The sequence below is a fragment of the Copadichromis virginalis genome, linkage group LG4, assembly GCF_057382275.1.
Source record: "Copadichromis virginalis isolate Kocher_CV1m ecotype Utaka linkage group LG4, C_Virginalis_male_GT1.1, whole genome shotgun sequence".
NCBI classification, from domain to species: Eukaryota; Metazoa; Chordata; class Actinopteri; order Cichliformes; family Cichlidae; genus Copadichromis; species Copadichromis virginalis.
This window is the reverse complement of record NC_140621.1, coordinates 228643-300731: the sequence shown is the minus strand read 5'-3', so window position 1 is coordinate 300731 and position 72089 is coordinate 228643. Positions and strand designations below refer to the sequence as shown.

At 42.0% G+C, this 72089-nt stretch overlaps 3 protein-coding genes across 9 annotated transcripts; all 3 read right to left on the bottom strand.

Moving 5' to 3' along the window:
• Window positions 1–15675: 15675 nt before the first annotated feature.
• LOC146710462 (transmembrane protein 238-like) lies at window positions 15676–18787 on the bottom strand. Of its 2 annotated transcripts, none has more exons than XM_085453000.1 (2): window positions 18057–18787; window positions 15676–17186 (listed from the first exon to the last, which is right to left on the bottom strand). In XM_085453000.1, the coding sequence occupies exon 1, from the start codon at window positions 18600–18602 to the stop codon at window positions 18087–18089; it is 516 nt and encodes a 171-aa protein (XP_085309126.1). In that variant the 5' UTR covers window positions 18603–18787; the 3' UTR covers window positions 15676–17186; window positions 18057–18086. The 2 variants fall into 2 exon arrangements, with proteins under 2 accessions (XP_085309126.1, XP_085309127.1); XM_085453001.1 differs by having other exon boundaries at window positions 18075–18787.
• Window positions 18788–23454: 4667 nt separating this feature from the next.
• LOC146710461 (eukaryotic peptide chain release factor GTP-binding subunit ERF3A) lies at window positions 23455–43785 on the bottom strand. Of its 2 annotated transcripts, XM_085452998.1 has the most exons (14): window positions 43312–43785; window positions 42458–42502; window positions 32617–32859; window positions 32314–32347; window positions 32149–32226; window positions 31824–32004; window positions 29426–29580; window positions 28861–29001; window positions 28672–28765; window positions 27880–27960; window positions 27459–27632; window positions 27136–27225; window positions 25534–25702; window positions 23455–24113 (listed from the first exon to the last, which is right to left on the bottom strand). In XM_085452998.1, the coding sequence occupies exons 1-14, from the start codon at window positions 43502–43504 to the stop codon at window positions 24061–24063; spliced, it is 1731 nt and encodes a 576-aa protein (XP_085309124.1). In that variant the 5' UTR covers window positions 43505–43785; the 3' UTR covers window positions 23455–24060. The 2 variants fall into 2 exon arrangements, with proteins under 2 accessions (XP_085309124.1, XP_085309125.1); XM_085452999.1 differs by lacking the exon at window positions 42458–42502.
• Window positions 43786–45104: 1319 nt separating this feature from the next.
• LOC146710460 (methyltransferase-like protein 22) lies at window positions 45105–70828 on the bottom strand. 5 transcript variants are annotated; one of them, XM_085452993.1, is made up of 12 exons: window positions 70752–70828; window positions 69547–69699; window positions 68825–68999; window positions 57338–57462; window positions 52667–52707; window positions 52261–52405; window positions 51881–51952; window positions 51459–51512; window positions 49694–49771; window positions 49202–49304; window positions 46628–46796; window positions 45105–45383 (listed from the first exon to the last, which is right to left on the bottom strand). In XM_085452993.1, exons 2-12 carry the CDS (start codon window positions 69650–69652, stop codon window positions 45315–45317), a joined length of 1137 nt encoding a protein of 378 aa, XP_085309119.1. In that variant the 5' UTR covers window positions 69653–69699; window positions 70752–70828; the 3' UTR covers window positions 45105–45314. The 5 variants fall into 5 exon arrangements, with proteins under 5 accessions (XP_085309119.1, XP_085309121.1, XP_085309122.1 ...); XM_085452995.1 differs by lacking the exon at window positions 70752–70828 and adding an exon at window positions 70630–70712; XM_085452996.1 differs by lacking the exon at window positions 70752–70828 and adding an exon at window positions 70340–70606.
• Between the last annotated feature and the right edge of the window lie 1261 nt (window positions 70829–72089).

The following is a 72089-nucleotide window of genomic DNA, read 5'->3' as shown; positions in this document are numbered from 1 at the left end:
ACTTGAAGAAGTCACTACAAGTTAACCATAAAATGTGGGTATGTATGTGTGTATATATATGTTTATATATACATATCTGTTAAAAATACACAAATAAAAAATAGGAGAGGGTCAAAAAGCAAAGTCGTAGTTAAACGTGGGCTATCCAGAGCTAAAATTGCCGCATATATAAAGGGGTAGTACTGTGATAGGGTCGGAGTACTGTTATGATTACATAGGTAGGACACTAGGCTTATTCCTGCTTCAAGCACTTTTTTTTTCTTCTAGTAAGTGCCAAGGAAGCCGTTACTGTTCTTGTTTTGTATTTTGTTCTTGCGTTTTTGTTTTTGTTTTTTCTTTATCTTATAGATGGCTGTTCTATTAAGTTCCTTAAATGTTCGAGGCTTAAAAAACAATGTCAAACGTAAGGCCATGTTTTTATTCTGCAAGGAAATTAAGGCAAACATTTTGTTTTTACAAGAAACACATTCTGGTAAGGAAGAGGAAACATTTTGGAAACATCAATGGGGAGATAGTATTCTTTATTCACATGGTACTACTCACTCAGCAGGAGTTATGATCTTATTCAACAAATTTGCAGGGAGAGTTATTGATCATAAAAGCGACGGAATGGGGCATTGGATCATGGTGTTGGTAGAAGTCTGTGAACAGAAAATTATTCTTATTAACGTGTATGGATACAATAACAGGTCGCTAAATAGAAATATGATGTCTAACTTAAGTAAATTAATTGCAAAGTGGAGTACTACATATGGTTCTACCCAGGTGATAACTGGAGGCGATTTTAACCTGGCTCCTAACTCATGGCTTGACAGACAACCACAAAGAGGAAATCAACCAGAACACGATAGCATTATTTGTGACTTTTGTACGACAACCAATATGATCGATTATTGGAGGATGACAAACCCAAATACGAAGAAATATACTTGGTTTAGTCCATCAAATAAAAACGTATGTTCAAGATTAGATTATTGGCTTGTCTCCCAAACAGTATCATCATATGTTACGAAATGTGAGACCCAGTCAACCCCACTTACTGAACATTGTCTGATAAGTCTCTTATTATCTCTACGTAAACAACAAAGATCTGACAACATATGGAAATTTAACAATAGTTTATTACAAAACGAAGACTTCTGTAAACAAGTTAAAGAACTTAAATCAGAAATTAACAATATGAGCATGACTAATGTCAGTAAATGGGAATGGTTTAAATATAATGTGAAACAATTAGCTATAGAAACGGGAAAGAAAGTGTCTGCCCTACGCGTATGTGAACAGAAAAATCTAATTGAACAAATTCATTTATTATGTGGTAAACCCTGTATGACTGCGGAAGAGTCAGAACGCTTACAATCTTTACAAAATAAGCTAGATGAGGTGTACTTGATTAAAGCTAAAGGAGCATATGTAAGGTCTAGAGCCAAGTGGATTGAACATGGAGAAAAAAATTCATCTTATTTCTATAGTCTAGAGAAGCGTAGACAAACAAAGAAAAAAATAACTAAATTGAGTAAGGATGGTACTATAATTGAGGAACCAAACAAAATAAGTGAGGAAATTAACATGTTCTATAGTAATCTGTATAAATCAAGAACTGAAAAAGAAAATGCAGATATCTTTTTTGATATGATTAAAGATCAGGTTAAAAAATTGGAAGAGGATGATAAAACATGGTTAGAAGAAGATTTGAAAATATCCGAATTAGATACAGCTCTAAAACAAATGAAAAATGGAAAATCGCCTGGAATTGATGGTTTAACGATTGAATTTTATAAAACCTTTTGGCAAGACATTAAAGATTTGTTATTTAATGGCTTTTTGGATTGTTTAAAAAATGAAGAACTATCCCCAACAATGAAAACAGGATTAATAACCTTATTACCCAAACCAAACAAAGATTTACAAATGCTAGACAATTGGAGACCCATAACACTTTTATGTAACGACTACAAATTATTAGCCTTAGTATATGCGAATAGGCTTAAAAGCGTCTTAACCAAATTGATTGATGAGTGCCAATCAGCGTTTATTAAAGGAAGGCAGATTCATAATAACATAAGATTAATATTAGATATGATTGACTATCGATCCTTTATTAATTCAGAAAGTTTAATACTATTTATTGACTTTTTTAAAGCATTTGATTCAATAGACCATAATTTTTTATTTAGATCTTTAGAACTTTTTGGATTTGGAAACAAATTTTGCAAAGTGATCAAACTGTTCTACAAGCAAATTTATAGTTATGTTTCGCTCAATCCAGGCATAACATCTAGGATAGACATATTCTGTGGAATTCGACAGGGTTGCCCAATTTCTCCAAAATTATTTATTCTTTGCACTCAATTAATGGCTTACCTCATTGTGAACCATTCAGACATCGAAGGAATAAACATTTTTGATATTGAACTGAAAATAAGTCAGTTTGCAGACGACACAGTAATATTTTTAAAGGATAAATCAATACTCGAGAAAGCATTGAATGTCATTTCAATTTTTTCTAAAGCTTCAGGCTTGTGTCTGAACCTGAAGAAGTGTGAACTTTTGCCACTTTATGATTGCTTGGAAAATAGCATGAGGACGATTCCAGTGAAAAATGAAGTTAAGTATCTAGGCATCTATTTAGACAAAGACATCAACACTAGAGAATCAAAAAACCTAAAAGACAAAATTGATGGCATGTCCAAAACACTAAATCATTGGTTGACGAGAGATATTACAATTTTTGGATGCAATCTATTATCCAAATCAGAGGGCGTCTCAAAGATGGTTTATCCAGCATACTCACTATACATTACCCCGAAAAGTATTTAAAAGATTAACTCTATAATCTATCAATTCATTTGGCGCAATAAAACACATTACATTAAAAAATCACAACTTGTCAAAGATTATGCTAAAGGTGGTATAAAGTCAATTGATTTTCAATCAATGGTTGGAGTTTTTAAAATAAACTGGATAAAAGCCTTCCTCTTGAAACCTGACTCCATATGGTTCCATATCCCAAAAAATATTTTCAAAAAGGTGGGAGGGTTGGATTTTCTCCTGAAATGTGATTTTGATATATTGAAGTTGCCTGTGAAACTGTCAGAATATCATAAGCAGGTCTTGTCTTATTGGAAGATGGTGTTTGCCCATAACTTTTCACCACATTGCTCCACCTTGTGGAATAACAGAACAATTACAATTAATAAGAAGTCATTGTTTATTAAAGAGTGGTTTGAAAAAAACATAATCTTTATAACAGACTTACTTGATGAAAGGGGTCAGTTTCTCTCAGTGGGTGTTTTTAATGTGAAGTTTAACATTCAGTGTTCCCTTAGAGAATATGACAAGGTTTGTAAGGCAATCCCCTTACCTCTGTTGAGTTTGATTCAAGGTTATTTGTATTACTCTAAGGCACAAATTAGTCTACCTTCTTTACATCTAAACCAGATTCCTTTGACGGATAAAAACTGTAATAATAAAACCATGAACAAGATATTTAAAAACAAATTATTTCACGACTTTAACAGTAACACAAAACTAAAAGGGAGTAATATTAAAATAACGAACAAATATACGCACTTTTTAAAATGGCCTATCCCCCCCAAAGTCAAAGAAATGCAATTTAAAATAATTAATGGATATTACCCAGCAGCTGAAATGCTTAAAAAAAGGTTTGGGTTTGAGGTAGAGCCATGTGGATTTTGTTCACAAAATGCGGAAAGTATTGATCATTTGTTTTTTTCCTGCTCAGTAACAACTGACTTCTGGCAAGATTTAGTAGACTGGTTGAGTATAAGAATAGATGGGATGACCCCACTGACTCTAACACAAGTTTTATATAATAATGGTGATCCATCTAAGGAACTGTCCATGCTACACAAGGTGGTGATAATTATGGGCAAATACCACATACACAAATGCAAATGGAAAAGTAAAAGACCTTCCCTAACTGCATTGAAAATTGAATTAAAATCTTTTTTGTCATCTTTAGAATTATTGAGGGATTCATGTAAAGAGGCTGCTTTGATATGCGACAATGGGACTCAATCTCTATCCTTTTAATGATTGTGTTTTTGGTGTACTAAGTAAGCCACATGTATGTTAAAGTGTTCGCAGAAAGGAAACTGTTATATGTCATAAAAATGGCCTTCATATATTTATGTATATGTATATATGTGTTTTTGTTTTTTTGTTTTTTTTGGGGTTTTTTTGGTTTTTTTTTCGTTTGGTTTCTTATTCAACCTTTTCAAGATGTTTGTTGCACTAATGTTGTCTCCCAACGAGAGATTGTAATATGTGCATAAATTTAATTAAAGTATGAAAAAAAAAAAACCCCAAATCCGGTCGTTGGTACTTCCTGGCTTGTGTAGCCACGAGGTAACAAAAGCTCAACACCGCCCCCTAGCATCCTGGAGCACTTCTGTTGTACGTGCTTTGGAGTTTGTATGTGCTTTGTCTCTAGGGGCCATCGTAAATTTACTTTTATTTATTCACTCCACATGAAATGTAATAAATAAATCATATAATACAAAAAACAACTATTCGCATTTCAACTTTTAACTATTTAAATTTTCAGCTTTTTAAACAAATTTAAAGTGAAACAACACAAAACACTACAAACCACAACACAATTAAATATAAAATATGAAAACAAAAAGAAGATGCACATTCTCTGTCATATGGACCTGCATGAATAAACTTTCTGAATCCCTTATCATCTGCAACTGAAAATAGTTGTGGATGATTACTATACCTTTCTAATGTGACGTTGTTGTCCCTGCTCTCTCTCTCTCTCCCTCCCGCTCTGTTCCTGTGCTACTGCCAGTGTAACTACCGCCCCTCCCCCCTCTGCCCAGCGCAAAGCACAGAGAGGGTGAGAGAAAGAAAAAAGAAACACAGCTCCCAATAAGGTGCCGACTCGCGTCATTCACTTCAAAGATCCGGCTCTAACCCGTTTCGTTCGCGACCGACACATCAGTATCCGCCAGGGCCGCCCTTTGTCACTGATTCTGTTAATAATTTTTATGGACAATTCCTAGGCCAAGCCAAGTGGCAGAAGGCTTTCACTTAGTTGGTCTCAGAATCTCATCTCTGGTTTTTGCAGATGATGTGGTTCTGTTGGCTTCATCACGTGATGGCCTCCAGCTCGCACTGGAGCAGTTTGCAGCTGAGTGTGAAGTGGCAGGAATGGGGATCAGCACCTCCAAATTTGAGCGTGGTCCTCAATCGGAAAAGGGTGGAGTGCCCGCTCCAGGTCAGGGACTTTGATTTCAGCATCTTCTCTAGGTGCACTTCAACACGTGGAGTGGTGGAACTGGGGCTCCATTATCCTTTTTATAATATGTGTTTGAATAATGTTAGCAGCCAAACTTCATCACTTACTTGTTGTTGGGCAACAGACAACTGCTAAGCAACTGCAACTTGAACTGAATTCCCCTACAAGGCATGAGGTCAACAAGGGGTCATAAGAGGAGGATAGAAAAGACATCATGAATAAATTTGTATTTAAAGATTGTTTATCTTTGGCAAATATGTGATGAATCCCATTCTCAAAAGCAAGGTGTTTGAAGAAAGTGTTACGACCACTTGTATGTGTTGTCTGAACAGTGCACTTTGTTATGGTTATTTAGCTGGGCAGGGGCCCTCTGCTGGTGCGCAAATGTACAGCTCCCGAATGACTAGTTCCAGCGGGACGTCACCTAACGTCTGATCATGTCATGGTGCCTGTGCCTCACCAGCTGACCCATATTAGGCAACATGTGGTTTTGTTGTTTTGCTCTTTCTCTCCCTCCTGCCGGGGCGGTGCTCATTACAGGCTCCCGCCCCTGACCCACCCACCTGCCATCTCCACACCCGCTGCCTATCTTCATAATCCCGAGCCCTGCTTAACATGGCAGCACTGAGCTACTCCTTGCTGGATTGTTGAGCGATCAGCATCAGTCACTCAGTAGTTTGAGACAGAGGTGGGACCAAGTCATTGTTTTGCAAGTCTCAAGTAAGTCTCAAGTCTTTATCCTCAAGTCTCAAGTCAAGTCTCAAGTAATGTCAGGCAAGTCAGAGTCGAGTCTCAAGTCACTGGTGTAAAAGTCCGAGTAAAGTCACAAGTCTGAAACTTTGAATTTCAAGTCCTTTCGAGTCTTTATATAAAAAAAAAAAAAATGAAAAAATAATGTTGCAGTTATGCTAAATGTAAATATTAGACCATGTAATTTTTAAATCTGTGTTTTTCTCAACACATGACAAAATAGTGAACTTAGAAAATATACACAAATTGTGAAATTGCACCTCTTTAGAATGCAGCTCAATTAAACCTAGCTCCAAGAATAATTTTCACCGACAGTTCTGAGATAAGCTGCATGTTATTCTTGGATGCGGTTGTAGGACCAGCTTTAAAATCGCATGACAAAAATATCATACACATTTTAAAAAAAAAACTGCATCACCAACGTAGCCTGGACAACATTTGCTAGTTAGATGAAGTCAGCTATCTCATCCTAGCATATTTATATGCATATTTATAATCATACGGTTCTTGGAGTGAGTGCATACACTCATGAAGTTTAGTAACTTCCGGTCACTGCAACAAGCCCAGGTACAGTTTACCGACGGATGGGTGCAGGACCTTGAAATGCACCGTGTAGAACGAAAGACCATCGTACGTATCATAAGTTTACCAGTCTCACAAATCGTCTTCATAAATACACATTCATTAACCGTTTATTAATAGGACCTTTGAGCTCAACGGTAATTAATTAGTAGTGGAAATAATTTCTGGTAGCATCACAGAAATGTAGCAGTGACAATAATACTGTATGCTGTAATCGTACTGGGCAATTAGTTATACAAAAAACCTGTTTTATCCTGTGAATAAAAGTATATGTTTTTGTCAATGTACCATAATAACAGAAGCGAAACGCAATATTGTGTCAGGACAATTCACTATTTATGCACAATAAATAAAGGAGCATAGCGCGACAATTTCTGTTCAGCGCCAGACTTGCTTGTAACCTATATCACCAATTATGTTAAGAAAAATGACGCATTAACTACAACAGCAGACTGACCTTTGTGTAAATGCTTGGAGCAGACTAACCTGTGAGCTGGAGGGTTCTGGGACGTTATATTTGGTCTTTGAATGGCTGCAATCCAGTCGCCTCTTTGTTACTTCGGAAACATGGCTCGAACAATTTCTCTTCAACGACGTAATCGATAACAACCGATCTCTTTACCCGTCGGCTTCCCGTGGCTGTCATGCGACCGGCTATTGCAGTTAATAATACAACAGCTTCTTGCCATTTTTGTGTTTCTTTTTATCGCTGTGTGACTGAGTTCAATTGAAAGCCTGCGTGCGCTAGTACCTCTTGCCACGAGTTCCCAGAATCCTTTGCGGTTCTACCCGTGAATGACGTCACATTTTCAATCTCTATATAATATGCATGTTAAATTTTATATTTGGGGTAAAATATCAAGTCTTTTCAAGTAAACCGGTTCAAGTCCAATTCAAGTCCCAAGTCATTGGTGTAAAAGTCCAAGTCAAGTCACAAGTCTTAGAACATTTTTTCAAGTCAAGTCTAAAGTCATAAAATTAATGACTCGAGTCTGACTCGAGTCCAAGTCATGTGACTCGAGTCCACACCTCTGGTTTGAGAATCTGTGAGACGTTTTCCGTCAGTTTGCCTCTAATTGAAGTTTTTGTGCGCAGATCTTTCCCGGACCTTTCCCTGCCTGTAATCCTGTGAATGAGTGTGACCCAGTTAAGGAGTGAGGAGAGTGATTTGGAGACCTTTTGGAGCACGCTTGATCCCCTTCCCTCCCCTCACGGATCCTGGAGCCCTGGACCCCCCTTCAGCACATTGTATACTCTGTCAGTGCGCCCCAGGGTGGCTGTGGCTACAATGTAGCTGCCATCACCAGTGTGTGACTGTGTGTGTGAATGGGTGGATGACTGGATGTGTAAAGCGCTTTGGGGTCCTTAGGGACTAGTAAAGCGCTATATAAATACAGGCCATTTACCATTTATATATTATCACCTGGTGTTGTCTGTATAAATAAATTAACTGTCTTCTCTAAAAGGATTCCTGGTCTGCGCCTGAGTCCGTTAACTAATCCTGACAGATCAGCTGTCGGAACTGGGTCGCCGTGTTACGCTGGCCGGGGTCCTTCTTTTCCACCTGGTCTTCCTGCACTCCTCTTCATGTCTGGGGCCTATCTTCTCCAGTACTCAGCTGGCTTCCTTTTAATAGGTCTTTAAACAGCTGATAGGCCACCTCTGGACACACCCAAAGCTCAGCAGGTGATCTCTATCAGCTAATTTGTCCCATGCACCCAATCCACAGTGGATTAAAACATTGTCAAATAACACACTAAAAACATGCAATACAAACAGAATGAAATCATGCAAATAAAAACTACACTCATAAATAAACACTAAAATTCAGAATAAAACCAATATACAAGATAAATACAAATTTCCACTGTGTGACAATTGTCTCCTGTGGCTGCTTGGGTCTTGGGGGCAGCAAGTGCCTCATCCATGCTATGACCTGTCCCCTAGATGGGTTGTAACAAAAGAAACTACAGAAAAAGGGACAGAACTTTAGTAAAGAAATCTGGAGAAATTGCTGCGACAATAAAATCATCAAAACAGCTCCTAGAACAACAGTGTAAAAGTGTTCAATCCCCATTAGTTATGTTTTACTGGGTAACACTAAGAAAATTACTAAAGTAATATATCAGATATGTTGCATCCCAGTGAGCAATAGAGGTAGTGGACATTACAAGCAGAGCAAATTTTGAAATGATACTGGGGTCAATATAACACTAGGCACAGTCCCGGCTGTTTCTGGTGTGGGAAATGTTTTCTGGGCACTACTTAAGCATGCTTTTATTAGTGAAGAATAATTTGTAACTATGAAGCATTGTCCCAAAAAGTTGATTCTGTTCATCTGGACGTAACGTTTTCAGAGGGAGAAATGTTTTGTCACTCATCCAAGTGACGTCTTTAGACTCAGCTGACTGCAGGGCTCCCCAATCTTATAAACGGACATTTGCATAATGACTGAAACTAACACCACTTATGAACAATGGGCTGGGAGGTTCATTTCTTCATCATTAATTTACAATGCTTCTAAATGAGAATACACTCCTAAAGGTGTTTGAATTCACAGACAAACTTAGCCCAGCACAGCATGAGAAGTCTAAGACCAGGAAACAGGAAATCTGTGCGTCAGAAACATCACCAAAATATGGAGAGTGTCCTAAGAGAAAAGTATGCCACACTGAGGATGGGGACAAGTGGGTTAAACATTTTGTCTGACAGACAGCTCACCCAAGCAGAGAAAAACATCCTTGCAAAAGGGTTGAACTTTGTTGTGACGCCGAGAAAAATCCCACTAGTGGAACTGATCACAGCAACTGAAACAACAGCAGACATGAAGCGGAGTAACTGCAAATGAAAGTTTCGGCTTGTCTCAGCAGTGCATCCAAAATAAGCATGGAGGAGAGGAAGGCATTCGCATCGCTTAGTAACGACAACAACACTATCATCTTTCTGCCAAACAAGGGTAGGTGCACAGCTTTGATAAACAAGAAAGACTATTGTGTTGGAGGTGTGGTCTGAGGAGGGGTGGTGCAGTGGGCTCGAGGGACAGTGCCAGGGAAACTGGTGGGGCAGCTGAAAGCCATTCAGCACATATGCTTTCACTATATCAGTGATGCTGGGACCTGGAGATGGAGCCAGCTGGAAAGCTGAGAAGTGGTGAACCTGTAAGCAGGGGGACTGTAAAAACCAATGTATTTTGTAATACAGAAATCACACAAACACACCAAATGTCTCAGGTTTTTACCAGGCTTCACAACTATCATGAGAAAATTTTGTTACTGCTTAGTGATAAAAATACTTATGAGCCCCTGAAACGAGACCCAGGAAGTGGTTACAGGAAGAGGATGTTAGGTTGTGTGAAGCAGTTAGAGCAACGCATTGCTACTGACCGGACCTCATAACACAGGGGAATCTACATCATCTGTGTGGTTTACCAAAGACACATAAACAGGGTATACCAATTGTCTATATGAACAACTTGGTAAATGGTAAATGGACTGGTTCTTATATAACGCTTTTCTACTCTGAGCTCTCAAAGCACTTTATGCAGGATGGTCACCGATAACATCACCAAGTTTCTGGCTTCGATCCTCAAACCGATGATAGTCAGCTCTAAACACCACATCCAGAACACTTTTGTTCTGTACTTCATTCCACCTACTTCACATACAAGGGTCAGTTCTACAGGCAGAAACATGGGTGTGCCGTGGGCTCCCCAGTTTCACCCACTGTGGCCAATTTGTACATGGAAGAAGTGGAAAAGAGGGCTTTGCTATCCTACCCTGAAACACCACCAAGCCATTGGTTCAGATATGTGGATGACACCTGGGTGAAAATCAAATCCCAGGACGTTCCACATTTCACGGATCACATTAACTCGGTGGACCGACACATCAAATTCACCAGGGAGGATATGAAAAGTGAGATTTCCATCAGTAATGGGGGACATCTAAAACCTGACCATATGTACCGTAAACCTACACATACGGATCAGTATCTAAGGTTTGACTCTCATCATCCACTGGAGCACAAACTGGGCGTCATCAGGACGCTACAACACAGAGCGAACACCATCCCCACAGACACAGCAGCCAGGGAGGCAGAAGAACATCAGGAAGGCCCTGAGTAAATGTGGTTATCCCAGCTGGACTTTTGTCAAAGCAGGAAAGGCTCCTAAAGAAAGCTCCAGCCGATCCAGGAGGGAAGGACAACCGCTGCCCAAGCGAAAACCTGTAGTGATCCCGTACATGTCAGGAGTATCGGAGCAGCGACACATTTTTTCTAAACACCGGGTCTCTGTGGCTTTTAAACCCCAAAACGCCAAAACTTGGTCCACCCCAAGGATCGGGTCCCCCGACACAAACAGAGTAACATAGTGTACGCTGTTAAGTGCCAGGAGGATTGTCAGGATTTATACATCGGGGAAACCAAACAACCTCTGGCTACAACACAGAAGAGCCTCCTCGTCAGGCCAGGACTCTGCAGTCTGTTTACACCTACAGGTCAGTGGACACTCTTTCAATGATGAGGATGTAACATCCTGGACAGGGAGGAACGCTGGTTTGAGGGCGGAGTCAAGGAGGCCATTTACGTGAAAAGGGAAAGACCACCTCTGAATCGAGGAGGGGGCCTAAGGGTCCATCTGTCACCATCTTACAATGCTGTGATTGCAGCCATTCCCCAACTCTCTGTGAATGGTACTCATGGTTATTGATCAGTGGGCTTTGATCAGTGGGCTTTGATCAGTGGTCGTGACAATTTGCTTATTAATTGTCAAGAAACTGACTGATTTGTGACTGGACTATCTGGTTGGTTGTACAACCTCACTGCTAGGTGCCACCAAATCTCACAGTAGTCTTTAATTCTACTTAATCCTGATCTGAATGCCACAACCTGAGAACTGTTGCTGATCACGTGGATGCTTTCATGGCCACAGTTTACCTTATTCTATGCCTATAACTACCAGAGGTGGGACCAAGTCATTGTTTTGCAAGTCTCGAGTAAGTCTCAAGTCTTTATCCTCAAGTCTCAAGTCAAGTCTCAAGTAATGTCAGGCAAGTCAGAGTCGAGTCTCAAGTCACTGGTGTAAAAGTCCGAGTCAAGTCACAAGTCTGAAACTTTGAATTTCAAGTCCTTTCGAGTCTTTATATAAAAAAAAAAAAACGAAAAAATAATGTTGCAGTTATGCTAAATGTAAATATTAGACCATGTAATTTTTAAATCTGTGTTTTTCTCAACACATGACAAAATAGTGAACTTAGAAAATATACACAAATTGTGAAATTGCACCTCTTTAAAATGCAGCTCAATTAAACCTAGCTCCAAGAATAATTTTCACCGACAGTTCTGAGATAAGCTGCATGTTATTCTTGGATGCGCTTGTAGGACCGGCTTTAAAATCGCATGACAAAAATATCATACATATTAAAAAAAACTGCATCACCAACGTAGCCTGGACAACATTTGCTAGTTAGATGAAGTCAGCTATCTCATCGTAGCATATTTATATGCATATTTATAATCATACGGTTCTTGGAGTGAGTGCATACACTCATGAAGTTTAGTAACTTCCGGTCACTGCAACAAGCCCAGGTACAGTTTACCGACGGATGGGTGCAGGACCTTGAAATGCACCGTGTAGAACGAAAGACCATCGTACGTATCATAAGTTTACCAGTCTCACAAATCGTCTTCATAAATACACATTCCTTAACCGTTTATTAATAGGACCTTTGAGCTCAACGGTAATTAATTAGTAGTGGAAATAATTTCTGGTAGCATCACAGAAATGTAGCAGTGACAATAATATTGTATGCTGTAATCGTACTGGGCAATTAGTGATACAAAAACCTGTTTTATCCTGTGAATAAAAGTATATGTTTTTGTCAATGTACCATAATAACAGAAGCGAAACGCAATATTGTGTCAGGACAATTCACTATTTATGCACAATAAATAAAGGAGCATAGCGCGACAATTTCTGTTCAGCGCCAGACTTGCTTGTAACCTATATCACTAATTATGTTATGAAAATGACGCATTAACTACAACAGCAGACTGACCTTCGTGTAAATGCTTGGAGCAGACTAACCTGTGAGCTAGGGTTGCCAACTCCCTGAAAAATAAATAAGGGACACCTCGTGGCCAGGGCCGGGCGACCCAATTGTCTTCACCCTTCCCAGTGTGGTGAATTTTCTAGCTCTTTTTTTGTGTGTGAAATTATTTTTTTAACCATTTGACTTGAAGTTGATTTAAGTAGATGCATATTCTATTCTTTGTGATATGAACACATGTGAAACAAATGATCATTTAGCCATTTATTTTTAGCTCAAAATAACATTAACAAATAAAACAGGTCTCTTTCTTAAACAGAAGCCTGTCATGCTTAACTTTTGAGAATATAAGTAAATCTTTCTTTAAAAGAACTCTGTCCTGCTTAACTTAAAATAATAGAAAGCAATAGAAAGAAAAACATTCTTGTAACAGTGCACATTTAGTGCATTTAGTACAATTGGCTTCAGCTGAGGTATTATTTCAGCTTTTCTAATGCTAATCAGCTGCTCCTGTTTGTAAACCCGCTTGTTCCCATGATTACGCATCATAACTCATCATCATTATTCATCTATGTATTACTTTTATGTATTAGTCATCAATTTGTTGTAATCATCTATCCTTGCAGTTGTTTATTACACAAAATAAATTATATTATCACACTTCTGGCCACATAGCGCTGATATTCACTGCACATGCCCATATTAACGTTTTCCAGCCAGGTGTTTTCCTTTTCCCATTCTTCCCTTTCTCTGAGGGGAACAAACATTGCTGCTCTAACGCTGGGCTCACACTGTGCGGTTTTTGGCCCATTTTGAGTCGATTTTTGAGTGATCGGACCGATTTTGGCCTTCATCGTGCGTCGTGTAGTATACGTGGGGTAAAGAGAAGTGATTAACACCTCACGACCAGCTCCCGATCATCAATCGCTCGTGAGGGTCTCACCACAGGGGCTCACACTGCTCACGCGCAAACGTAAACGTTGGTGAAAAAGACGGAGCAGCACGGCTGTGCAGCGTGTGATCTGGACACAAGCGATGGAGGCACAACTTGTAGAACTTTGGAAAGCTCATCCGAGTCTTTTCGATGTGGCATCACAAAATTATCACGACCACAACAACCGTGAAAATAGTTGGATTTACATCGCTGCTCAATCACAGCTGCCTGATCATGTTTTTCATTAGCAATTTAGCAAAGTTGATGGTGGTGGTGTGTCTGTGTGAGTGTAATGCTGGGCTCACACTGTGCAATTTTTGGCCCATTTTGAACCGATTTTTGAGTCGTGCGACCGATTTGGCGATCGGCCCGATTTTGGCCTTCATCGTGCATCGTGTAGTATACGTGGGGTAACGAGACGCGATTAACACCTCACGACCAGCTCCCGATCATCAATCGCTCGTGAGGGTCTCACCACAGCCGCTCACACTGCTCGCGCGCAAACGTAAACGTTGGTGTAAAAGATGGAGCAGCACGGCTGTGCAGCGTGTGATCTGGACACAAGCGATGGAGGCACAACTTGTAGAACTTTGGAAAGCTCATCCGAGTCTTTTCGATGTGGCATCACAAAATGATCACGACCACAACAACCGTGAAAATAGTTGGATTTACATGCTGCTCAATCACAGCTGCCTGATCATGTTTTTCATTAGCAATTTAGCAAAGTTGATGGTGGTGGTGTGTCTGTGTGAGTGAAAGACAGAGAGAGAGAGCGACAGATTTTCTGTTATAACCTTCATGTTATGGAGGCACAGTGTGAGCTCTCAGGTCGCATCAGAGCATCGGGCGGTATAGTGTGAGAGTACATCGTGACATACGAACTTCTAACCCCTGCGAGTCAATCGTGCAGTTTGAGCAGGAGCTGAATAACGTGACTGAAAAAATCGCACAGTGTTTGCCCAGCTTTAGGTGTACTGTCGTCCGAGACTTGCACCGCAGAGTCGGCGTTTGTTTCCCTGTTGGCCATGCTTCTTGTTGTGGTCATCTGTTGTCTTCCGGTATTTTCTCCGCAAGCGACCTTTCCTCGACCAATGAGATGAGCGGTAATCTGAATTGTCATACTCGAATTGTCATAAGTGTGCTGTCAGCTCATTGGTCACAAAGCAGGAGAGGGGCTGGGAATTATGTTTTCAAACAAAGCGTTAATTCCATTAACATTTATAGACTACTTTTGATTCTCACTGTATTACGGGACAAAGTGCGTCCCTTATTAGCTCAATACGGGACGTGTGCTTTTGTTTCGAAATACGGGACGATTCCGTATTTTAAGGGACGGTTGGCAACCCTACTGTGAGCTGGAGGGTTCTGGGACGTTATATTTGGTCTTTGAATGGCTGCAATCCAGGCCATCCGTCGCCTCTTTGTTACTTCGGAAACATGGCTCGAACAATTTCTCTTCAACGACGTAATCCGATAACAACCGATCTCTTTACCCGTCGGCTTCCCGTGGCTGTCATGCGACCGGCTATTGCAGTTAATAATACAACAGCTTCTTGACATTTTTGTGTTTCTTTTTATCGCTGTGTGACTGAGTTCAATTGAAAGCCTGCGTGCGCTAGTACCTCTTGCCACGAGTTCCCAGAATCCTTTGCGGTTTTACCCGTGAATGACGTCACATTTTCAATCTCTATATAATATGCATGTTAAATTTTATATTTGGGGTAAAATATCAAGTCTTTTCAAGTAAACCGGTTCAAGTCCAATTCAAGTCCCAGGTCATTGGTGTAAAAGTCCAAGTCAAGTCACAAGTCTTAGAACATTTTTTCAAGTCAAGTCTAAAGTCATAAAATTAATGACTCGAGTCTGACTCGAGTCCAAGTCATGTGACTCGAGTCCACACCTCTGATTAAACTACCTGTGGTACTTGGAAATATGAAGAATGTTGACAGTTGTGGAAACGTAATATTTCCATGATGTGTCACATTAAATACTCACAATACACGAAAAAGTTAAATAAACCTAATAAAGTAAAAGATCAAATATGTAGAAATTGAGCTTTTCAGAGAACAAAGAAAAGTACACTGAAAGTAAAGGTAATTTTAAAAAAGAAAAATAATCTTTTATTTGATTAAACCCACAATCTTTTATCTAATTTGAGTGTGTCAGCCATTGTACAGCAATGAGAGAAAAATGGAGAAAACATATCAGTTAAATAGAAATGCACAACATTTGTACAAAACGGGAATGGAAACAACTTTGTGAAAACAGACATTACTGTCAATGTTCAAAATGTTAGACGACACTAACGAATGATTCAGAGAAACATGGGACATACTGTTTGAAATTTAGTTATAAAAAATAATAACAGCACATACTAGTTTAACACAATATTTGGAGTAACTTTTCTTCATTCACGCTGTAACCAGTTAATTTAATTTCTTTGTATTGTACTGGTTAGAGAACCTATAATGTACGGGGAAACAGTGGAGCTAATGTTAGATGAAGCAGCAGTGTCATAAACACAGCTAGGCTGGTTCCAAAGGTTAGTCACTAAGGCTTGCTATCAGCATGCGTGGAAACAAGAAGACCAGCTGCCAGTTACACCTTTTTTCCCCACAGTCCTGTTTTGTTCAGGAAAAACACTCCACTAGTGTAGCATTCTGGCTACTGCTAAATCCTAGCTCATAATATGTACAGTAATCATGATCACTGTCTGTATTCAGAGTCACCGTATAAGTGGCCTGAACCAAGAGCCTGATTCAAACAAATTTACAGCAGGAGCTGCTTCTGCTTGATATTGATTGGCTGGTCTATCCATAGTCATTATTTTCTACTCAGATGTTCAGGAGTGAGAGCCTCCAGATCATCAGTGATTCATTCTGCATATTAATATCTATATTATCCCAATCTATGATCTTCCTGTAAGCCCAACCATGTGGGTTTTTTTGTTTGCTGCAATTAAACCTGACCACTTTTTTCAAATATATCTATATTTAATATGTCACATTAGAGGGCATAACACTAGTTAAAATCCTGACTCACAACAAGAAAGTCCTGGGTTCAAATGCAGTCTGGGGCCTTTCTCTCCTGTGCTTGTACAGCTTCCTCCCACAGTCCAAACACATGCATGGGTTAGGTTAACTGTGACTCTAGACTGACTGTGGCTGTCAAACTGAATGGTTGTGTGTCTCTTTGTGTTAGCCCTGTGACGCACTGACAACCTCTCCAGGGTGTACACTGCCTCTGAGAGCTCCTGTTATACTTAAATTAATAAATGGAAGCGGATGGATGGATGTCATATTATTATTCACAGATCAGAAGATATATTAACATGGACACAAAAAAAGAAATCTTTTTTTATATGAACAACTTTGAAGATGAGACGTGGAAACTTAAACACATTTTTCTACCTCTGTGTACTAAACCTGACATCATCACACCATGAATGGGAGTGAATTATAATAAAAACTTCATCATTCAAATTTCAAAAACTATGCAGACATCACATTTTTATGAATACTTTCTCATCAAAACAAAGAATAAAGAGGCTTTGCAGTAGCTGGAGTCACTGAAGATGGCTTAGGGCTCTGTATGTCTGTAGTCTCTATTGGGAAGAAAATGAATAAAGTATTAGTTTGAGTTGACAAGTAGTACACAAAGAGTGTGTTTTATTATGCTGCAGCAGTTATTATGTGGAGGGAGAGGTTACAGGGAAGTTTCAGGTAAGCCTGCTATTGTTTAAACTAAGGGCTTGTCTTTCAGTGACCAGTCAACTGTAGTTAATGATTATGCAGTGATAAGAGTTTCACTGCCACAGTTACAGCCATTTTTTTTACTTCTGCTTTTAAAGTCCATCAAAAAAAAAAAGCTATACCCGGCTAGACAGAAACCTGTCTTTTGTTGTACCATTACCCTTACGTAAAGCATCTGTGAAGGTCATTTATGCGACTAATCCAGGGATCATTGCACAGATTTGAAAAAAGGACTTCTAGTCCAAAATGTAATATGTTTTGTATTTATCAAATAGCACTAACTGGGTATCTTTAAAAAAAAAAAAAAAATTGGGATGAAGATGTAAATTGAATGCTATGACGTCAGCTGAACACCTACAGAAGATTTGGGACAAGCTTAGTGCTTTAAAAAAGCTGATTTTCTCACATTTTTGTAAATGAGAAACTAACAAAAAATGTATCCCTGCCTGTCCCCAACACACACGCACTGTGAGGAGTAGCCCAGTGTCGCTAATCTGTTGGAAAAACGTGATCAAAGGGCTAAAGGTATTAAACCCATTTTCTGTGTGTTGTTTCTTATACGATTTGAATTTTTGCCATCTTTGTCGTTGCTCAATATCGTTTCAGTTAGTTTCCGCTATTCAAAGTCTTGGTTTTACGTTTATTTCCTTTGACTAATTTACTGTTTTTTACTGACTACAATAACTGGGCCTGTGTGCGCTGCACTGTGAGCCAGGCCTCACCTGTACGCCAGGCCTCACCTGTACCCGTCATTATGCAGGTGATGTCTCTGTAGCGGTGTGGGGCATCTCTACGCCACAGTCTGCTATTGAGGAGGTAGCAGTCTGTGTGGTATTGCCCATCGTTGCCATGGCTACGGTCACCCGCTCCGGCGGTGACACAGGTGGCCCCGAGGCTGACCTGGGCATGCGGGCCGTATGGGACGGTTCTCCGTTCCTGCGGAACGAGTTTCGGATGCCGGTGGACACGCGGCTGGAGAGGCGCCTCACGGCGCCGCTGATGCCCCCAAGTCCGCCCTTGTTCTTTTTCAGTAACCCCACATCATCCTCCAGCTCTGACGGGGGCACTTCGATGTTCCCAGAATACCAGAACACCCACCAGATGAGGCTGAGGAAGATGACGATGGCGCCCGCGTAGATGAGCAGGTCGTAGAAAAACACGTCGACAAACACGCCGAGGAGGAGCACGGCCAGTCCCACAATGTCAAACACCACCGCGAGCCAGAAGCAGCACACACAGCGACCCAGACCCCGATAGGCCGGCTCCATGTCCCATAAAGAGAAGTCGGTCCCCACGACGCCAGTTTATTTCCCGTCGTCTCTGTGCCGCGGCATTGAGCGCGGCTCCAATGTGAGCCAGGTGTGGCGTCCTGTCCGCTCAGGTGCGCTGCCCCTGAGAGGAGGGGCTGTAGACGCTACCTGACGGCTGCGCTCATGTGCGTTTATGATGAGCGTTTATAAGGGTGTAGCTTACTGGACCCAGACTTCGGACGTTACAGTGCAGGTATGACTCATTAAACGTGAATATGAGAGCGGCTTTATAAACTGAGAGGCCAGCATTAATAAACTACAAAAAAAAAAAAAAAAAACTACAGATGACCTGACCAATGCCGCCTTCGCCATCTTGTTTTTAGGACTGGCCATCAGAAAAAAAGCACAATTGCAATATTTCAAAATCGATTAAGAAGATAATTTATATTTATGGGTGAATCATCCCTCTGTCTCCCTTAACCATAGTGTGCTGCTACTTTTAGCTGCCCTCTTGCCACAAAGGGGTAGCCACAGCAATTAGCTCCATATGTTTGTTTTATGCAAGAGACCCTTCCTGACACAACCCCAAAGGGTACTTGTGTCTCTGTCTAGAACTAAACCAACAACCTTTTGCTTGAGTAGATGTACTAACCACACCACTTGAGATTTCAGTGCAATGGGTAAAAGTTTTCTCCCACCTAGTCTTTGCACTTGTTTGCACATGTTAAACATGTCACCAAAAAGGTGCTACCAACATGAAACCAGCTGTCAGTAATATCCCATCCAATCCACATTTGCAAAGAAATCAAATAAATATAATAATGAGAAACGACAGGGAAAATAAGAACATACAGCAAGTTCTGTGGCTCATAGCAACATATAGGACCACAGTTTAAAAAGAATGTATGAGCAGACTGTCAATACAAATTTTGACATGATTACCTAATAAAAATTGAGAAGACACGAGCCTGTATCCCCTTTTTTGCTTGCAAATACAGTCAGAAGTCTCACACTGTTACATGTTGCCAATCAGTGCTGTTGTGTCTCCGGCGTCAGGAAGATGAGCCTAAATTCAGCTTCTCCCCATCTGTCCATCAAAAACAGGAAACAACTCAGAAGGTGATATGAGGTATGAAGAGATGAACCCCGGTGCCACCAGAAATAATATTGTTAAAAAGTGTTGAGTCACCACACGCCTTCTAAAAACTTCACTTCTCCTTGGTATTAATTGTGTTGTGCTGAAAGGTGGGACTTGTTTGGAAGTGATCCAATCAGAAGAAGCAACCTTGTGCAGTAAGGTTAGATGTGTAGATTTGATCTCCTACTGACAAATAGGAAAATAAGATGCTTTGTGAACTGGAGCAACTCTCACTGGTAAAAACACTTTAGGCAACCTAACCAACTTTAGATATTTAGTCAAATGAAACTAAACTAAAAGAACTTAGATGGCCCCAAATGACCAAAACTACATCAAAACTTCCTCAACATCCATATTCATAATCATGCTGAGCTCAGGGTGACCTGCTGAACACTTGATGCTTAAAGACTGAAGTCACTGAGTGCTGTCAGGGTTCTCAGCTGTTCAGTGTTCTGCCTGAGGATCATTTTAAATCACTTTTATTTTTCACTGAAAATAAGCTGCATTTAGCTGGATCAGTTTTAGGATGCTAGTACTTTTAATGCTGGCTCTTGAATTTCTTTCATCTGCCAGTCGCAAAATTAGCTGTGGGGGGAAAACAGAAAGTTTCCATCTTACCTTTGTTCCATGCTTTGACACACACTGCTCCCATCTAAGCCACATCCACTCCACAGCCTGTACCCATTATTCCACACCTCCATCATGTTTGCTGTGCATCCTTAAAATTAAATAAAATCTTACTGAGGTTGTGCCTTCTTATTTTCACCTCAAAGCTAATGTACAGTGCTGCTGAGTGCTGGGTAGGTGCCCGTCTTGCTTATTCTTTGAGTTTTGAAAAATAAACCACAATTGACAAAATGACCTTCATATTATTTAAATGTTACATAAAATTTCTCCACTTAAGCTCAAGTCCATAAAATTTAATTACTGGTAAATTACTGGAGTCACAGGAAGTGATCTATCCAAACAGACATCTTTTTCGATAGATGAGTCGTCCCTTGATGACCATCGCAGAAAATGCAAGTTTAAGGCTCTCGTGCTTTACTTTTCAGACACTTTTATCTACAGTATAAACACATTACATCTAAAAAAGGGCAAGAAGAAAACAAAGAACCCTGAAGTGACTGATATGAGTGGATCTTTTTGGAAAGAGCTCCGACTGGCAGCGACTTTGACAGGAGCTGGAAAGAGTGTGCAGTTTTCTCTTATTCTGTTATTCAAAGGAAGAAAATCAAGTGCATATAATCAATTAAATAATAATAAAAAAAGAATGATACAAGTCAGTTTGAAATTGTGTCAAACGGGGATTCAGCATCAAGACTGCTTTGGCTGCCATCTGCCAAGAAATAAGTGGTGTTGATAGGATGACACTCGTCCATCCGCCTGAACTTTGACAGGCCAAAAACGTATCGTACGTACGTGTAAGCACATGGTGGTCAAGGTAAAGCCTCCATCAAATCACATCACACCATGTTTTATCATCTTTTAAGGTTCTTACAGGATCATCATTCACAGAATAAAAACTGTGTTCCAAAACTCTACAAAGTAGCATAAAAATATTAATCACAAAAATATGGTTAAAAATTGTGATAATAATAATAATGATGGATTTGATTTATACAGCGCTTTTCAAGGCACCCAAAGCGCTTTACAATTCCACTATTCATTCACTCTCACACACTGGTGGAGGCAGCTACGGTTGTAGCCACAGCTGCCCTGGGGCAGACTGACAGAAGCCAGGCTGCCATATCGCGCCATCGGCCCCTCTGGCCAACACCAGTAGGCGGTAGGTGAAGTGTCTTGCCCAAGGACACAACGACAAGGACAGAGAGTACGGGGATCGAACTGGCGACCTTCCAGTTACAGATGCGCTTCCCAACCCCCTGAGCCACGGTCGCCCCTAAAAATTGTGACAGTGCAGAAAACAACCTGAAACTGAATGTAACTCGTAATGGACTCCAGGAGACAGACCGGTCATTCCCCTGACATCGTAAATAGAAAATGAGTGGAATCTGTCTCCATCTTCAGGTTGCTGGGCACCCACATCTCTGCCAATCTCACCACAGCACCATCACCCCAGTAAAGGCGGCCTGGCAGCAGCTGCACTTCCTCCGTGTGCTGAGGACCAGAAGCTGCTGCTGACCTTCTGACGCTCCTTGCCTGGGTGCTGGTACGCAGGGGCCACAACTGAGAACAAGAAGTCTGCCTAAAAGATCCTTGGCTGCCTTCTGCCACCCTTGGAGGCCATTGCCAGCTCCTCCTGCCTCAGGAAAACCAGGGCGTCACAGGTGACCCCTGCACCCCGCTCATCACCTGTTTGACCCACTGCCCTTCAGATGGTGCCTCAGGTTAGCGTCACTGGCAGCTGAGATATTATAGGTGGCAGGGCAGCTCTACAGAGCCAGAAGTGTAACATCCAGCATTTAAAAAAATTTATTTAAGAAGTGAAGAGTCCAAGCTGATGCTTCAAAACATGCAATTTTTATGTTATATATTTATATATATATATATATATATATATATATGTATCACAACTCATTGCTATGTAAATACACACATGCTCTAACTGCACTTTGTTAGTCACACCTAACACAAATCCCTAAATAATAATATGGCAGAAATCTAATGCATTTAGACACGGCTCAGCTGACAGGATCACTTGTTACCTTGATGCAGTAGGAGACACACTGGGCAGCACTCCTGTCAGATCCAGTCTCACCAAGACTGGATGATAGAAGCAAACTAGTCTGGTCTGATGGATCCATCCTGCCTTATATCAGTCAGGCTAATGGTGGTGTCATGTTGTGGGGCGTTTTCCTGACTATAGTCAGGGTTGAATCAGGCGACCATCCCTGCTGCGATAGGCTGCTGGGGCCTTCCTATGATGTACTGAGCGTTTCTTCTTCACTCTCTGTAAACACAGTCGCTGCATTGAATCTTAATTTTGCAATCTTTAAAGTCTCCTGTGACCTACTGTCATTACCACTGTGCTTCATAAGGGCAGCACCAACATTCATGTTGCTGGATTAAAACCTCGTGATTAAAAATACACTTTGAAGACTGAACTATGAAGCTGATCTCCAAAGATGAATCATTTCTTGGGAATTCTGATTTTAAAACAAGCATCAAAATCAAAGACTGATTTGCGACTGGTTAAAAATGCTAAATGTACTCACCCACCACAGCTCACTGAGGTCCCACACCTCCAGACCCCCGCCCCCCCAGCCCAGATCCACTCTACTTTCCAACGTGTTCTTGTGTCTCTTGCTCCTTTGTCTTACTTTTTATATTTTATACCTGCACAGTTGGTGGAGCAGACAATCTGGGTGTACACATACAATGACAGTAAAGGCATATTCTATTCTGTTCCATCACAAGCTTCTATATTAACCCAGGAATTCTGCACACTCACAAGAGGAGGTTATTTCACTCTTCTACACAAACTTAGCCATGGCTAAGGCCAAACAGCAGAGGCCTGTTCAGCTTTTAAATCCGTCCGTTATCCATGATACGAACTCAAATTTAACAGACAAGCCTTCACATCGACATTCCCAGAGCTTTGTGTTCACATTGTGTACATACTGGAAGCACTGACTACGTTTCGGTCCACAGGAGTCGATTTGTGTTGCACGTTGCAGTAATTAAACAAAATAAAATCTTTCTATCTATATACACTTTCAAAGCAGTTTCAGTCAAGCAATAGCAAAGATGCTGAACACCTGACAAACAAGCTTAGTTTTCCCCAATTTATGGTTTTATTGTCATACTTGTTTGCTTTGATAACATTTGAACACGCTCAAGCACACTGCCAGAACGCCACATGAGAAACCAAAAACTGGGTAAAAGCAGAGGGAAACATGTACACCCAAGATCAACATTTGGTTTCAACTGTTTAGTTCTTTCAATTTCCTTTGCAAGTTACTGTGAAAATCATTTTACACTCCGAGCAGAATCCTGGTCCACATCTGTTTTCAGATATAAATTCTGCCATTTGTCATTTATGGAAAGAAAAAAAGTGGAGGGGAAAAAAAAAAAATATCATGTATGATAAGCAGACCAGAGTAAGGAGGTGGGGGAGGTGGAGGGAGGGCTAACCCAGAATGGCATAGCTGAGCTCTCAATATGAGAAAGCCGACTCGTGTGGACATCATCTTGGTTTGTCATTTGCTTAAAAACATGTTTCTTTTTCACATGAGTTTCTTTTTCTGAAGCTGATCTTCAGCACGCAGAAAGGGGGCGTGCAGGGAGGCGCTGTCACCACTGATAACAGTGTGGGCGGGTTAAGACCAAGCTCCGCCTGCTCCTCCTCACTCAGACTCTTAGACTCGCCGTCAATCTTCAGTCCCGCTCAGCCACCAGCTTCAGCACTTTTCCGATCGCAATGGTCTTCCCTGGAACATACACCAACAAAGAAAACACTCCTCAATATTGCGTGAGTCCTAACACGGCTCTGCTATTGGAGTTCTGCTTCATTATATGTAGGATGCTCAGACCGGGAAAAATGAGTTCCATATACATGCAAGTAATTCCTGCTGTGAGTGACATTGAGGCAAGCAGAAATCCTAATGTGGCTGCCTCATGCACACAGGGCTGACTGCGAGTACAGATGCTCTGTGTATCTGTACACCTGTGTACTGTGCTGCGAGTCGAATAGTAAAAACGAGCATGACTGTTGATGAGTCTTTAAACCAGCTGCTTACAACAGAGCCTTTTATGGATGCAGATTGAGCTGCATCACCGAACCCACACCCTGAAGTGGGACACCCGATTTATCCTCGTTGGACCGAGCAGTAAATCAGATGGCAGAGCTGATGTCTGCACGACGCAATCAGCAATAAAATAGCGGTTTTCTGTGCACATCCAACCAGTTTACCACATAGCTGGTTGTCACTAGCACATCACACCACAGTTTCTCTCTGAAGCATGAGCAGGAACATCCGCCAGCCTGTCTGCAGGGGGAGGGGAGAGACACACACCCCCAAATGAGCTTCACTTCATAGATGTGAGGGGGGGAGAAAAAAAACCGTCTCTCTCTGAAACTTATTTTGCACATATCAATTTAGTTTTCCTGCAGACGTATCAGGGAATGCCAGGACTCCCAATCACTTACGTTTGTGATGCACCTGTTGGGGTGCATGTGGTGAAAAGTGTTTTATTGCATAACGTAGTGCCGATTACATGTTGCAGACATGAACCGATTGTGCCACTCAGTGTGCCCAACCCAATGAGGACAAACCAGCGTGCCCGACTCCATCTGTTTGGTGATGACGTCGCCATAAAAGGTCTTTCAGACAGTGGTTGAACTGAAGGGCTGCTTAAGGCCTAGTTTAAAAGTTCTTTGTCTTAATCCCACAGACTCTACAGCCCAGAAAGCCAGGTTAGCTGAGACTAAAGTCAAAGGTTTCAATTAACAAACAAAGCTCTCTCTGCCGACACAGATCACCATGTGTGTTCAAAGTTTGACTTAAAAAAAGAGATTCCTTTCTTTAATGTTTTAAATGACAGTGTTCTGTAGTGTGGTATGGTTCTACTGAGATCATATACTGAGTTGTATCTGAATGAAGGCCAGCTGTGCAGTAACAGCAGCACAGTTTGTGTCTTTGATTTTCCAATTGCAATGTGTTTGTATCAGCTGGAACCTAATCTGCTGTTCAACACTGTTGAACTGCATCTACTGGGACTGTGTTCAGTTACAACTGTAGACCGTTCAATCATTAAAATGACTTCGATCTGGTCACAAGCTGCAGTGATTTTCTCGTTACCGTCTACATTATCAGACAGATAGAACGATAGATATATATGCACACACACCTTCATCCCGTAAGGTGAACCGTCCCATCTGAGGGAAGTCTTTAAATGTCTCGAGGCAGATGGTCCCTGCTGTGCGCAGACGGGCGATGCACACCTGGTCCTGTTTCACAAACCGTGGTCGTGTCTTGCTCTTCTCTCCTGTCTTCTTGTCTACCAGACAGATTAAGGCCTGCACCCAAGCAGCATATGTGGATTTGTAGCAATCTTAAACCAAATGTATAACATTTGGACAGATTAAGATATATGGTCCAAAAGTCTTGAGCCACCACTCATTTAGATTTTGCTAGGATAAAGACAAACGCTTGCAAACACACTGCAGAATTTCAGTGAATGTAAGTGAATATTTGGTGTGAGCACCTTTACTCTTTAGCACATGCACTCTGAGGCAGCTCTGTCATTTCTTATGTTCAAGAACAGTTTCCCAGACTTTTTGAAGGACATTGAAAGCTCTTCTTTGGACGTTTCTGCCTTTTTCCCTGTTCTCTGTCAAGATGATCCCACACTTCCTCAATAAAGTTGGATTCTGGGCTCTGGGAAGGCCAGTCCATAACCGATGGTTTTCCACTGTGTGTTTTGGCTTAATTATGCTTTTGCTGCACTGACAGTGTGTCTGGGATCACTGCTGCTGCCAATCTGAAGGTACTTTTTTCAATTCCAATAACTTTGATCAGATCTCCAGTGCAGCCCGAACCAACATCACTGCTGTACCTCCCTCCTGAACTCTGACAACAGTTTTGTTTTTTTTTTTACAACAAGCTCTCAGCTGACAGCTGTTTGGGGATCACCTTGTTAGCCTGTCTAACCGTGCTGTCTTTGGCCTTCTTCATAATGAAACAGATTATGTGGGGTTTTGGTTTTTTAAAGACTGCTAGTAAGAAAAGCCCCCTTTCCATTAGTACCTGCTCAGATCACTCGCCTTTACCCAACTCAGACTGACAGTTACCTGTTACAATCGAGTACCACCTAATGTGCGTAGTTGTCGTTATAGCAACACGGCCGGTGTGATCCCGGTCTGTGGCTTTTTGTCACACTTGAGGACCTCGTGTTATTTTTTGTAGCCAGTTCTCTTGTTGCCTGGTTTAAAGAATAAAAAAATGGCGGTTTGGATTTTCGTGAACGAGATGCTTTCATGGCTTGTGAGCGGTCAGTGACGCCACTGACCAGCCAATTGGTGGCGTGCAGTCTGATGACATCGCATGTTAGTACCTCTTTGGATCGATTGGAACTCTGGCCAAACAGGTACAACTGGAAAAATCCTGAAATCGATCCGAGTAGGTACTAATGAAAAGGAGGCTAAATAGGCCCAAATTGGTTCCTTGGTGAGTTGCCCGTTTTGTGAGGCCACTACACTGGTGTTTGTGTTGATACAGAATCTTTGTTATGCTTGAATGATTCATAGGTCAGTGTTAAACGGCTTAAGCAAAAACAAATCCTGTGAAAACGGTCAGGTATTTACACTGAGTGAAAAAGCAGCCAATGTCCACAACTTTGAAAGACGTTCCATCAGCCTGGAGAGCTCCTGATCCAGACCATATTTTAAATATAAAGAAATGAGTCGGGGCTCAAGACCATCGAGAAAGTGAATCTGGCATCAGGTTTTACCGTAATTTGCACTTCTTCAATGCAGGTGTGAATGTGGAGGACTGCATTGTAACCTGGACAGATGATGGATTTGTGTTCAATGATGACAATCTGCAGAGGAAAGAGTTCCGGTGATCAGGATAAGGCTGCCCATACAACATTTTCTCACTGTTAACATCAACAACTGTCTTGTGGCATCAAGCCTGAGATTCATTGCGGACCACGTGAACAGCTGCTGTGCACGTTGTCTCGATGCATGCTCAATCATCGTGGACGTAGCGTTTTGCTGTGAATGTTGTGTCGATGGGCCCTGTAATACCAGCAGAGCGTCCACGTGCACTAACCTGCGCGTCAAACGTGCGCCCTGAGTGGCACAGGTTCTCTGCATTGCACAGAATGAAGCCCGGGAGGATCTCCTCCTCCTCTATGCCTTTCAGTCGCAGCTTGAGATTTTCACCTGGCTCTGCGTCGTCCGTCTCCACGTCATCAGAGAGCAGACTCAACACTTCCACCACATGCTGCACATATAAAGAGACAGAACAGAGACGTGTATCCACATCCCCACACCAAAACAGGTGACACTGGCAAGGACCTACATGGGATATCACTAGTTTGTTTTCCTTAAGAACTCTATACCAGTTAGTTTCATGCAGCCTATTACATCTGAATACATGCTTCTAATTCTAATTTTAACTACAGGCAAACAGCCAGTGAGCAGCAGCAATAATCTCACCTGGCTCCGGCTTATGGAAGAAGATCTCTTACCCTGTTTGGCATCATGACCAGCTGCTGTGCTTTACTGATGGAGCCAGACTCCAGTTTGCCCAGAATCACAGTGCCCATGTCCTGGTGGAGACAAAGAGTGTTACAGAGCAGCTGAGAGAGAATCTGTGCATCTATCAGTCTGACCAAGTCTCCACTTCCACCGCAGCAGGACATCATGTCCAAGTTCAATGTGGCAGCAAACGATTAGAAAGAGCGGCTGTGACGAGAGGTGGCCACTCACTCGCCATGAGAGCATCAGACTATCATATGCCAGACACACTGGGACGATCTGGAGGCCGGTCAATCTCAGTGTGGACTCCATCGGACATTCATGTTTTAATATTTCTGTCAGCAAATGTCTAGGAAAGCTCAGGGTTGCAGCGCATATGTGCCTGTCAGACTTCATGCTGAGATGATGTTTCAATGCTGGGAGATGGCACGCTCCTTCAACTCTGTGCAGAGCAGAGACGGCTAAGAGGAAGTGCTCCGATTCAGAGTCAATCTTTAACCAGCTAATCAGTAACTGTTCAGATTTTAGGTTTCTGGTTTGTATACGCTGCATGACATCATGCTGCAGGGGCTCACAACGCCCCGTCAAGATTACACGCAGTCTGTGTCACGTAGAACATGTAGTTTGTATCAACGCACAAACATAAAAACTTTCCCCGTTTGGTTTGTTAACCTTTGTCAAAAGCTCCACCCTTTCGTAGAATTAACCAATTTTCCTGGTTAAATCTAATCATGCTAAACTGTAATGCAGCTTTTAGATGTGCAAATGAGAAAGACCCTTACCTTGTATTTGTCTACGATCGGCAATCTTACAGGACCGTCACTTGATCTGTTAAAATTTGGCAAACTGTCCAAGTGTGGAATAAAAGGTAGACCTCTGCAATATAAAACAAAAACGATTCCTCGTGTTTAACTCGTTTGCCTGATCTCTTCAGTCGCCACAGGTGCAAAAAGGAACACAGCAATACTTACGTGTACCACGAGCACATGTTGGCGGGCTCCTTCAGGTTGGCTCCTGTCAGCCCGGAGCACGGCATGAAGTGGACATCTTTCTTTGGATTGAAGCCCACTTTCTTTAAAAATGGCACCAGTTTCTCCTTACACTCTTCGTACCTGCGGGTTCAGACAGGGTGGATGTAAACCTCTTCAAAGGACAGCAGCATGACACAAAGTGACCACCACATGTATCAGCAGTGGGTGGAGGACAATGTGGCATGTGCAGCACCAGTGAGGTCAAATGCTGACAGGATGAGTGGAATTAACCTCTGATTCAGTCTCCCACAATAAACAAGCATTTATTTCAAACTCCTATTGAAGTAAAACTGAAACAGCATGTAGAGGCCAGCAGAACAGAGAATTTGGATTCCCAGTAATCGCTGCATGAGACGACTCAGGACAGTGTTAAACATTACATTACTATTGTTATTAATAAAAGTAAACCCACTAATGCTCTAATTACAGATTACAGTGTAAGCCAGTCAAAGACATGTGTGTATATGTATACATGCAGACTTTAGCTGCTGTTCAGTGTCCAAACCTTTCCAGGCTCCAGTTGACTGTAGGATCATCCATTTTATTCACCAGAACTATCAGGTGCTTGACTCCGGCTGTTTTGGCCAACATGGCATGCTCCCGTGTCTGTCCACCTTTCTCAAAGCCGGTTTCAAATTCACCTTTCCTGGCAGATATCACCTGTGGGACAAAACACTCACTCACTTTGTGCTACAGCCTGGTGTAACGTCATGAAACAGATAACACAAATGCATTAACAACAAAACAATAAAGACGTTAGAGCTTAGCCTATCCCAGCTGTCACATGGTAAGGACGGCACACACTGAGCAGCTCACCACAGGGTTATGAACATGAATAATTCTGAGCACTGACATTTTTATACTTTTAACTTTGTCCAAGTTTAAAGGGTTCAGTAACTAGTAGTGTCGTTTTTTCAATCCTGTCATACTTTGGAGCACTTGGAGGGAAAGTATGTTAAGCACAGATACTCCTTCATAAACACTATAGAGGGAGTGTGTACGAACAACTATGGACACAGATGTTTTTGAGAGGTTTGTTATACTGAATAAAGATGGAACCAAACTCTTCACCTGAGGCAAAAACACAGGCAGGGTGTGAAGGCATTGCAAGGAAGAGTTAGCTGATGATGTGCAACCAGGAGCAAACAAATAACTCAAGCAAGGATCACCAGCTGCTGCCTGACAGGAAGAGCCCACGATGAACGGGAAAACAGGACAGCTGGCTAAAAAACTCAGGCAGAAAAGTTTCCAGCTTTAGTATGTGATAACACCTCAACTTCTAATGAGTTACAGTGTTAACTTCCTTTAGTTATTGTTAAACTGCCATGTTACGCAGTTGTGTTATACTTTTACTCCAAATTCTCAGAAAACATCTGCTGCTCGATTATGGCAAAAATGATGATCACAATTATTTTCACTGACATTGAGATCTCGATTATTTGACGATATTTATTTAACAATAACAATGTGTTGAATAATGACTTTAAAGATTGTCAAAAAATAATATAGAACAGTGTGCAAATACTGATAACAGTGCAAATGTTTACAATATAAAAATCAATGAAAAATGTAAACTTCTATGTTTAGTGAGCTTTGCAGTGTTGCTCTGTGGTGCAGCTACACCGTAGCAAAGTTTACACACTGTGTCCACTTGATCCACGTCTGACTGAACCCATAATGTTTCCACACCACTGAAGTTTTTTTTTTTTTTAAACTCTCTTTTCAACCAACAGCAGTCACTCTCCTCTCCAAATAACTTCTGCTTAGCTTTCCGAGCTTCCCTCGGGTCCTCTTAATCAGCGGTCCCCAACCCCCGGGCCTCGGACCGGTCCCGGTCCATGAGTCGTTTGGTACCGGGCCGCGAGCGTTGAGGCTCAGGTGTGAAATGTCTGGTTTTCAGGGTTTTTATCGGTTTTCAGCGTTATTTTGTTATCGCTTTTATCGTTTACTCGGTTTTCCTGGGTCTTTTCATGTGTGTTATGAATAAATCTTTTTTTCGGTACCGGTACTAGTTTTATTTTGTTGTATTTATCCGCGACACCTTAAAGGCCGGTCCATGAAAATATTGTCGGGCATAAACCGGTCCGTGGTGCAAAAAAAGGTTGGAGAGCGCTGCTCTTAATTGTTGTGACACGTGTTCGAAATGCAGAGAGGTGCGCTCGATTTGCCACACGGAGCAGCACGAGAGTAAAGCACGAGGGAGGGGCTAATAATCGGCTCAGTCATTTTTAATGATCGTTGAAAGCCCAGATCGTAATCGTGATTCAAATTCGATTAATTGAGCAGCCCTATGCTGAACTATGTTGTGTTTTAGTTGACTCACACTTTGAATGTAGTGCGTCATCAGCAGGGTGGAGAAAGCCCTTCACTTACTAATAAATACTGCCTGCAAACAGCAGCATTTATAAAACTGACGTCGTCATCACTGTGGTATCATTTGCCCCTATTACATACACAGCAATGATTTTCTTCCTCTCATTTACTCAGAGCAGTACAAGAGCTACAGTGCTCTTCAGGGCGTTCTTTAAACCAGCTGAGTACGAGTGAGCGCAGCAAGTCTCATACGTGTAAGCCTGCTCACTATGAAGCGCACAGTGATATGCTCCTGTTAGGAGCAGCTGCATCCCTTTGGTACACGTAAAGACCCTCAATCAGCGCAGTTAGTGGTCTCAGCTATACTATTAGTCCTTGTAACACACACACACACACACACACTCTAAACCAACAGCTCTCTGTAGCAGACTTACACGCCGACTTCCAGTTTAGCGTTAAGCTGCACTGACATACACTCAAGCGTCTGCATTTGATTTCAAAGGTAAACTACAGGGAATTCATTACAATTGTACTTTCTGGTGTTTTTCTCGGGGGTAAGTTCAGTAACACTGCTCATTTCCTGGACTCACCAGCACAGCCAGGTCTGCTTGTGATGCGCCTCCGATCATATTGGGCACAAAGCTCTTGTGACCTGGAGCATCTAAGATGGTAAAGTGCTTCTTTTCTGTCTCAAAGTATGCTCGGCCAACCTCCACCGTCTTGCCTTTGTCCCTCTCCTCCTGGTTGGTGTCCAAAGCCCAAGACAGGTACCTGAAGATAGTTTCAATAAATAAAAAAACAACCTGAGACAAAGTGCTACTGTGTTCGTGGTCACTCTCAGCAAGTCAGTTTCTACGATGTGCTCGACACACAACACCACCATGTTGATGCAGACACAGCAGACCATCCACTCACCAGGTTTCCCGGTTCTTTTCCTTGGCTTCTCTTTCATATTTCTCTAAGGTCCTCTTGTCTACCATGCCAGTCAGATACCTGTGGTACATGAAAGGAACATGTCAAAGGCACGATGTGATGGAAGCAACTTCACTCACCTAAAGAAAAAAGGAGACTACTACTCACATGATTTGTCCTCCAATGGTCGACTTGCCAGCATCTGGAAAAGCAGCATATATTAATCAGCTAACCTACACCTTCCACGTAATAAACCCATTTTTACCATACCTGATGTGCGTACGAAACTAAGTGTGCGATTTAGTTTGTAAATAACAACCAGAGCGGGTACAACCGGAGCCCTAATACACCAGTGAAAACAGCCCCAACAAACTAAATGTTTGGACAAAAATCTCAAAGCCGTCGTTGTTATGCGTGCCGGTCACACTCACACATGCTAACTCAAAACAGCAAACGAGACTTTCCACTAACCTACATGTCCAATGAACACCACATTGATGTGTTCCTTTTTGGGAGCATCCGGCTGTGTGGGTGGAACCTTGGGCACGAGCACCTCCTCTTCCTCCTCCATCATCTCTGGAGCGGTCTCGTCTGGCACTTCTGGCCCCCGGTCCACGCACACGCCGCCTCCTGGCTCTTCCTCGCTGGGTTCTACTTCTTTCTGGTCCCATGGCTCCTCTGCGGTCATTTCTGCATCACCATTTTCCACGGGCGCTGCACGGACAAACAAAGCACATCTTTTTTTTTTTTATGCTCATTTTAAAAATGAAAATAAAGAGCATTTCTCACTTCCACCACCATTACTTTCTCTGCCTTGTGCCACTCAAAGGCTCTCTTAAGGCATTTGCACAAGAAGTCAAAGTTCTTTACAGGGAGTGCAGAATTATTAGGCAAATGAGTATTTTGTCCACATCATCCTCTTCATGCATGTTGTCTTACTCCAAGCTGTATAGGCTCGAAAGCCTACTACCAATTAAGCATATTAGGTGATGTGCATCTCTGTAATGAGAAGGGGTGTGGTCTAATGACATCAACACCCTATATCAGGTGTGCATAATTATTAGGCAACGTCCTTTCCTTTGGCAAAATGGGTCAAAAGAAGGACTTGACAGGCTCAGAAAAGTCAAAAATAGTGAGATATCTTGCAGAGGGATGCAGCAGTCTCAAAATTGCAAAGCTTCTGAAGCGTGATCATCAAACAATCAAGCGTTTCATTCAAAATAGTCAACAGGGTCGCAAGAAGCGTGTGGAAAAACCAAGGAGCAAAATAACTGCCCATGAACTGAGAAAAGTCAAGCGTGCAGCTGCCAAGATGCCACTTGCCACCAGTTTGGCCATATTTCAGAGCTGCAACATCACTGGAGTGCCCAAAAGCACAAGGTGTGCAATACTCAGAGACATGGCCAAGGTAAGAAAGGCTGAAAGACGACCACCACTGAACAAGACACACAAGCTGAAACGTCAAGACTGGGCCAAGAAATATCTCAAGACTGGTTTTTCTAAGGTTTTATGGACTGATGAAATGAGAGTGAGTCTTGATGGGCCAGATGGATGGGCCCGTGGCTGGATTGGTAAAGGGCAGAGAGCTCCAGTCCCACTCAGACGCCAGCAAGGTGGAGGTCGAGTACTGGTTTGGGCTGGTATCATCAAAGATGAGCTTGTGGGGCCTTTTCGGGTTGAGGATGGAGTCAAGCTCAACTCCCAGTCCTACTGCCAGTTTCTGGAAGACACCTTCTTCAAGCAGTGGTACAGGAAGAAGTCTGCATCCTTCAAGAAGAACATGATTTTCATGCAGGACAATGCTCCATCACACGCGTCCAAGTACTCCACAGCGTGGCTGGCAAGAAAGGGTATAAAAGAAGAAAAACTAATGACATGGCCTCCTTGTTCACCTGATCTGAACCCCATTGAGAACCTGTGGTCCATCATCAAATGTGAGATTTACAAGGAGGGAAAACAGTACACCTCTCTGAACAGTGTCTGGGAGGCTGTGGTTGCTGCTGCACGCAATGTTGATGGTGAACAGATCAAAACACTGGCAGAATCCATGGATGGCAGGCTTTTGAGTGTCCTTGCAAAGAAAGGTGGCTATATTGGTCGCTGATTTGTTTTTGAATGTCAGAAATGTATATTTGTGAATGTGGAGATGTTATATTGGTTTCACTGGTAAAAATAAATTGAAATGGGTATATATTTGTTTTTTGTTAGGTTGCTTAATAATTATGCACAGTAATAGTCACCTGCACACACAGATATCCCCCTAAAATAGCTAAAACTACTTCCACAAACATTCAGCTTTGATATTAATGAGTTTTTTGGGTTCATTGAGAACATGGTTGTTGTTCAATAATAAATTTATTCCTCAAAAATACAACTTGCCTAATAATTCTGCACTCCCTGTATATAGCGCAATTAAACAGCAACTGTTGACCAAGGCAACGCTGTACTTTTAAGATAATCAAAAGAGATAAAAACAAAAAGCATAAAATGAGAAGGTTTGAGTAAGAAATGAGACAAAAGTACAAACTCATTCATTCACTTAACAGCCAAGGAATAAAAGAGGATTTTCAGACAGGTTTTGAAAGTGTCTGATGTTGGGGAGGACCTGATGTGACAGTTTGTTCCACAAGGAGCAATCACAGCAAAGGCCTGATCTCCTCTGTGCTTTAACCTGGACCTTGGGACAGCCAGGAGCATTTGATCTGCAGACCTCAGTCATGTTGCAGGAGTGTATTAATTTAAAAGATCAGAAAGGTATGAGGGTGCTAACCTGTGCAACGGCTTAAAGACCATGTTTACTGTAAGCTGCAGTCATCACTGTGTTGTTGCCAAAGTAAAAGAGAAGAAGCCATACTGTGAGATGTTAGGTACAAGTTTGTCATCTCCTCATGTACTGTATGACAGAAGTGCTAACAAGGTGTCCAATGTACAATCGTTTGTACTCATACGCTGAATAACCTGCCTGGCCAACCTCAGTTGGAAATTCTTCTTAAAGCTAAGAATAAAATAAAATTGAAAAATGGAGTATCTATGTTCATATTCGTGTTCCTCACAGAAATAGAGACCTGCTATTAACATGTCCCTGAAGCAATGTCATACATTATGACCCAAACATGCCAATCACCATTTCTAGGACTGGTTCATAGTTCGCTCACTATTTTAATGACGACTTTAATCAACTCACAAGAGCTACCAAGAACTGACCCAGTTCTTTTTTATTGCAATAAAGCAGCTAGGATGGCTCTGCAGTGCTTCACAGACCAACGTCCTGCAGACAGCAGTGTTTGTGGGTGATGTTCACGTCTGGCTTTAAGCTACATGTGTGGACAGCACGGTGAGCCATGTTCACAGGCAGGGATTTCTGAAGCCGTGCCCATTTTTAATGCAGTGCTGCCCGAAGCTTCGTCCCTGCACACAAAGATTGAACCTTCTAATGATCTTATCGACTATAGATGTTGATTCAAGTTTCACATTTTATGCTGAGGAAAATTTGAAATTGCTCCACAGTTTGTTCCTCCGAGTGTTTCTTATGAGTAACACTTTTCCAGCTCCTTGTTGCCCTGACCCATCTTCTTGAAACGTGCTGCTGCCATCAAATTCAACATGAGCTTATTTGTTTTTTAATGAAATAAAATACCTCAGTTTAGATATTTCATGTTTTCTATGTTCTACTGTGAATGATATTTGAATAGGAGATTGTCAGATCAACTATTTTCCTTGCACACACACACACACACACACACCATCCCAAGATTTTTGGAACTGAAGTTGTAGAAACCTTGTTTACAACACCAGCATGCCTACCATGTGTCCTTCCTTTATTCTCAGTGACCTTCAGGTGTGTGCAGACACAAACACAAGCTGTGTTTGACCAAGATGAAGGCGAGCCACAAGCCTCGGTTACAATTTCCACGTCTTGTGATGCAAAATTTCAGAACTGTGAGGGTCTGTGTCCGCACGGCTGCCTAATACTTAGTCCTTTACAGACACCAGGTGAGCCAACAGCAAGTATTCATTCCTGTTATATCTCTGAACTCTGCCCATTTAAACGACTAGTTACAAGGAACGTCCCTAAAATTTAGCACAGGTGTCAGCACCGTGAATAAATACAGTGTAATGGGAGATGTTCACATTTCCAGAACAGCTGAGTACAACCAATGGATCTAAATAAACAGAAAAATCTTTGCACCAAACACTACAGATTTCTGCATGCCCTCACTCACTGCCCCATGTGTACAGTCAACAAGCACCACGACTTCAAGATTCACTGTACTGTGTGTGGACAGTACGGTGTAGGCGAGTCCTAACCACCATATTTATGTGCAGTCCCCCAAAGAATCAACGGTGCATCACTTGGCATGGATGATGTGGCCAGGTCAATTGTTGACAGGCTGGAAAGTGGGCCTGAACAAGGCAGCGATAAAAAACATAATTAAAAACGACGGGGAAATAAAATAAAACCAATCAAGGTGGAACAGTGGTTTGCACCACTGCCTCACAGCAAGAAAGTTCTGGGTTTGAGTCCACCACCTGGTTAGGGCCTTTCTTTGTGGAATTTGCATGTTCTCCCTGTGCATGTGTGGGTCCTCTCCGGCTGCTTCCCATAGTCCAAAGTAGGGCTGGGCCATATTATACCATTCACGGTAACACCGGTACAATGCTGGGCAACAATAAGAAAATAAAATATAATGATAAAACGCACATGCGCAGTGCCTGTTTTCATACGCACATGGCCGAAAAAGCATGGCAGCGACTGAGAATGAGAAGGGAGAAAGCGGATCATTGAGTGAAACGGATGAACCAGAACTTGTTTGTAAAAATGCTGCAACTTCAGTGGTGTGGAACTGGTTTGGTGTTTGTCTGTCAGATACACAACACAGCACATTTTTTTTGTAGAACATACAAGTGGCAGTCGTTATTGCCGTATTTGTCTGACTAAGGTGCTCGTAAATCAGAGTAATCTGGGACCTAAACTCCGCCCTCTCACTGAGAGTTAAAAATTGTCTAAATTCTTTCATCTTTAACAGAATGATCAGCGTTGCTGCTTTACCAGGTGTAACAATTACGTTTAACATCCAGACATCCATGAAAACAGGATTTATTACATTTAACAGAGTTAGAAGTTAGCTCGCTGGTTTCCACCTAAACATGATATAGCATGTTCTGACTGAGAGATTTCTGAAAAAAAAATCAAACGTACAGCTCTGCTGTCACTTCCAACATAAATGAAGACAGGAAACTAAACAGCAGTGACGTTTGTAGGGTTACTGAAGTTGGGCTAGCTGGTATATAATGATGTGCTACGTGATCGCTAGCGACACAGCTGTGTTAGCATAAACACAGTGAAGCTGGAGGATGAACACTAACACTTTTCCCCTCGATGAAAGTTAACGTGAGGGTTCCTGATGGTTAGAGACAAATGCAATCGCATGGCAGGATGCTGTAAACGGACCAAACTTCAGTCAGGAGAACAACTAAGATAATCCATCCACCATACAAGGTTAGTCATTAATATACTGCAACAACATGGGAATAGAGCCGCTGTGATAGAATACAGCATTAATGACTCGATGGTACAGAAGTGGAGGAAGCAAGAAGAATGAGTTGAATAAAGTTTGATTTATCTGACTGCTTTGTTTCGCTTAATGTGCCTTATAATCCCGTGCACCTTATGGTCCGAGAAATACATATTTGACTTTTTTATTTGGCACACTGCAGTTTAATGTTGCAAAGCTCCTCTTTTTAACTTCAGTGGATATTATACATGGTTATGCTCAGGATATGTCAGCCCATTTCCACTGGAAATGCCTTTTGGTTAAACTTTCAGCAAGGAATTTGCATTTGCACTGTTACATTTTTATAAAGCTTTAATGTACATAAAAACAGCTGCTTGTTTAAGTGACAATAAATGGATGGGTTTTCTTTGTGCTAGTAAAGATGTGGAGTTGTATTTTGTCTTGCATCAATTATATCGTCAGTTATATCGTTATCACAAATTTTGAAATATATTGTGACAAATATTTTTGGCCACATCGTCCTGTTCTAGTCCAAAGACATGCAGTTAGTGGGGTTAAGTTAACGGGTGATTCTAAATTGGCCCCAAGTCTGAATGCGAGTATGAATGACCTGTCCAGGGTGTACCCGTGTCTTGCACCATAAGTGCTTAAATGGGCTCCAGAGTGGAAGAAAACACCTACAACATAAAAGATGGACTGCAAAGCCACGTGTAGGCTCACATGTAAGACCACTCAGAATGGGTTGATGTTCCCTTACAGATAAAAATAAATAAAAAAATAAAATAAAATACAAAACAACCCCCCCCCCCCCCCCCCCCCAAAAAAAACAAAACAAAAAAACAAAAAAACACATTTCCGGTGACCCCCTATTAGCAAGCACTTGGCAACAGTGGGAAGGAAAAACTCCCTTTTAACAGGAAAACACCTCCAGCAGAACCAGGCTCAGGGAGGGGCGGGGCCATCTGCTGTGATTGGTTGGGGTGAGGGAGACAAGACAAAAGACACTGGAAGAGTCTGAGATTAATTTGAATTAATGATTAAATGCATAGGTATATAAACACAGTGAGCAAAAAAGGTGATTGAAGAAGATGCACTAAGTGCATCATGGGAAACCCCAGCAGCCTAATCCTGTTGCAGTGCAACTAAGGGAGCATTCAGGGTCACCTCATCTATATATGGTTTATCAAAAACATACTTTGTCAGTCTACAAGCCAAATGATGTTACTGGAGGATTCAATGTGAGCCTATCAAACATGTTCATGTAGAGTACATCTCTGCATGCGTGTCTAAAGTGATAATGAAATACACTCCCAGTGAACATGACAGAGCAATGAAAAACAACACAAGCTGATGCTAATCTACAACTGAATACAGACGTCAGTTGCTGTTTGCTCAAACACTGTACTCGGGAAGAAACACACTGTAGCAGATGCATGAAGCAAACACTGCTGCGAGGTGAAGGAGAGGAAACCAACTGTTCTAACTGTGTGAATCAATCTGTGTGAGATTGATTCAGCATAAATGTCATTGTCAATATTGTACTCATACACAAGTATTATGTGTATGTATGTATGTATATATATATTCAGATATTCACAGTTCGATTCATTACTTTGGTGTCACGGTTCGATATTTTTTCGATACAAAAACCTGTTCATGCCTTTTTAACTTGTCATTTATTAAAATTATAAATATATATTTTAACTCAAAAGTACAGTTTTTAAATTTAATGTTGCTGAAACAACAAAGTAATAAAAAAATAATAAATTTATCTGATTGAGGAATCACTCATCTTTGGAAAAGAGTTTGTTACAGAGAAATGTCTCTTTCCAAAATAAAAGCTATGCTATACGCTTCTTCTGGGCTATATTCTCAGCAGCATATTAAACATATCAGGTCCCCATAAGGAGAATCAGGTGCTAACGGCTGTCTAAATGACTCGGGTAAAGTTTGTAGCATGCGTGCTTGTTGTTTGTCGGCGTAAATGTGCAGTCATACTCGTTGTGTTCCCACTAGTGCTGTCAGCGTTAATCTCGTTGAAATGACGTTAACGCCACAACACGGCAAATCTCCGTTAACGAGCTACCGCGGATCGCCCCGTGCGTGGGGCTAGACGGCCAACACGTTAACGAGCTAACTGCGCTAACACACTAGTTCACACCAATGTAATTGAGCATTGCGTGGCACATCCAACATACTGTTTTACTTTACTTTTGTCCATGTACCTTGTCCACGCTTACCTTCAGGGTCATGCTTCACATGAAAACCAAAATAGTTCCAAACGCCAGATCTGAATGAGGGTGGGGGAGGTTCAATTTGCCATGTTGCAAGGAGAGCTTAACTTCTGTCTCGCTAGCTTGCGCTGCGCTCAGTGAATCTGCGTTCGACTACTCCGCCTAGGCTGCACTGTCGAGCGCAGATTCACTGAGCGCTCAACACAGACAGCATCGTCAGAAGGAAAGTTGATAAAATAAATAAAAAATTTTGTATTGTTCGATACATATGCGTACCGAACCGAAAGCACTGTATCGAACGGTTCAATATCGATACGAGTATTGTTGCACCCCTGATATATAGATAGATATATACACACACACACATATAGAGGTGTGTGTGTGTGTGTGTGTGTGTGTGTGTGTGTGTGTGTGTGTGTGTGAGTGAGAGTGAGTGAGGCACACTGGGAGCACTACAAACATGAAGATTAATCTCGGCAACAAATCTAACATTAAATTAACTTACCTGAAAAACCACAACTGGGCACACTTAGCTTGACAAAGCTACTTTTCAGTTCAGAGCAAGGTAACAAAATAACCGTATCCATCACCTACTTCATGTACAAAAACCTACACCCACACAATTTTGTGAAAAACAAGGGCTACTCTTATATGCACAAGAACCAGGGGACAGTGTCAGAAACACATGCAATAAGCAGTCTCTTGTTGTTGCTTCTGCCATCAGTGGAGAGCAGCAGAGTTACAACATACAAAGAGTTGAAATGACACTGAGTAAAAAACAAAAACCACATGTTTCTTCTCTGGCAACTGACTGTATTTTTCATCTTTTAGGGGTTTTTTTTTTCTCTCTTCAATTCTCTCTGTGGTCGAGTCTGCTGACACTTCCTTTCCTGTTCAGGCCCACTTTTCAACCAATCAGCCTACAGACAGTCATCCCCAAGACTACTGGCGCATCCTCAAAGGTTTCATACCCAGAGTCTGCACATATCAGGACAATAACACGGGCAGTAAGCGCTTGTATGTAACACTGTAGCAGTGTGTGTGTGCAATTTGTGTGCCACAGTGGGAAGCCAGTGACCCACACAAACACGCTTCATACTAGGGCTGAACGATATATCGCATTTGCGATAATATCGCGACATGATCAAGTGCAATTTTCTAACCGCAAAGGCTGCGATTATACTCTGGACATGTCCAAATTCATGGGCTGCATCCTCCTGAGGCCGCATTTGTAGACCGATTACGTCACAGCGACGCGCCGAAGGCTGTCCAAATTACTACCATATCCCAGAATTCATAGCGCGGCCCAGCCAAACTCCAGTTTCCAACAATGGCGGCCGCTACTAAGTTTTAAAATTACTCATACTAATCTTTCTGGGTCACAAAATAAACTTTTAACATATTTTCAGGCGAGAAAGTAGTTGTGTAAACATCAAATATCTGCTCGGTTTATCAAGATATCCCATATTTGCAAAAGTGCTTCGACGTTTTCAGAGGCGTCTGCTACCCACCAGCTCGACAGCTAGCCGGGAGCTCGAGGGTCGCTGAGAACGGCACAACTCCCTGCACATCATTTTCAGATCACCGCGGAGTTTCGCTGCTCGGGTTAAACGTAATATATAAGTCACTTAGACAACCTAAAAATGTTATTGTTGGGCTTTTTTCAGTGTTTTGTTTGTTCGTGAGTAAATCGGTTTGGCTGAGATTAAAGTTATTAGATTAGATAAAATAAAACTTTATTAATCCCCCAGGTGGGTTCCTCCTTGGTTTTCACACAGCTGACTAAACGTCAAACAGAAAACTTATTAAACAGAAGTATGAGACAGTCGAGAATTTACGCCAGTGTCTGGTTATATTTTAGATAGCAAGAAGCAGACGGCCGAGTTTATTAAACTCCACCGAGACAGCGGTGACGCTAATCAGAACTAGACCGTCCAATTTCACGCCTTTAAACTTTAAAGGCGTGTTTGTGTGTGTGTTTATACAATTGCTATTATGTTTGCACTTTATGTGTAATGTTACTGACTGCAGAGATCAGTAAGATGTGTGTATTTTTTATTTATTAGTTTTATTTATTTAATATTATTTTTTAATTGAATGACTGTCTAGTAGTTCACAGATGTCGAAAAACTGAGTGTGGTAAAGCCACTGATTTTGTTTATGTATATTTCTGCAATCTGCACATTGTACTGACTTTCATTTTAATGTTTACACCAGGGTTCCTTGTCAGCACTTTATGCTCAGATGTTTGTAAGCTAAAAATAAACTATTGTGTATGTTCAAATATACTGTTGTGATTGAAGAAGTTAAATATGTCAGTCATCAATTCATGCATCACCTCATGTCATCATAACAGAGGTCTGTCTTCCAGGAAAGAACAGTTTAAAATTAATGTAATATAGTATTGGCCATACTATATGATGTATTGCTTGTCTTTGTTTAATAATACAGAAGACAAAGACCTTAAAAAATAATCGCATATCGCATCGCAATCGCAATATTGGGGCAAAAAATCGCAATTAGATTATTTTCCATAATCGTTCAGCCCTACTTCATACATACCAGCACTTTCTGACATCTCCATGGTGGACATCTTTTCAACAGCAACTAAAAGAGAAACAATGGTTACATTTAAGTTGAATGTAATCTTAATGGAGCTTGTTCCACAATCTTAAAAGAAGAGCATGTGAGTTTTAAAGCTGCAACTGGCTTAATTAGAAAACAGAACCGTCTTTGTGCCCCGCAAGTAGCTCTCATTGTATCTTCAGAGGCCATCTGACGACAGAACCTGTAACAGTTTTACTGTTTTAGCTCCCGTGTGTGGGGCTCAATATGGGCGGCACACCGCGGATGGATGCAGGTGGTGTATGTACGCTTTCCTGTGATCGTCTCCAGAGTGCGTCAGATCATCCACGTCACGCCACATACTCATACTCACGCTCTTACTAATTTGTTCGCAGTGACGAGTTTAAGCTTTCCGCAAACACTCCCGGGAAAAGTGCCAGTACGGCTCCAGTTACTGCTCAGAATGACTGATCTCTTGGTTGTACGGCGTCGCTGACGCTAAACACCGAGGTTCCCAAAACTCAAACGTGAAAAGCACGCCGGCTAACGACCATGCTAGTTGGCTACCGCCGGGTGGCTGAAACAAGCTAACGCCGGTTGGGGTGGTTACTATTTAATCAGTTATGACAGTATTTAACAAGCTGCAGAACAAGAGGCGGCTAGATGTGACAAGTTGAAAAACTTACAAAGCGCAAAGCTTACCACGAGAAGGATTAATAACCCGAACAACGTGGAAAGCAGCTAGTTTATCGCGTTTCACGGAACGCGTGTCTGCAAAGCGGCTAATGAGCTAGCAGCCCAGCCACTGCTAGCTCTTAGCTAACGCAACCCCGTGGTGCCCCTGTACTCACCGGCAGAGTCGACGTTTGCCGGGTGTGCTTTCAGGCCAAAAGCCGGAACAAACTCGGCGGCGTTTACATTGGGCACAAATGGCTTAGCGTTCACATTTAGCGTTGTGAATGCTGATTCAAGTTGTCCGTCGATCGTGGCCTCCACATCATCTTCTTGTTCCCAGGAATCAGGGGCAGTGTCTCTCGGGTCCATCGTGGTTGTTGGATTTTCACCGCCGTGAGATTTGAGCTGCGCAGTTGTTGAGCCACACGAGCGTCCTCCCGAAACCCGACGACGCCGTCAGCCCTGGCAATGCTGGAGAGCGTCCCAACTCCAAGTGTGCCGTTTAATCTCCGACTCAAGTAAAACCCAGCAGCCGGTTTCTGTCTGACCAGACGCCACAGAGGATGTTCGACTCAGCACTCCCAGAGACTGTCCGCGTGAGCTAATGCGTCCCCACAACCGCCGGCTACCCGCAGTGACCCCTGGGATATGAAGTCTTATTAAAAAACGAGAGCGCGTCTGCTTCGAAAGAATTTTCACACTAAGAGAACTACATTCCCCGAAAGACTACGGACACACGGTTTACGTCAAAAAATTTCTCAGCTTTGTAGAAACCGCAGATTCGAGTCAGATTTTGTTTGATTTTCTTGGAGTATGACTTTCGAAGGCTTATTCTTTCAACTTGATTAACTCTTTAATATGAGTTATATTTCTTGTTTGCTTGAAGAAGACATTATACTCGAGTACAAAAACACGCTAATGCACCCCCACCGCGCGCGCGCGCGCGCGCACACACACACACACACACACACACACACCGCTATATTCTAAAACAAAGCCACTAGTGAAATGTATAATATAATGTATCTCATATAATTAGTATAATATATAGTATAATATAATGTATATTATACTATATATAGTATAATATAATGTATATTATACTATATATAGTATAATATAATGTATAATGTATATATAATGTATCTCAACAGAAGTAAGTTAAAACAAAATTGGTATGCTTCAATTAACTGCTTCAAAACATTTCACAAAAACAGCTGCAGGTTAGACAAAAACCTCCAATAAACTGACAAAAAACGATTATAATTCATAGTTATAAATTCCCATATTTGAATTTCCATATTTACAGAATTAGAAAGTATGTTTACAGTCTGGTGCAACAATAACTTGTAGATAATTTCCCTTTCATACTCTGAAGTCATTCACAAATAAGTATTACAGTTTGCTGGTTTGACTGATAGGTATGCCACCATCGCTGTAGCAGACTGCTGTCTACCAGAACTCACAATGTCAACAACTCCACTATGTTTGTGCTGATGGTGCTTCTTAGAGAATTTTTAAAGGCATTCTCAAACAGACACCAATGCGTGCAGAGTGTTACGACTCATTTAAGACATTTGTGCTTCAGTTTTCGTGAGCGAAATTCTAGTGTTTCACCTTGGACTAAATAGCACTTATCTGTGCCTGTTTGTTGCATCCGTAAACTTATGAATCCTACTAGAAAAGATTGCCAGCTTTTGCTAATCAACACAAAAAAACCCCATATACAATATCCATAAGCTAACCCTAACCAGAGACCAAAAGCAGCATTTTCAAGGTGACTTTTAAAGATCTATGACTGAGCGTTGCTGTTTGGTCTCTTGGTCAAAGACTATCTAATCGGCTCTAAAACTGACCCACCACTTCTCAGTTAGCACTTCCTTCCACTTCCCAAGCTCCTCCAACCAGACACTGACAACCACTGACATGAGGATGAAAAGGATAAAAAGTTGCACAAGGGAATGCAAAATTTAAACAAAATAATATTTTTTACTTTTATTGTTTTGTTTTTTTTTAATTTTCAATATTTATCTTGATTACTACATTTAATTTTATACATATATTTTTTTTATAAATATATGTAATTAAAACATCAACTGTAAACTTGAAACATATTTTAGGTCAAATTTTGGGTGAAAGTTTCTCTTCACTTTGGTTTGGTGCTGGTACAAGATCAACATTAAAATGCTTCCGGATCAGATCTGGCTGGCATAAAAGGAAGAGGAGTCGCAGTCACCTTCCACAGCTCCTGCAAAAATATATATAACATACAAATAAACAACTTATTCCACTTGATGAAAGTCATCCTTTATCACAAACCCACTTAACCGTATTGGATAAAAATGAAACCTTTTCACTGTTTGCATGTTATATTTTCAAAAAAAAAAGTTATTGTATATTTATTTTTAAATGGTTAAAAAATTGCTTTTTGAGAATTCCAAATGATGAAAAATACTTTTGGTACCATAAATCGAACATAAGAGGAAAATTGTCTTTTATCAAGCAGTTTAAATACAAACACTGTCTTGCTGTAAGCGGCATGTTAGCATATCATACTGCAAACAGTGGTATCAATCAATCAATATGACACTCGCAACAGTGTCTCCATAAGATTAACACTGGAGTAGCACTTTGTACTACAATAACAAAAGCAACTCTGACGTGCATTTAAATGCATTTACAGTAAGTTACTGCAAACAGTGTCATTTGAGGTTTATGATCAAAAATAAGCATTCAATAAGGTTAAAAAATAGCTAATATAGACTATACTGCCAAAAGTATTTGCTTCTCTGAATTCACACACATATGAACTTGAGTTCCTAATTAGTTTAAATCCTTCCAGAACCACATTTCTGAGGTCAGACACTGAATTTGGTTGAGGAGGCCTGGCTTGCAGTCTTCGCTCTAATTCACCCCAAAGGTGATCTATTGGATTGAGGTCAGTTCTTCCACACCAAACTCACTCATTAATGTCTTTATGGACCTTGATCTATCCACTCATGTGCAGTCATGTTCAAACAGGAAGGGCCATCCCCAAACTATTCCCACAAAGCTGGGAGAATTAAATTGTCCAAAATGAGTTCATTTAACTCCTGAAAAACAACCCCACACCATAAATCCCCCTTCACCAAACGTCTTGTCCTGGAAACCATCAAACCTAGACTCATCCATCGGATTGCCAGAGGGAGAAGCATGATTTGCCCTTTCAGAGAACATGCCACCATTGACAGTTGACTGATTAATAGTTGCTAGTGCGGAAATTTCTTGACTGGACTTGTTGCACATCCTACCACACTGGAGTTCACCGAGCTCCTGAGAGTGATCTATTCTTTCATAAATGCTTGTAGAAGCAGTCTGCATGTCTAGGACACCTGTGGCCATGGAAGTGATTGGAACACCTGGATTCAATGACTTGGATGGGTAATACTTCTGGCAGTCTAGTGTATAAAACTGTAGTTATGGTCAAATTATGTTGGCTAATGTTTTACTCACCAGTTGTTCTACACGTTCATATAAAATAAACTGATCAAAGTTAGAAGGGAGCTGATCGACTCTGAAACTACATCGTCCGTTCTCCAGGTCCTGAAGTTGGTTCATACAGTGGATGAAATGATCATAGGCTTCACAGGAAACATCCATGTGCTGCAAGGTGAAGTTCATCCTTGAAGATAGAAACATAGTCACTTAAAAAGTAGAAGTAGGGGCGGCTATGGCTCAGGAGACAGAGTGGATCATATGTACTAATGAAAAACTCTGGTGGTTTGAGGCCTTGCTCCTCCAACCTGGGTGTCAAAGCATCCTTGCCAACATTCAAGATAGTGTGAGATTGTGAAGGCTAGCTTAGGTACAGAAAAAAGCACTCGTGTGAATGGAGGAATGAGGCTTGCAGTAAAAAGGACCTTGGAACGTAGAGCTTAGGGTTAGGCTAACCCTTAAAGCCATTACACACTGAGCGTGTGGCAAAAACCAGCGACACAAAATATATATATATAAATAAAATTGAATTGAATTAAAAAATCCCAACTTTTCCAGATCCAGACTTGTCATGTAACATCTATACAGACTAAACATTGTGTTTTTGCAGAAAATTTGTCCTGAAATAATGTACCTAGCACAGGGGTGGGCAATTCCAGGCTGTGAGGGCCGGTGTCCTGCAGGTTTTAGATCTCACCTTGGGTCAACACACCTGAATCATATGATTAGTTCATTACCAGGCCTCTGGAGAACTTCAGGACATGTTGAGGAGCTAATTTAGCCATTTAAATCAGCTGTGTTGGTTCAAGGACACATCTAAAACCTGCAGGGACACTGGCCCTCGAGGCCTGGAGTTGCCCACCCCTGACCAAGCAGATAACCAGCTTCAAAGCATAATGTCTCCACCTCCGTGCTGGACTGAAGGGATGGTGTTTTCTGGCTCAGCATTTCTCTTCCTCTAACACAGCAGGTCAGGCTGTTGCCAAACTCGACTTTGGTCTCATCTGACAGCAGCACTTTCTCCCAAGCGTTCTCTGAATCACTTACAAGTAGAGTTAGATTTCCTGAAAGCCCACAGTTTTCCCATAGCTTAACTTCTCGACATTTTTGCCTGGTATAAACAGTTCAGTATTGCAGACAGTTTTAAATTCTAAGAAAATTATTCCTTGTATATTTCTTCTTCTTAACATCTGAACACTACAGCTATAATTGTAGATCACGGACAGATCCACACAGTACCCTTTGAGGCTGAGAACTTGTGGCCTCCCTCTCTTGTAATGCAAGTGTACTAGCCAAAGGTGGAGTCCTATCATGTGATATGAAGCGGCTAAATAAGTTGTCAAGTTAATTACAGAACATTTTTGGTAGAGGTAGTGAGATTATTTGAACATTTAAGCAGAGTTTTAAAACCTTTGTTTTGCCAACACGGCGGTCAGAGTGCAGCCTTACACAGCAGTCGAGCTCCTCGGGCATCGGTTTAGAGCTGAGACACGTCCCAGGCTCCGGTGAACGAGGTGATCCAATAATGTATTTTCTACTCTGTCCTTGCTCAACCAGCAGCATCGAGCACGCTTACTGATGCCGTTTCAATTTCTTACCTCAAAGTTGCCTCAATGTCATTGACGCTGAGAACTGCTTCATGTGTTGATGCAGCTTTACTGTGGTTGTTACACTTTCTTAGCCTCTCATAAAGTTTCAGTTTTCAGGCCCCTCTTCTGTGGAACCAGCTTCCAGCTTGGATTCAGGAGACAGACACTATCTCTACTTTTAACCTCCTAGGACCTGCGTCCACATATGTGGACATCACATTTTGGGTTATTTAGACCAAAATACAACATTTTGCTCTACAAGGGCCTGAGTTCCACTTACGAGGACATTATGCTGCCACTGATCTATCAAAATTTAAAACAAACGTCCTCATATGTGGATCTAATTTTTCTCAGAAACAAAAATCAGGTAAAAAAAAAAAAATCTGGTAATTCTTTGTTTTTACATTCATCAGGTCCCAATCAGCCCAAATAGCAAAGAGAAATTAAAAATGCTGCCGTGGAAGAGTTCGGGTCTTAGGAGGTTAGTCAGGGCTGGATCAGGTGACCCTGAACCCTCCTTTAGTGACGGTTCGCTCCTCGGGGTTTCCCATAATGCACAAAAAGCTTTTTTTCCTCCTTTCACTTCCCACTACTGCATATCATTACCGTGTATCTTCTCACATTGTTTGTGTTTTGTCTCAGTTGTTCTGCTTTTCTTTACCCTCACACCCAACCTGTTGTGCGATTTCTATTACAGAGTCTTGACTTAACAATATAAAACACCTTGAGGTGACTACGGTGGTGAACTAGCACCACATAAATGAAAATCAATTGAATTTATCGTCGTAGTTGGGTGGAAGTTAATGCTCTGTATGTTTCATGCTGAGTCAAGTTTAAAGTTTGTTTGTTTGCAGAACCTCTGGGAGAAATATTAATCCTGTACATTTTCTCATTCTCGTGTGAGTTGGCTGACCCACTATTTTTATCAGCTTAAGAAACATGATCATTCCACTGTGTATAAGGCCAAATATGCTCAGGTATACTATATATGTTTTCACCATACCTTTTCTCAATGGAGATGAAGACAGTGCAGGTGTGTGGAAAGTTGCTGCAGAGTCGGTGCAGTGTTCGGAATAGGCCATCCGTCAGATCATCATCATAACAAACTGGTGACACATTAAGAAATCTAATTATTGCTGAGCTTCTGCATTTGACGGTTCCATAAATGACTCTAAAGTCTGAACTCAAAACTGTCTCAGTAAATAACTGCTTTTTACAAATCGCTTCACGAGTTGCTTCAGTTGCTCAGCAGTCTGGAGCCTCCTTTGCCACATACAGCATCTCAGTAGTTCACACTGTGTGCTACTCTGGGCTTTGCATGGTAGCGTTTCTGACAACGAACTGGTGCTTAAACCTCGCTGTGAGGCACATAATTTTAAAGGTTTGCCCACAGTGTCTTGTCTAGAACCTTCCCACCTTTTTCAGTAACTCAGAGTAGAGCATACATGGTGAAAAAGAGCTCTGATCTTTTAGAGATGTCATCCTTAAGACTTACCATCAGCAGCAATTATGATGCTAGTGTTATTCAGATCTGCTACCTCCTCCTTTGTCCAACTAAACTCCACAGCAGCATCTGCAAAGATCAGACAAAGGAAAGTAGTTATCGTACTGGTTTCTAGTTCGGTGTATTGGTGGTTAACCAATCAACTCATACATCCAAACTGGAGACTAAAGTCTGTTACATCCATCCAGCCATTTTGCGGTCAAGCAGGCCGCATTCTGCGCAGAGAAGCCCAGTGTTCCCTCACTCCACCCACCACCTCCAGCTCATTGAGGTGGGAATCAAGATTTTTCCCAGCCAGCCACGAGATGAATCTCTCCAGCGAGTCCAGACTCCTGAGTCCCGGGCCTCTTCCCAGTAGGACACGCCAAGATTACCTCACCAAGGAGGCATCCTAGTCAGATGCCCAAACCACCTCAACCGGCTCCTTTCAACGTGGACGAGCAGAGGCTCTAATCAGAGTTCCTCTTAAAGAATCAAGCTCCTCATCCCATCTCTGAGGGAGAGCTCAGCCACTCTTTGAAGGAAACTCATTTCCGACGCTTGTATCTGTGATCATAGGTGAGGGTAGAAATGTAGACTGACTGATAAACTGACAGCTTCGCTTTTATGCTCAGCTCTGTCTGTGCCACAGCAGATCAGTACAGCATCGCATCACTGCAGACGCCACCTCAGTTCCTTCGTTATTCTCTTGCTCCCCTCACTTGTGAAAAAGACCTCTGAGATACTTGAACTCCTGCACTTGGGGCAGTATGTCCCCGGGGCCCTGCCACTGTACAGCCGTTTAACCTAGTCAGTGGCTTCACCCCCAGTGATGGTGGTATCTACCACCAACAGGTTGATTTCACACAACTTCTCTCTGCACAGTGCGAGGATGTTCTCTTTCCATCTGGTCTGCTCCAAGTGCATGAATGTCACTTTGATCATGAAGATCCACAGCAGCCTGACCACAGTGAAGCCACAGCTGCTCTTTTCCTTTATCGCCTGCTTGGGGCAGTGGAGCTGCTACAGCCTGTTCCAGCTGGTGCCAGCATGTGATCCGGCTTCCACAACTCACCGCAATCTGCCAAAATCCTAGAAGCTGGTGGCTTTGAGTATAAGCTGGGCATGTTGCAGCCCAAGGCAACACAAGCAGACCCAGTGACTGTCATTACAAACACAGAGTCAAGCCACAGACTCTCTGCTTCCTCTGGTGTAAGGAAACACAGACAGCCAGTCCTCCAACACCCGAGATATTTCCCTTCTTTACTCAAAGAGACCTTCAGATAAATACTTTTACTCTGACAATAACATTCATTCTATACTAATTTAATGCTTGCTACTTTTTTGTATAATGCAAGTAGGACTCAAAAAGCATAAAACATAACTGTGATTGGTCTTTTTTCATTATCTAATCTTACAGTCACAGTAAACTTGTAATAAAGAATAAAGAACATTCTTAGAAAGAAGTTTCACAGTAAAGGTAGCAAAGGTTTCTGACCTCTGAGATGTGGCCCTGAGGTAAGCTTGCACAGGCATTGGTTGGTCAGATGCAGGTCTTAATAACAGTGACAAAACGTTGAATATAAATGTCTCTCCTGAAACTCTGCTTTAGAGGATGGAATAAAGGGAGGAGACAGCCCTAAAGACAATCACCGTTTTTCCTCAATCCATCTCTGCGTATCCAAGCAACATTTTCTGAAGTGCTGTTATTGTCCAAATGTGTCCACACCTATCTTTGCACAGCGTGTTGGTTTATAAAATGACATATCTGTGTTACCTGTGCACAGGTCATCCTGAAGCCAGTCCAACTGCCTTACTTTCACCTCGTGATCTGACGGAGAGACAAGATTGCATTAAGTTTGATGAATCTTTGCAGTTTGTCATGTGATTTAGAGAGTGAAAGGATGGAAATTTTAATAACTATATATACACACACACATATATACACACACACATACATATACATATATATATATATATATATATATATATATATATATATATATATATATATATTTATTTTTTTTTTAAGCTACGTAAATATATTCCAAAGCCAAAAGGCATGGCTGTGGCTCAGGAGCTACAGCAAAGTGTCCTTGGGACAGATACTGAGCCCAGACTGGCTGCATGGTCTCCAGCAGTGTGTGTGGTCTGTACACCGAGGGAACCCATGAGTAGCTGATTTGACAGCTTTCTCACCTGCAGACTTCAGCATGTGTTTATTTAACGCTACATTTCTTTTACACATCTGTAGAAGGTCTTCTCCCACATCTGTAAAACAAAAATGAAAAAAAAAGCCCTAAACAAACAGTCAAATATTTGTTATTCGATCTAAGTCCTGGACAGAGTGTGAAATAAGAACGAACTGTTAGGTAAGTTTGCACTGCCCACAGCAGCTAACAGTGGTTTTCACTAACCCCCATCTCCTTGTTTGCAATCTTTATTTTCCTTTCACTGGATAACAAAACAAAGCCCACAGTGCGAGCACTCAGCATCCGATATGTTGCTGGTAGTTTGTAAATGTTGTTTGCAGTGTTTAAGTTTAACAACAGAAGAGTACGTGCTTCAAGGTATCGTACCTGTGCAGTAGACTGTTTTAGCTATGGTTGCTGTGATGATGCTGGTTAAGCCTGTCCCTGCTCCTAGTTCTAGGACTGTAGCTCCTCTGAACATGACTGGGTTTGAGAGGATGAAGTCCACCATGAATAATGCCCCACGCCACACCTGACGTGAGCAAAGAAGACATGAGCTGATGCTGTATTTGACTCCAACTGATTATGCAAAGAATTTCATGGTACACTTCCATTAATATAAGATAAATACTAGTGGATGTAGACAATTTTCAAAAAGTCCGTCTAATCCAATTTATTTTCTGGCTTTATCAGATAGATGCAGTGGAGACTGACAGGAAACAGAGAGAGGGGGAGACATGCAGCACAGGGCTGCGGGTCAGACTCAAACCCAGGCCGGGTAGAATAAACTCACCTGTTTGCCAACATCCTCCATGGGTGTGGCCATCGTGTGCTCTGTGAATAGATTGGACACATTTATTAAACACATCCAAAAACTCTCCTCGTGTCTCCAGGTCTGTGGACATGACCCTGTTATGATACTACTGTCATCTTCCTTTGTCAACTGACTGATAAAGTTTGTGTGTTTGTATCCAGCAGCTGTTTTAATAAACAGCTCTGTCAATGAGTGAACAGCATGGGCTCAGGAGATGGAGCAGAAAAACAAACAGTGAATATGAGTTTAAGGAGGCTTGTAGTAGAAAGCGTTTGAACAGAGTAGAAAGTCCTACATAAGGACCTGTCCAGTCTATTTATCACCTAGGATGTCAGACTATTCATTTTTATTTTTTTTCATTAATTTAGTCTTAAATTAAAGAAAACATGTGCAGGTGCTGGTCTGTGTATGAAGTATAATTCATTTGCAATTTGCTGAAGTTCTAGAGTTACAAACATGTCTTTTAATGGTATCTCTGATTTTCACTGTCCTACTCAAATGAATTCAAATGTGTGCTGACAGGTGTGAGTTTGCTCTCTAACAGCTGATGCTGTCTAAACCAGGTGAAAACATTTTACTGTCATTTACATGAAGATGTGCATTACACGTGAGCGGCCCAGAGCATGAGCCTGTTCCATTATCCAGTTTGTACAATGAGTATTGAACAAGTTTGATGCCAAACTGGAAATAAAAGTAGTTTACCTTTAAAGAATAAAATCAAGTATAAAATGTGATTAAAAGAAGGAGGAAGATGATCAAATTTTAGCCTGTGGGAGTCCAGAGGAAACAAAACCCGGGAGTGGAAGGAGTTTGGTGGGTAATCAAAAAAGGGAAGTGGAGTCTGGGGAAGAGGGACAACTTAAAGTCACTGATGTGGTTAAACAACTGTATAGTAGCAGGGCCTGTGCGGTGGATGAGATTCGCCCTGAGTTCCTGAAGCCTCTGGAGGTTGTAGGGCTGCCCTGGCTGACATGTCTGTGCAACGTCGCGAGGAGGTCTGGGGTGGTGCAGGGGGGACCGGAGGGTGTGCTCTATCTAAAGAGGGATCAAACTTCTCAGTTTGGAGAGGAGAGCTCAAAGCTGAATCTCAGATTCAGGAGGAACAACGTGGTTTTTGTCCTGGTCTTGGAACTCTGGACCAGCTCTTTATCCTTCCCAGGGTATTGAAGGGTGCGAGGGAGTTTGTCCAACCAGTCTACATGTGTTTTGTGGACTTGGGGTATACTGTGGGGGTTGCTTCAGTATATGGGGTATCTGGCCACACACAGGCCATTAGTCCCTACACAACTGTAGCGAGACTTGGTTTGTGTCCCCAGCAGTAAGTCAAACTCATTACTGGTACGTGTTGGGCTCCTCCAAGCCTGCCCTTTGTCACCAGTTCTGTTCATAGTTTTTATGGATAGAATATCTGGGTGTAGCCGAGTGGTGAAGGGTCTCCACTCAGGATTTCATTTTGGTTTTTTCCCTTTCATTTTTTTGCAGATGATATGGTTGCGTTAGCTTCATCAGGTGGTGACCTCCTCCCTGCACTGGAGAAGTGTCCGGCTGAGTGTGAGGCAGCAGGAATGGGAATTAGTACCTCCAAGTCCATAGTTTCTCAGCTGTAACAGGGTGAGTGCTCACTCTGGGTGAGGAACAAGTTACTGCCCAAGTGGAGTACAAATATCTCAGGGGCAATGTTCCCTCTAATGTTTCATGTGTCTGAGCGAACACACAAACTCCCTGAGCGTCCCTTGGACCACTGTGAGCGACAGCAGACGTGTGCACTGTGGTCACGCCACCATCCAATCCATCCAAGTTACGGTTTATTAAAATAATCAAATTGCAGCATTTACATTTATGTTAGACGACTTTTAATTAACTGGAGACTGGCTGTTCCCTCTAGGCTGCGCACGTGTGCACTGCTGGCACGTCTCTGCGCACAGAAAATCTGCGTTGCGCACAAAAAAAAAATCTACCTGAATTGAAATTAAAATGAATACTTTAACAATCCTGTTTTGCAGTGTTAGTCAGTGACTGGCTGCTCCCGTATGGGATCAGAACGAGGCCACCTTATCCCACAGTCCAGCCAATGATGCGATTCACATTCGTATATACGCAGCTGATCAACGTGGTTGACCGGCTATGACAGCGTCCTTATGTGCCGACACCGGTGTTTTAGCAAAGCGGCTGATGTGGAGTGAAGCCACGTTAATGACAACGTGTACAACCATTGGAGATGTGAGCAGGACAGACGGAACAACTGACGGAAAAAGTGTGGACTTTATACCAGTTTTTAAATTGTGTTGATCGGCCACGTAAAACCAGAGTTATGATAAAATATCTGCAATGTTTGTTTTTCTTCCTGAATACTGTCGTTGTTTATATTTACTGCGGGAAGAAACGGTAAAAACGGCGTTTTACAAGGAAAACGCTCGAAAGCCTGAGATGTGAGAGATTTGAGACGTTTAGCACAAATCTTGTGTAGTTAGTGTGTAGTCAGTGTGTAGTTAGTGTGTAGTTAGTGTGTAGCGTAGTCAGTAGTGTTGTTGTGTGTCAGAACAATGAGGCGCCTGCTGAGTGTTACAGGTGTTGCAGCAGTGATACATCTGCTGCTGTCAGGCCTGCAGGTATCAGGCTGTTGTTCTCCTTCATCTCATAGTGGACAGAAATTATTTTTTGGAGCGGCACAAATAATTTGTGTGGCATCAGATTAGATGCAGAACAGCTGATTGTTCTGTAAATAGTTTGAAATGTTTGTTTAAAAACGCCTTGGCTGCATTTTTAGGTAAACAGCTGCAAAAAACTTTGTTTGCATAACTCAGTAACTTTTTTGAAGAAGTAACTATATCATTAACTGCCCAACATTGGTCATTATTTACTGTATTTTGCAGACAGAGTTACAGACTCATAATACAAGTCAGAGCAAAAAAACAGAAAGTCGTGTTTTCAAAATTGGAGTTCAAGTTATTTTTACTTCCAATAGTGTTAACATGCTACAGGTCATGAACAAGATTTATTTAAATTTTCATTGTAAGTGGGCTAAAGCAGTTAATTAAAAGTAGTCCAACATAAATGTAAATGCTGTAATTTGATTATTTTAATAAACATGTAACTTGGGTGGATTCGATGCTGGCGTGACCACAGTGCACACGTCTGCTGTCGCTCACAGTGGGATCGCTCAGGGAGTTTGTGTGTTCGCTCATACACATGAAACATTAGAGGGAACATTGCTGGCAGATGAATTTGGGTGGTGTCCGCAGTGATGCGGATCCTGTACTGAATTGTTGTGGTGAAGTGAGAGCTGGGCTCTCCCTTAGAGATCAAATCGAGCTTTTTTGTCAATTTGTTGTGCATACAATTGTAGTGCAAGCAAAATGAAGAGACGTTTCTCCAGGCGCAACAAATATGATAACACACACACACAGACAATATGCAAACCCTCCCTACACTCATCCATCCCAGACGTATCACTATTAAATCCTCACCTAAAGTTTACAGTTAAATAAGTAAATAAATGTGTGCGAATGATCAGTAAGTAAAAACTTTAAAGTAATCAGAATATCTTTATTTTCTTTGTAACAAGTACAACAAAATTAAGTGCAGTTTAAATAAAATTACAAAAGAATAAAATAAAAAAAGGAGGTATGTTAAAGCGAATTGTTAAATGTTTTTATGCTTACCATCTCTACATTGTTTCAAACTGTAGGATCAAAGACATTCCTTTGTCTCTGACCACCTCTCCAGACACTGGTTTTATTGTAGATACATGCTATCTGAAAGATCTGTTTGTTGTGTGGTAAGCTTCCTGCTTTTATGATCCTTTTGGTGAGCAGGAGGTCACACAAACACACCCCATCACACGCACGCACGCACGCACGCACGCACACACACACACACACACACACGTTCTTGCACATGCATAGACAGGTGACCACGAGCCATTCAAAACACTTTATCAGCATTGTTGTCAATGCGACGGGATGGTATCAGGATACAACTGGTTTCTTTGCTCACAGCACTATGCTGAGGTTTCCTGTCTCACAGAGGTGTCCCTGGACTCTCTCTGCAAAGGTGCGTTTCGCAGTCTCATCCCCTGCACTTAAAGCTGCATCTCGGGCTGTCAGCAGTGAGCGCACCTCACTGGTAATCCAGGGTTTCTCGTCGACACATGCAGTGATGGTCTCACAGTGGCATCCTCTGTGCATGTAGCAGTGTAGCTGCTCACTGCCTCCAGCAGGCTGCACCTCTCTGATCCTGTCTGGCCAGTCACACCTGAAGTCACCTTTACACCTGCTCTGCCAGGCTTCCCTTCAGCTGCACTGCCAGACTGTATTCCACCAGGCAGGCCTGAAGTCCCAGAGCATTTATCATCTACTCTGCCTGTGTTGCTGTGACGAGCCCACTGTGACGCACCAGAGCAGTTTTGTTAAACTAGCTTTAGACTTTTTCTCTGTTTGCAGTATTTGCTGGTTGAATACTGTCCCTTGACTTCCATTTTGCAGCTTTGGGTACATGTCATGCTCCTCTTTTGTGGACAGCTCTTTTCTTTAAATTACAAATTCTATTACCATACAAAGACAATTTTTCTACTATCTGCACTCATGATAACAATAATAATATTTATGAGGTTTTTTTTTAAAAGAAACAATATAAAATCAAGATTCTTACCAATCCTTATGACATCTTTTAACCAGTGACTCTCTTCTTCTTGTTCCATTGCATCATTAGACTGTTTGAGAACTACTGGGCGAGTCCAGTCCCGACTGCTGCCCTCTGTAAGGTTTGGCCGAGGTCTGAGAAATAACAAAATATCACATTCATCAACAGAAAAAAAACAATAACTAAGCTGCATTTTTCATTTTTATGTTGCTAATTCTCCAGAAAAGTTACAGCATTTTACTTACAGATATGTGAACAGCTGCACATTTCTTTTGTCTTAGTGTAGGTCTGCTATTTTTGGAATTTGAATAATTACTGAAGGAATACTCTTCTTTTTTAAACAAAGCCCTTTATTCTTAAATCATCTTAAAGTGGAAAAGAAACATTACATGTATGAAGGCTACTTTACACCATGGAGCTCTGCTCTCAAAAACTGGCATAAATTAGTTTAAGTTAGCTCACAGAACAGAACCAGTAACTAGGGCTGGGTATCGTCACTGATTTCTAGAATCGATTTGATTCAATTCGATTTGAATCTGGGAAATTTTGCCTCACACAGTCAGAAATATTATAATTCAGATCAGCACATTTACATATTTTTGTATCAATAAAAAGGAAGCTGACACTTTCCAGACTTTATCACAGGTGTGAGCATCACAGCAGAGGCCTTTGTGTCAAAGCAGCTGAAGATAAAACACAGAAAAACATGAAGGTGGTTTTCCTGTTCTGGGATTTTATAAAAATATTCTGCAGTACATCAAAAACGAAAGAAAACCATTAATCAACATATGAACATCACATCTGACGTTACAGCGGTTTTATTACAGACACAGCGTTTTGCATTTTGTATCATTTTAAAAAGTTTAAATTTGTTCAGCAGCCGGGGAGAGACAGGAAACTGTTGTTGAAGTAGAGAGAGAGCGAGAGAGAGAGAGAGAGAGAGAGAGAGAGAGAGAGAGAGAGAGAGAGAGCGAGAGAGCGAGAGAGAGCGAGAGAGAGCGAGAGAGAGAGAGCGAGAGCGAGAGAGCGAGAGAGAGCGAGAGAGAGCGAGAGCGCGAGAGAGCGAGAGAGCGAGAGAGAGCGAGAGAGAGAGAGCGAGAGCGAGAGAGCGAGAGAGAGAGAGAGAGAGCGAGAGCGAGAGAGCGAGAGAGAAAGAGAGCGAGAGCGCGAGAGAGAGAGCGCGAGAGCGAGCGAGAGAGAGAGAAAGAGAGCGAGAGCGAGAGAGCGAGAGAGAGCAAGAGAGCGAGAGAGAGCGAGAGAGCGAGAGAGCGAGAGAGAGCGAGAGAGCGAGAGACAGAGAGCGAGAGACAGAGAGCGAGAGAGAGAGATCAAACCTGCAGCTTTAGAATCAGCGCAAAAAGGGCGTGAACACAAAGCTCGACCCGCCGACACATCAGAATCAGCGAGCTGTCGGCTTTCAGCCCCGACCGTGTCCGTGCCGTCGGGTGAGAAAGGCGACGCCTCACTGATCCAAACATTGCAGGTAACAGCTGGATTTTCCAGTTTCGGTGCAGCTAGCCAAACAACACTGAGCCAATGACCGCTAAAGACACAAACAGTGAAAGTAGACAGTATATCCTTGATTTCTTAACATAAAACTCATTAAACTTATTATTAGTTTGAGTGTCCTTAGGCTCCCGAGTTATTGGTTCTACTAGTGAGCTGACATAAACTAATGTAAGTCTACTGACTACAACAAACCAGATGACGACACATCACTGACACAAGACAGAGCTGAAGATGTGTGGTAGAGCTGGGCGATATGAGATTTTTTCACATCACGATATGTTTTTTTCATTTCAGGCGATAACGATATCTATCACGATATAAGCCAAATAACTATATTTGTAAGATTTAAATGTGCCGTTGCTCACAAGTAAAATGTGAAATAATCAGCAGCTTGTTTTTATTTAAATATTTATTTCCCATAATAAGTTCAACAGGGTAGATGTACTTAAGGAACATGAGACTTTTTCAGATAAATAAAGGCAAATATTGCAAACTACACAAAAGGCAGCCGCTAAAGCGTTTAAGTTTCAAAATAGAACAAACGAAACAGACTACTAAATTGTCAATTCCACTTAGAAACAAAATATTAATTCTAAAAATAAATCTTAGTTTGTTTTACAGAAGAACAGACAAAACTGACTAACTTTTGTCAATATCAAATAAACTGAGAACTAAAAGGAAATTCTCAATCTCTCCTTGTTGTATAGCTTAGCTTTTCAAACAGTTTTAACAGTTACTTTAGTCTGACAAAAGCCGAATGACGAATTAGCGCTTCCAGTCAGAGACTGAGGCTACGTCCACACGTACACGGGTATTTTTGAAAACGGAGATTTTCCGTTTTCGTTTTAAAAAATAATCCCGTCCACACATAAAGGCAGAAATGAAGGAAAACGCTGCTATGAACATGCCAAAGCAGCAGGTGGCGCTAGATTCCTAACCGTGCAGAAATGTTGGCCAATCAGAAGTCTAGAAGCCTCGGTGGGAAAAAGTAAACAAAGCTGGGGCATAGAAGCAGAACCGAGTCGTAAGTGTGGAGGGACAGTAACTGTGTGTATATGTAAGCATTTAAACACTGCAGAGAGTAGAATTAACAGTATTGTAGAAATTCATTTCACCGAAACAATAACGCGGCGCACAGTGTGACGCATGCACCAGTTTATTGTATTTCCAGACTTGCTTTCGGCACAATTTACAGTGCACGCTACTCTGTTTTTTGTCAGACTTGAAATAGCCGAAATACCTTCACACTACGGAACTTCTTTGGCTCTTCCGTTCGACAATCTCTCCGGCATTGGAACCATCATCTGTTTTCTCTTCGGTCACGCTCGGTTGATTTTTCTAGTCGGCACACTCATTTCCTCCATTACCCGCTGGCTGCTTCCCAAACAAACACACGTGCGGCTTGGCACTTGTGCTGTACGTAACAAGTCATGCGACGTGACGCTGCGGCTGTGATTGGTTCGGCTCTGCGCTACTTAGTTTGGATTGGCTGACCTTTTTTTTTTTTTTTTTTTTTAAGAGGACAAGAGCGGCGAGGTCTATCGCGATAGCTTAATTTCTCTATCGAGTAAAAGTTATATCGCGATACATATCGTTATCGTTCTATCGCCCAGCTCTAATGTGTGGTGTTTGTCTCTCACCTCATCTAACCTGTGTAGTGTTGATATGTATTTGTAACTTTCTTCTACAAACACAGAGTGTATGAAGACGAGAAAACAACTGACTGCAAGCTTTGCTCAAGGGTACAACATGCTTTGTTATCAAGCTGGTGCCTACATGATGGTGGGAATCTCACTCCCAACCACATTTCACTCCCATAGACAAGACTGTACTCACACAACCTTTGATATTGAAAAGGTTTTAACCTTCCTTCAATGTTTCTCAGACAGTCGGTTTGGTTTCGATGCCAGATGACCCAGGAAAACAAGCTTCAGCGACAACCACTCCCCCAGCCGGCACAATACACTTCCAGAGCAACTTCATTGACATCAAGAGTCAACAGCAGGTGGCCAGATAGCGGCATTGCCCTCGACCTTAAAGGAGCAGCAGCATATACAAACTCTACTATGGATAGAGAGCTGTCCTCTAAATCAGAGGCTTCAAAATCACTGTGTGTGAATGGACTTTAAAAGATTGAGTTTGAGATGTGCAACACGTGGAGTTAAAATGGTTGTGGAAGAGAAAGCTGAAGAAAAACTGACAATGTACATGTCACAACCATGAAGCAATGCAGGATGTGGGAGTGGCGACAGCAGCAGAAGAGAACCTGGAGGACCAATGAAGGCAATGAAGGCTCAGGACTGTCCTGAAAAGCAGGAGACTGAGGCCAACTGACTTGGAGGCTGAGAGAGAGAATGGTCCTCGGCATAGCAACAAAAAGAAGATGATGACACACACACACACACACACACACACACACACACACACACACACACACACACACAATGCACTAACCTGCCTACTAACAGACACACACACATGCAGTGAAGACTAGCTTATGGTCATGAACATGGCCATGTCTCTCATCACTGTTAAAAATGAAAAGCTTAAATGCTGAGTTCAGCAACTGCTGACAGAGAGGTAACTCTCCAGGTTGCAGGACAATAGGTTGACTATTTAGTAGCCTCTGGTGCTACCGTCAATACACTTAGTGGGTAATAAAATTGTAAGCTGCTTTCTAATGATTGAACAATACTACATGAAGTCTTTTATATGGATCTTTGAAACATTCTGTTGTCATCTGTCCTTTCAGCTTGTTGGGTTAAGATTAGACATGTAACCTAGTTGACTGCCATCATGTCAGGGAGAGATTGCTTGATTTAACACGAGTGAACGAAATGTTGCAGATGGTTAAACCTGATCCGGTGCTGTATGCGTGTGAGTGGAGGTTCCAACAGACTGCTGAGTTTCCTGTTTGTGATGAACTGGTGAAGCTTGCACAGCGACACACAGACACATCTGATCACATAGAAACAAACTCACTACATCTTACAGCACAAGGGTCCGAGGGAGCTGATGAGTGGGGTTTGATAAAAATGGTACAGAGATGCAGGAAACTGTGCAGCCAGGGTAATTCTACTCAACTCATTGTGTTTATATAGCACCAAATCACAACAACAGTCGCCTCAAGTTTCCATCCATCCTAATTCTGACTGGACAAAACTGTTTTCATAGAATACATGTTTCTCTTTCCAAAACTGAACAAAGCAATCGGGGCCATGGCTAAAATTAGTGCAACGATACAGACACTGGGAAGAAACTGACATTCCAGGGGTAAAACATTGCAATGTGGTGTTTAGGACCCGTCTGACAGAAAATATTACTGCCAGTTGACACCAGACTCTCCAGAACTGGGATATCCTGGAGTAATTGTGGGCAGCCAGTAAATCTGATGTGGGGGAAATGAAAGGTCGAGGTGACTCCTACGTCTGATTTCAGACCATGTGAGCATCAGTAAGCCTTTAAAGCAAGAAGCAGTGAATGCAGCTACGCATGCCACCTGAAGTTCCCAAGTGGCCCCCACACCATATTGGCACAAGTTTCACCAGAAAGCAACATTTTTTTATTTTTCAGGATAAAGTGGATCCTGCAATTTAGTTTTGGTTTGCTTTGTTTTTCCAAGATCGCATCAGATGTAAGTCCTTCACTCTGAAAACCATTGCAGCGATCCGATTCATTCCAAAGTGACAAAGAAATGTTTTGCGTTTGACGTCATATTGCTGCCAGTAGATACCCAAGTATGCTGGGAGAGGCTCCAGTGTCAGCGGTGACACGTGGGAGGGAACCGACTGAACATGACAGACAACAGTGGACAAAAAGGGCCAACAGGAGCCAACAGGCCTTCCTGCAAACAGTAGCAGCAGCTGGGAAGAAATTCTCACTTAACATGTGCTTGTAGGCCATCCAGACTTAACCTTGTGGCTGCCACATTCTGTGTCACTGATCCTTCACAAACAACCCAATCCCATCCTTAATCCACAGGGTTTAATATTTTGTCAAACCAACCTTTGCAGCTTTAACAGCCTCGACTCCTCTGGTAAGGTTTTATTCTGGTAAGCTTCCTTACAAAGCACTGATGTTGGGTAAGCAGGCCAGCCTCACAGTCTCCACTCTAATTCATCCCAAAGGTGTTGTATCAGGTTCAGGTCAGGTCAGTGCAGACCAGTCAAGCTCTTCCACACCAAACTCACTCATCCATATCTTTATGGACTTTATGATGTAATGCTTAGATGCAGCTGCTCAGCCATGGAAACCCACTCCACACATTTTTCTCGAGCTAATCTAAACGCCACATGAAGTTTGGATGTCTGAAGCGGTAAATTCTGGCAAGTTGGCAAACCAAGAGCAAAATATGGCCAAGCACCCACTGCCCTGCTCTCTGATTACGAAGCCTACCACTTCGTGGTTGAGATGCAGTTGTTTCGGATCGCTTCCACTTTCATTTCATTTATTCATTTCATTTATTTGTTCATTTTCAGGCACAACAAATACCTATATTGGACATAAAATGCACAAAACAAAAAACAAAAATTGCCTGAAAAAGGAGTGGGACGAAGAAAACTTATTAAATCCCACCCCTATACTCACTCATCAACAAAAAAAACAATAAACTTCCCGCAGCTACGCCCATCATTGCATACAGACCCATCAACAGCCCCGGGCAGATACAAGCATCTAAACGGCAGCTTGCAACCAACAATTAGAGCCTTCATAACTGAATACAGAATATATGAATTATAAATTGCATTACCACAGGTAACAGGCAGTAATAACTACAAGTAACAAACACACATACATATACATACATATATATCTACACACACATGTACATATATGTACATACATACGCACACTTTTTTTTTTTTTTTTGGAATCCATACCAGCAATGGTAAGAGAACAGACATTACAGAGCACACTAAAACCCATCATTGAGTATACTGTGACCAGACCAACTGTTTGGAGAGAAATTTAAATCTATGAATATTTTTGCATTGTTTCAATTGTAAACTCAGACTGTTCCAGATTTTCACACCACATACAGACACACAAAAGCCTTTACGGGTTGTTCGAGTTCTGGGTAATTTGAATTCTCCAAAGCCTCTCACATTATAAACCTTTTCTCGAATTTCAAATCTAGTTTGTAAATTTGCCGGTAAAAGTTTAGTAAAAGCTTTATACAAAATTATGGATGTATTGTAATTAACCAGATCCTGGAATTTAAGTAACTTTGCCTGAAGAAAGAATTTGTGAGTATGATCTAGATAACCAGCCTTGTGAATAATACGCAGTGCTCGTTTCTGTACTGTGACTAATGGATTAGTTGTATTTTTATATGTATTTCCCCACACTTCCACACAATATGTAAGATATGGAAGAACCAGGGTACAGTACAGAGTACGAAGTGCATCTTTATCAAGGAATTGTTTCACTTTGTTCAAAACTGCGAGGCTTCTGGAAATTTTGGTTTTTATGTGTCTGACGTGGGGTTTCCATGAAATTTTGTTATCAATTATGACTCCCAAAAATTTGTTTTCACTCACATTATCAATTGGTACACCTTCAATGATAATTGGTAATTCTATATTATATTTTAAATTACCAAAAAACATTGCTTTAGTTTTATTTATATTTAATGATAATTTATTTATGTCCATCCCTTTTTTTATTAATTTTAGCTCCCTGTTTACGGTCATTACAAGATCAGTATAGTCAACAGTGCAATAGACTCAATACGTGAAATGTGCAATTCACTTGTATTTTTATTTTTTATTCCTATTTATTCTATTTATCCCCTTTGTATATTTTATTTATATTTGTCTCTGTATTTATATGTGTGTGTGTGTGTGTGTGTGTGTGTGTGTGTGTGTGTGTGTGTGTATATATATATATATATATATAACAGTTCTGTAACTGTAACTTCGGTCGTTGCTGTGCTTTTTTTGGAAATCGAATTTCCCAGAGGAACCCACCCGAGGGATTAATAAAGTTCTATCTTATCTTATCTTAATCATCACTACTGAAAAATATGTTGGTGTCATCTGCGAACAGTATGAGTTTAAGTACTTGAGAAACATCAAAAATATCATTTATGTATACATTGAAAAGTTTTGGTCCCAACACTGACCCTTGGGGAACACCACATGTAATACCAAGTTTCTCTGAGTGGTAATGCCCTATGCTAACATATTGTTCCCGACCCGTTAGGTAACTTTTTAACCAGTTACCAGCTTTCCCTCGAATACCATATCTTTCCAATTTATCCAATAATATTGAGTGATTGATTGTGTCGAAGGCCTTTTTGAGATCAACAAAAATACCAACTGCATATTTATTTTTATCCAGTGTATCAGTAATTTCTTCTACTGCCTCAATTATCGCCATTGAAGTGGTTCTTTGCGTTCTGAAACCATACTGACCAACATTTATTATTTGATGTTTTTCAAGGAATTTTTCTAATCTTGAATTAAAAAGTTTTTCTAGAATTTTTGAGAATTGAGGCAGTAGAGAAATAGGCCTATAATTGGTAAAACTGTGTTTGTCATTACTTTTATATAGTGGTATTACTTTTGCAATTTTCATTTTTTTTGGAAAACAACCGGACTGAAATGATAAATTACAGATATATGTTAAGGGACTAACAATATTCAGAATAACCTGTTTAACTACAGACATATTTATGTCATGATAATCCATTGAAGACTTACTTTTACATTTTAATGTGATATTTATTACTTCTTGCTCATTTGTAGCTGAGAGGAACAGTGAAAAGGGATTTGATTTTATATTACTGATATTTTCATTTTTATGACACGGGATGTCCGCTGCTAGTTCAGGGCCAACATTTATGAAGAATTTGTTGTAATACCACTAACAGCTAACTGTAGAACATTTAGTAGCAAGGAAATTTCCTGACTGGACTTGTTGCACAGGTAGCGTCCTATTATGGTAGCACACTAGAATTCACTGAGCTCCTGTGAGTGATCTATTCTTTCACGAATGTTTGTAGAAGCAGTCTGCGTGCCCCGGTGCTTGATTTAATACACCTGTCACCATGGAAGCAACTGAAACACCTGGATTCACTACACCTCTCAGGGTGTACTTTTGTGTGTTGTATGTAAAAATCTACACCATTAGAAGTGCATGGTGTGATTGGACCCTTCTTTCTTAACAAAGCCTACTACTTTGATAGACTGGGGGGGAAATGAGATCCCAGAAATGTCTTTATTAAAAACACCAAGTTCTACCAAACACAGCAGACTTCCACAAACAAACACTGGTATGATGGAATCCACTGTGTGTTCCAAGTTGTCATCACACAGAAGATAAACTGGAATAATAAGGACATCATGTTCAAGAGTCGGTCCTTGTTCTGCAAAGTGTGGTTTGAGAGAATATATGGTCTGCTTTAATAGTTGCTAGTGATTATTAGATTATGAACAACTCTCCTAAACACACTTTTAATCCTTCAAAATCATATTTCACTGACGCACTACACAAATAATTTGCATTTCTAACAAAAATATAACAGCAAATCAACATCTAGGCCTACAGTGTCAATCCAAAGGATGTCAAGAAATCTAAGAATAATTTTTTTTAAAGAAACTGTTTCACCAACAAACTATTTCCTGAAAGGCAAAACAGGAATATCATCTTACACCAAATTTATAAAAATTGAGCTGACACGGTTTGAACAATATATCTAAAATGTCCTTCTGAAGCCATCCATCCATCCATCCATCTTCATCCGCTTTATCCGGGGCCGGGTCGCGGGGGCAGCAGCCTAAGCAAAGAGGCCCAGACCTCCCTCTCCCCAGCCACCTCCTCCAGCTTATCCGGGGGAATACCAAGGCGTTCCCAGGCCAGCCGAGAGATATAATCTCTCCAGCGTGTCCTGGGTCTGCCCCGGGGCCTCCTCCCGGTGGGACATGCCTGGAACACCTCACCCAGGAGGCGCCCAGGGGGCATCCTTGTCAGATGCCCGAACCACCTCAGCTGGCTCCTTTCGATGTGGAGCAGCAGCGGCTCTACTCTGAGCCCCTCCCGGATGGCCGAACTTCTCACCCTATCTCTAAGGGAGAGGCCAGCCACCCTTCGGAGGAAGCTCATTTCTGCCGCTTGTATCCGCGATCTCGTTCTTTCGGTCACTACCCACAGCTCGTGGCCATAGGTGAGGGTAGGGGCGTAGATCGACCGGTAAATTGAGAGCTTCGCTTTTACACTCAGCTCCCTCTTCACCACGACGGACCGGTGCAGCGTCCGCATCACTGCAGCTGCAGCCCCAATCCGTCTGTCGATCTCCGGCTCCCTTCTCCCATCACTCGCGAACAAGACCCCGAGATACTTGAACTCCTCCACTTGGGGCAGGAACTCATCCCCGACCCGGAGTGGGCACTCCACCCTTTTCCGGCTGAGAACCATGGCCTCAGATTTGGAGGTGCTGATCCTCATTCCCGCTGCTTCACACTCGGCTGCGAACCGTTCCAGTGCGAGCTGGAGGCCCTCACCCGATGAAGCCAACAGAACCACATCATCTGCAAAAATCAGAGATGAGATTCTGAGGCCACCAAAGCGAAAGCCCTCCGCCACTTGGCTGCGCCTAGAAATCCTGTCCATAAAAATTATGAACAGAACCGGAGACAAAGGGCAGCCCTGGTGGAGCCCATCACCCACCGGGAACGAGTCCGACTTATTGCCGGCAATGCGAACCAAGCTCTTGCAACGGTTGTATAGGGATCGAATGGCCCGTAGCAATGGGCCAGACACCCCATACTGCCGCAACACCTCCCACAGGACACCCCGAGGGACACGGTCGAATGCCTTCTCCAAGTCCACAAAACACATGTAGACTGGTTGGGCAAACTCCCATGCACCCTCAAGTATCCTGGAGAGGATAAAGAGCTGGTCCAGTGTTCCGCGAAAACCGCATTATTCCTCCTGTATCCGAGGTTCGACTAGCGGACGAACTCTCCTTTCCAGCACCCTGGCATAGACTTTCCCAGGGAGGCTGAGGAGTGTGATCCCCCTGTAGTTGGAACACACCCTCCGGTCCCCCTTCTTAAAGATGGGGACCACCACCCCGGTCTGCCAGTCCACAGGTACTGCCCCTGATCTCCACGCAACATTGCAGAGGCGTGTCAACCAGGACAGCCCTTCTGAAGCAAAAAAGAAAAACACAGCTCATTCTGTGCATTTCAGTTGGAACTGCAGACCATATACTCTCCCTTTGTTATGTAATACAGACATTCTGGTTTGATGATGATGATGAATGGATTAAAACAAAAGACAGACAAAGTTTTCAGTGGGAGAAAAGTTTCCTCACTTATCCAGGTGACTCGTTCAGTCTGTGTGCTGAACTGTAATGACTACGGAGCAATTAAAAAGGAGGGGCGGGTTAGTGCGCAGTGCAGCCAGCACAGCCACGTGAATGGCCCTACACGCTACAACCTACGCAACCCACGACCCCCCCTCACTCACACTTTACATGTTGAGTGATGTGTTGTATGAGACAGTGGGGATAGGGAGGGTCAGGAGGTAGAAGACTATCCCTGGAAGGAGAAAGCCAGCAAACAACCGGCTCAGCAGTCACCCCCATTCCACATAACCCAACAAAGTGAATTCAGGGCCCACAGTGACAATGCCCCGGAGCACCACCGAGTCCACGCAGCAAGTTGAGCAGTAATATGCAGATGGGTCGGAGTTTGAGTTTAATGTTTGATTATTTAATGTTTATTTAATTAATTTAATGTTTTGTGTTCTTCCACACAACTTATGAATCTGTCGCTGCACACCGATTTCTAAGGTAAAGATGAAGTTGCTCTACTAGGTTTGTAACATTTTCTGCACTCTACACAATGATAATGAACACATTAATAAAACAAACGATCTGAAGAGGTTGAAATAGTATATGGATGGTCTTAACCTGTATGACACCCTTCCCAAGCAAACCAGCAGCTTTTAATAGTTGACTGAGAAAATGTTTTTGCATACCGATGTATTATGTCAAGATCTCCATCGAAATCCAAGAGCGACTCTACTTTTCTGTCCTCTCCATCAGGTTCTTCAGTGGCTTGTTTGACTGTTTGGCTGGTTTCACTTTCATGTTTTAAGTCACTCCCTGGCTCGTCACATCTTTCTGCCAGGATCACAAACCTAGACATGAAGACTGAAAAGTACACAAGTATACATACTGAAAAAACACATATTCAGTACAAGTTTAACAATCAGATGATTTGCATTTTGACATGTTTTGAATTTGAATTTTCAAATGACAATTTTGACATTTTATTTCGCTCAGGTCTTCATCTTAGCAGCTTCGATCAATTACCAAGTACAAAAATGTCACAAACAAGTGAGTAATGCTTTACCTTTTTGTCATTTAAAACATGTACATACTGTAATTATATTAAAAACACTGATTTGGTCATTGTCACGTTGTGGACAACGGATTCTGTACACAGCAGCAAAAATAAAGCACAATGAACAGTGAACTGCCACTGAGGACTGGCAGTTTGACTAAAATCACTCCAAACACTTTCATAATAGTTGTCATGTTTTCTTTTTGTGATTGTTTTTCACTAATTATAAAAAATCAGAATAAGCTGAAACTTCTGGGAGAACAAAAACAAAGTTTAACAGGAAACGTATTCTTAGTCACAACAACCTACAGCTTCAGTATTATGACGCTGTGACAGTGACATCATTATACACACCAGGTTGACCAACGTTGTTGAGGTGTGTCATAAGGTGGCGTCCACCGGGACGGAGCATGTGAACATCTGACAGCACAGTCTCATGATGGAAACTGATTTCCTGCATGGATGATCAAATCTAATGCTGGAACTGAAGATCAGTCACCTGCTCACCTGAAAGAAGCGCGAGTTTAGAGACAAAGCAGGGTTAACAGGCTCCGGTTAACTCGGACAGGGAAACTGAGCCGAGCCAGTGTTGCCAACTTAGCGACTTTTTTTTCCAAAAAGCGACTAGCGACAAATCTGGCGACTTTTTCTGGTGTTCTTGGAGACTTATTTATGACGACTTTTTGATGTGAAAGGGCGTGTTGCTCTTACTCTCAACAAGCAGCGGGTGCTGCCGTGGGCACCTCACCCGTGCTAAAGCGCTCACGGGCGGAGGATAGTCCTCCCCCCGCTGCAGGAGATGTTCACATCTGTGAGTCCGAACTGCAAATGATGTCACTTTTGCCGGTCCAAACCCGGATAGAGGATCAGGGTTGGAATTGTGGCATTAAAAAACAATAATTGCTAAAAGAAATTTAATTTGTAGTTCTAAATAAATTCTAACTGCATTTAGGACGTTTTTTACTCACTTTGTCTCTTCCACGATGTTATTTCTCTCTCCAACAGCGTAGGTTACAAATACATTAGCATGACCAATTATACAAATTAGGTGATGACGTCATTTAGCGACTTTTTGGACAGCCAATAGCGATTTTCCTTACGGAGGAGTTGGCAACACTGAGCCGAGCCCCACAGCAGCCGTTCAAACCTAATCAAATGTAGCTGGCATGCTCACGGCAGCCGAGGGTGGACACTACTGACAGGCAGCTTTCTCACAGAGTGAACAGAACCAGAGAGACTGAGGTTCAAACTTAATGCTTTGCATTGACAGCATTAACGCTTATACGTCATCCAGCAGCGGCACATGACTGCTGAGGTGGAGGGGACCAGGCCACGCTGCCCACGGTCACACTGGGAAAGATGGAGATCACGTAAAGAAACGTGATGAAGAGGCCTGCCGATGACTACAAACGGGCATAACATTAGGACGTCACGTACAGCAGCTGTTGAGAGGCGAGCTCAACCCGAGAACTGGATCCCTGCTGTCTGGACACGGCACATCTAAAATACATTTACTTTATTTATTTTTTTAAAAATGGGGAGGGGTGACGTTAACTCACCAGCAGCGACGCTGTGCTAAACGGCCACGACAGTTGACCCGGATGGAAACCCTCCCCCGCGCCTGCAGCGCCATCTGCTGTTTCTATACTGTCGTTTCTGTTTGTGCGTGTAAAATAATTGTTGCAAGAACAAATGTTGCATTTTGAGGGGGAAATTATTTTGTAGCAAACAAAACTCATTACTGCGTCCAAGAAATGCCTTTCAGTGTTTGCTATGATTCACACACACACACACACACACACAGAGTCCCTGTCACTCAGTCGTTGGCGTTTGTTCTTGCTCAGATCTCTGCAGACTAGGGTTGCCAACCGTCCCTTAAAATACGGAATCGTCCCGTATTTAGAAACAAAAGCACACGTCCCGTATTGAGCTAATAAGGGACGCACTTTATCCCGTAATACAGTGAGAATCAAAAGTAGTCTATAAATGTTAATGGAATTAACGCTTTGTTTGAAAGCATAATTCCCAGCCCCTCTCCTGCTTTGTGACCAATGAGCTGACAGCACACTTATGACAATTCGAGTATGACAATTCAGATTACCGCTCATCTCATTGGTCGAGGAAAGGTCGCTTGCGGAGAAAATACCGGAAGACAACAGATGACCACAACAAGAAGCATGGCCAACAGGGGAACAAACGCAGACACTGCGGTGCAAGTCTCGGACGACAGTACACCTAAAGCTGGGCAGACACTGTGCGATTTTTTCAGTCACGTTATTCAGCTCCTGCTCAAACTGCACGATTGACTCGCAGGGGTTAGAAGTTGGTATGTCACGATGCAGGTCTCACACTATACGGCCCGATGCTCTGATGCGACCTGAGTGCTCACACTGTGCCTCCATAACATGAAGGTTATAACAGAAAATCTGTCGCTCTCTCTCTCTGTCTTTCACTCACACAGACACACCACCACCATCAACTTTGCTAAATTGCTAATGAAAAACATTGATCAGGCAGCTGTGATTGAGCAGCAATGTAGATCCAACTGTTTTCACGGTTGTTGTGGTCGTGATAATTTTGTGATGCCACATCGAAAAGGCTCGGATGAGCTTTCCAAAGTTCTACAAGTTGTGCCTCCATCGCTTGTGTCCAGATCACACGCTGCACAGCCGTGCTGCTCCATCTTTTTCACCAACGTTTACGTGTTTGCGCGTGAGCAGCTGTGGTGAGACCCTCACGAGCGATTGATGATCGGGAGCTGGTCGTGAGGTGTTAATCACTTCTCGTTACCCCACGTATACTACACGATGCACGATGAAGGCCAAAATCGGTCCGATCACTCAAAAATCGGCTCAAAATGGGCCAAAAATCGCACAGTGTGAGCCCAGCACTAGAGC

Bases quoted from the DNA above. Each gene is read 5' to 3' on its own strand.
- LOC146710462 (XM_085453000.1), bottom strand. From the start codon at position 18,602: ATGGAGCCGGCCTATCGGGGTCTGGGTCGCTGTGTGTGCTGCTTCTGG.
- LOC146710461 (XM_085452998.1), bottom strand. From the start codon at position 43,504: ATGGACCCGAGAGACACTGCCCCTGATTCCTGGGAACAAGAAGATGAT. The intron at 29,581-31,823 runs GTGAGTCCAGGA...TTTGTCCCACAG, and splicing joins AAGCAGACCTGGCTGTGCTG to GTGATATCTGCCAGGAAAGG. The intron at 27,633-27,879 runs GTAAGAGATCTT...TTATATGTGCAG, and splicing joins TGGTCATGATGCCAAACAGG to CATGTGGTGGAAGTGTTGAG.
- LOC146710460 (XM_085452993.1), bottom strand. From the start codon at position 69,652: ATGCAGGAAATCAGTTTCCATCATGAGACTGTGCTGTCAGATGTTCAC. The intron at 51,513-51,880 runs GTGAGAAAGCTG...TCTCTCCGTCAG, and splicing joins ACACATGCTGAAGTCTGCAG to ATCACGAGGTGAAAGTAAGG. The intron at 46,797-49,201 runs GTATGGTGAAAA...TCTATCTTCAAG, and splicing joins TTCATCTCCATTGAGAAAAG to GATGAACTTCACCTTGCAGC.